Source organism: Manacus candei, unplaced genomic scaffold (assembly GCF_025592945.1).
Source record: "Manacus candei isolate 608988 ecotype Guabito, Panama unplaced genomic scaffold, ASM2559294v1 h1tg000023l, whole genome shotgun sequence".
NCBI lineage: Eukaryota > Metazoa > Chordata > Aves > Passeriformes > Pipridae > Manacus > Manacus candei.
Genome location: NW_026138071.1, coordinates 22598009 through 22658956, shown reverse-complemented (window position 1 = coordinate 22658956; position 60948 = coordinate 22598009). Strand labels below are relative to the sequence as shown.

The following is a 60948-nucleotide window of genomic DNA, read 5'->3' as shown; positions in this document are numbered from 1 at the left end:
AACAACTTGAATCAGTGGGAAATGCATTTGGTGGCAGGGCAGCACTGAGGAAACACTCTCCCTGTAGTGCCCGAGAAACTGCTTTTGGTGTCCTCAGCTGGAGTGTGTGAATGTACATGCTTCAAAGAAATGAAAATGGGCATGGTGTGTGAACATCTTCAGCCTGGCACAGCCCCTGGATGCAACTTCTCACTATCTAATGGATCTTTCCATCTTGTTCCTTGAAGATTGTGCCTGGGCCCTTTTGGAAACTGTAATTTAAGTGGAGTATTTTTGTTCTTTTTTTTTTGGATTGTTGCACTTGCAATATGACATAAAGGTTGCTGTGGCTTTAAGGATGCGTCTTTTTTCTCATGGAAAAAAAAAGTAATTTTACACATTTTTTTTTCTTTTAGAATGAACTGACTACTAATGGAGTTGAAAACTGTTCTCAGTATTGGAAAAAAAAAAAAAGAAACAAAATGGATCCTAGCAACTAGAAATGAGACCTGTATTTATAGCTATTTCTTTCCTTAAAATGGCCGGAAAAGTAAAACTGAGGCTGTGGTTTCACATTTCAGCATGAGCTGAACAGGGGCACTCCCTGCCACTGCAGCAGCATGGTCTGGCCCTTCCTGCCCGCGGCTCCAGCCGTGCCACCTGGACCCTGCGATGAGCTGGGGCCAGGGGCTGGAAGGGCAGAGAAGTAACCCTGTGACAGGAGCTCCCTGAGGGCGCACAGCTTCCTGTGCAGCCCTGTGGGGTGGGACAGAGGGAGAGGACATGGACCTGTGACTCTGTCTCAGGTGTGATGCACAGCCCTGTGCTGGGATAGTGGTTGTGCTTTCTGTGGCCGTAGCAGGTTCCAGGGGTTTCATAAGCTCTCTTAAAAGACACGGTGTGTCAAAATCCCAGATTTTCTAACTTAAAATAGACACATGTCCCTGAATTTTTCCAGGTGTTCTTTGAAGACATATAAAGGAGAACAAGCAGTAGATACAGATCCTGCTGCAATGTCACCGTCTCTTCTCAAAGTGTAGTTCAAAGTTTCTCCCTGCCCTGGTGCTGACTTTGTTGTTAGAAACCAGACCAGGTTTCTACCAGGCCTGGGCTGGGGAGTGCTGGGAGCACCACAGCACATGTGCTAATGAGCCCAGCTCTTGGCAGCCGCACAGGGAAGCCAGACGTGCAAGGCAGCAGGCTGTGTGAATGCAGCCTACTGTGTCATTGCACCACATCCGTGTGGGTCACTCAGGGAAATTAAAGATGAACACAAAATTAATGACTGTATGAAACCTTCCCCCTCCCAGATGATGGTAAAAATTCTCATCGGCTCTGCAGGGGCCAAAACCTCTCCCCATTCTCATGCAGGGTTCTGTGCAGACACCAAGCAGTTCATTAGAGAGCTTCCAGCTGGGATCATAATGTCATTTCCTTTGCTATTTGACTGGATTCCCTTTTCATATGTTCCTATTCCATCCTCAGGCTTGCTGAAGAACTGCTTTGTGAATTTACCATTTACCTGCCAGATAGCTCTGGTGTAAAGGTTTCTGTGGGTTACCGAAGAAATTATTGCACTAATCAGAGAGCTAGTGCATACAACTGCCATGGAGCAAAGCACACACCTCCTTTTGGGGTCCACAGATGCAATATCCAGTGTACAAGCTTTGGCAGGAGTCCTCAGGCTGGCCCGCCTCCAGGCCAAGGATCACATCTCCCATCCTTAGGGAATGTGAGGTTTAAATCACTGCAGCTCAGCAATGCAGGGAATGTGCCACTAGCAATCCCCAACCCTGCTCCTCTTCAAAGCAGGCAGTGCCCGCTCTGCCCACGTGCTTGCAGCAAAGAGAGAATGACAATGCACTGTCAGGGCCTCCGAACTTGGCTTCTCGAGCCCAGTTTCTATACACAGTCTGACAATGGGCGTGAAAATGGAAGGAAAAAGAAATGTGGGGAGGCAGCGCAGTGCTGGCATGCTTTGAAAGCTGACTCCTTCTCTCCAGATGTTCTAAATCACATGTGGAGAAGTGTTTGTGGTCAGATGCTGCTTGAAACTGATTGTTGATAGTCTCCTGAGACAGCCCGTGACAAATTGAATAATAAAAATGCTGAAAATAGCATAGTAATTCCCTGGAAAAGCAAAGTTCCCACAATCCAATGAGCTGGGAAAGTTGTTGAACTTTCTTTGGACACAACGTGCTCTTTTTTTGTGTGTGTGTTCTCCAACCTTCCGTGGGTCTCTGGGCTTTTTTCTTATGACCCTTCCTCCTCCTACCAGCTCCAAGCAGCCACGCTTCCAGACTCCCCAGCCCCAGCTGAACTGATCCCCAGCCTCCGACGTGAAAAACAACCTCCAGCACTCCAAGAACCTCATAGTTTGCTCCCTGGTGTTGCAAGTTTGTTTTTGTAGAACATTTTTCCTGAATTGTGGCTGACAAGAACACTGAACACTGAGATCTTCACCACAACAGACCATCCTGACCAGCAGCAGTCTTCTCCTGACCCTGCCTAGCCTATGCCATCATTGATTCCTTTCCCATGTTGTCCGCTTGCAGCACTTCAGTGCACAATCCTGAGCTTCCTTCCTCAGTGCTTGGGGAACCAGGGGGCAGCCACTGTGCCAGTGCTCTCTGTGTTGTCCCTGAAGCAGAAGGCTCGAGGCCAGCGAGTGTCCCAGGAGCGCTCGGTGAGGTCAGATCCCTCTTGTGAACTTCATAGTTTAATGAGTGGAAGTGTGTTTTTTGGTGGTGAGGAGAGAAGATTTCATCCAAGCTGCTTTATGCTGCAGTAATGAATTGCAAATCTGGTGGCAGAGATGATAAAAGCCCTGGGTAATGACGTGTTTAGCATGCCCACAGTGAGACTGTGTGTGCTTTGCTAGTTGGCAAACCAGCTGTGTGCTGGTTTTTGTATTTCTCTGATACTGGAATGAGCTACAGATCCTGTCCCGTTCTAGCACAAATTGCAGATCTGCAGGGATGTATAGTTACTTAAAATTTTCTTGCCAATAGATTTAGGGGAAGATCTTGCCAACCTGGGCTCAGCTTAAGAGATGCATTGTGGATCTTTTTGTGGGTGATGATTTTGACCACATCTCAATATAGTGATTTGTTTCATCTGACCATTCATTCTGGAGACCAGCAATACTTGAACTTCCAGCAGAGTTCATAACTGAGGTAGTCAGCATTTTAATGTGTGGATTCGGGTAAAGTCATGATCCTATGTGCCAAAGTCTCCTCTGATTCTTTTTACTCAATATGGAATTCCACATACCCACCAACCTGCTTATCCAAACCTCTGCTGCTCCCCTGCTATCAGGAAGGTCACCAGCTGATGCCCCCTCTGACTGCTGTGGGGCTATGGAGTCTTGTTGGTGAAGCATTTGGGGTGCAGCTATTCCTTCCCCATGGTAAAATCTGAGGCTTGCAGCAAATTTAGGGGTAGAGTAAAACCAAAGAAACAGAGAAGGGTGCAATGAAAAACACAAAAGTTTTAGGAGTGTTATAGCCAAAGTATGAAAAGCTCCAGTTTCATAATGAAATTAAGTTCGTACTGAGCTGTTGGTCTGAAGTTTAGATGCTGCATGATGTGTTGAGAATAGCATTTGCAATAGATTTAATCTGCTGACAGACTGGTGCTCTGTCCCAAAACCACCAGCACAGTTCTCTCCATGAACGTCTCCCACAAAGGCACTGCCTGAAATAGTTTAACAAAAGACAAAAAAATGGTGTTGCTTTTTCTGCCATGAAGATGAAATGGAATAGATGGTGGCTGCAGGAAAGGCTACAGTCACTATTGTGAATTTTCTCCAGGGACTGTCCTAGATAGTTGCCTGCCCTGAATGATGCATTTCACTCACATCTTCATAGTTAGCCATGCTGCTGAGTCAGAAACTATTGCAGGATCAGCTCAACATGCACCTAAATGACTGTCCTGCTTACCCAGGCTGGCTGAGCTCTGCCACCCCCCTGTGCCACCACTGCTGTCCTGCCAGGTGTCACATCATTTTCCATCCTTCTCTGAGCCTGAGAAGCTCAGGAGGTCTGTCTTGGCCTGGGCCATTTGTCTGCATGATGGTGCTCCCTTCACCAGTAGTAGTTTCCTTCCACTCTGACACAGTGGTTTGTAGATCTGTTGTTTGTGGGGACTTGTTTTTGACATTTCTCCCCGTATTTGTAAGAATGTGTTTATTTGAAGGCTGGTGTGTTTTATGTGAAGGTTGCTAGTAGGTCCAATCCTCCTCATGGGCCCTTCCTCCAACAATTCTCCTGGCTCTATCACTGGTAAATAAATAGAGGTCTCACTATTGAAAAAGATAATTGTCTGTTAATGCACACAAGGCAAAATTGCTTTCCTCAAGATTTATTCATCAATTACAACTTGCCCTGGATGGCACAGTTTGAACCATTTTCTGGAGAGGGAGAAATATGTCAAATAGAGAGGAAGCTGTTGCTATAATAAATGACTGGGTGCATATGTGCATGACTGTGTGTTTTAGATCTTCCATAATGGGTATCCTATTAACATGCTAATGAACATGCAAACAAGGAGCCAAGGATTATCATTATTTTTGAGACAATAATGTGTATTTTGGGATTTTTTGCTTGTAATTAATGAGAGTGCTGTCTGGTCTGTTGGTGTCCTCTGGGCTGGTTGTTGCTCTGCCTGGAGGAGGTAGCAGCCCATGTGCTGTGCAAATCCTGCCTCTCCTCTTTTCAAACTCCCTTTTGCCTCTACCCACCAGGTCCTTCCACGTACTGGTGGTGGAACTACAACATCTTACCAACCTTTGGATGGGGGATGCTGATGTCTGAGTTAATGCTATAGCCAAGTCAGCTGCAGTAAATGCTCCAGATGTATTTTTAATTAAGGTTTTAATGGAAATGGTGCATTTCTCTGAAGAATGTAATGACAGTGCTGTGCAGAGTATTATGAAAAAATGATGCTGCCATGTACACTTCCAGTGGGTCAGTACAGTACATGGAGAATAAGCAAAGTGATCATATAGAGGAGGAACAGTCAGGGATCTTAAGGGCTTGGAGGTGCTCAGGTCTCTCAGCTACTATTTACTTTAGACTAGTTTAGTAGGATTTGAGAGCTCTCAGCTCTCAGGTGATTTCTGACCCCTCTGTAAATACACTCTTTGAGGGTGCAAGGTGTCTCTCACTTATGAGGTGAGACCTTCTGAGGCAGAGATGATCCATAACACCTGTACACAGGGCCCATCCCAATAGGGCTCCTGTGATGTTTAGGTGCTGTCTGAATATAATGAAAATCTGTCAACTGAGAGGAAAAAATAACACCATGAATGTCTTTCAAGGCATCTGGTGTTTGCTGCTGTGGCTGATAATAATGTGAGAAGGAATGAAGGTGCACAAACACCTCACCCATCCTTGTGTAGCTCTTTAACTTCAAAGAGAAACAGCTAACAAACATGCTCACTCCTATTCTCTGTCTTTTTAGGTCCTTATGTCATGTTGCCTCACATAAGAGCAGCCAGTAATAATCAAAACATAATGGGCAGGTGCAGGCATTGCTTGCTGTCCCACATTTTCGTGGGTCTAGAAAATACAGTTATTTATCATCCTTGCTGTCAAAATCATGGAGAAGTCCATGTATCTGAGAGAGAAAGAACAGTTGTCACCTTGTAGCACAAAAATTTGTGTGTTTGTGGGATTACGGGACAATTTGGTGGGGGGTGGGATGTCAAAGATCTCCAGCCCAACATCCTGCTCAAGGCAGGGTCAGCTCTGAGATCAGACCAGGCTGCCTGGGACTTTGTCCCCTTGGAAATCAAGGATGGAGATGCCACAGCTTCTCTGGGCAGACTAGGCTTGCCTTACAATCCTGTGGTGTGAGTGCCACCTTGACTGTTGAAAAGGACTGTTAAATGCAGTTAAGAAATTTGGATCCCTTATTCAAAGCATGGAAAAGAAGCTCCAGCCATCTATGTTTGTAGTTTATTTCCTTTCACCCATTTATGAGATAAAATGAAATTGATTTGGAAGCAGTTTTGGGAGAGAGAATTCACATGTCTTTGCAGGCTATCAAGTATTGTTGAATTTATTATCGCTTCAAGACAGTCATGATCTACCCAGAAGATGAGGAGCCAGGGAAGTTTTGAACTGTAATGTAAAATGAAAGCCCCTTCGGGTGAGGTAAGCCCCTTAGCCTCCTCAGTGCAACATGGGGAGAATAATATTTACCCCTTGTTATGAGCAGGAGGATTGATGTTTCCTAGGTGCTGTGAAAATGAAAATATTCACAGAAAGCTTATTGTCTGCAGGGAAAATCACAAAGAACCTGTTTCTTCAGCAGACAAGTAGGTGTAGAGACTTGGAGAGTGAGGGACAATGAAAAGAGAAGATGAGGAGATCTCAGACTGAAGAAGGGCTGAGATGCACACAAAAGCATGGAGACCCATAACTTGGTGCAGCATGGTCTGGAAAGAGGGAAGAGGACTCCAGGTCTCTGGGTAAGAGGCTGCCAGCACCGAAGGCTGCAATTATGGAAAGGGTAATGTATTCAAGCAGGGCGAGGTATATTTATTTGCTAAATTGCCTGTTGAAAGCTTTGCCTCCCCAGTGGGGCAGGGTCACTCCGGTAAGTCTCTCGCCCAACCTGCTGGTGCTGGCTGGGCCGAGGGTAATTGAAGCAGGTCATTAGCTGCCAGCTGGGTAGCCTGGCTTGGCTGGAGGCACAGACAGAGAGCCCTGGGAGAGCCAGCCCCAGAGTTAGTGCAGGAACGCGTGAGGTGTTTGATTACCCAGCAGTATTTTCCCACAATTCATGAATATACTTATCTCCAGAGTTTTGTAACGTGTCGACTTTTAAGTAGCTTGAGTCCTAAAGCTTATCAGACACATCAACCATGACCTAAAATCTTGAAAGCAAATTTTGCTTAGCTGAAAAGGGAGGTTCAATGTCAGCATGCAGTGAATTACCTCCCTACCTTTCATTTGCCTAAAATAAAGGCTATATTTCAGGAAAAGTGATGCAGAATTTGAACATAGGAGCAGTGGGAGGAAATCTATACTAAAGGTCTGGAAGATGTCTTTGAATTTATTAACACCCTTCTGAAATTAAATAGGGTAAAATTGCTTCAAGATGCTTAGAAAATATCTCAAGAAAATACTTACCACTCTATTCTGCTGAAAATCCTTTTAAGAGTCCCTCTGACTGATTTTAAGACACACATCTAAAAATATGGAAGGTTTTCCAGTGAGCCTGTTGGTGACACAGGGCACAATGACAGTCAACAAGAGGGCTGTGGATGGGGTAATGTTCGCGCCCTGTGGTGAGCTGACAGGAGCTAGGTGGTGGCACATCACACAGCTGCCTCACACAGACCCTGAACAATTACCTTCTTATCCTTGGAGAAGGATTAAATAAAATATAGTTACTGTGTGACTTGCATGATCATCAGGTCCCCTGCTGAAAGTTATTTATTCAGGACTGGTATCAGACAGGACCCTTCATTTTCGGATCACACTGCACCAGTACGTTCCAAACAGCCTAGGGAGGAGAGAGCCACAGTGTAGAATGAGTCTGGTGGGACTGATCAGGATATTGATAACCCACTGTGGCTGTTTATGCCTCTGACACATGCTCGTTCAGAGTTCAAGGGCTCTCCCGTAAATGCTGGGCACTGTGCTTCGTGGGTGGGATAATGGGGCTCATCTGCCAGGAGTCGGGGAAGGGGCACTTCTGTCGACTGTGCACCTCTCAGGAAGGTTAAAAAGCATTTCTAGTCTCCTGAGGAGGAAATAAAGCTGGGAGAGCAGCAGGCTTAGCACATACAGAGCCCTCGGGAGTCCCTCTAGTGCAGGGAGAGGAGGGGAGGGGAAGTATGCTGGCAGAGCACTCCCCTGGCCCCACTGCTGTCGGCACAGCCTCTGCCTCATCCTGCTCAACGCCTCTGGTCCTGCCCTCCTCCCAAACTGATATCCCACTGGTGCAAATTAGATAAGAATTGGTTCAGCGTCTTTAATTGTGATTTTTATTTTTGATTTGCATAATTAGACTTGTAATGGACTATTTTCACAGCCTCGGGACTGATCTGAGGTCGTTAGTGCTGGCCCTGTGAGATTACCATCTGCCTGGAGAGGGCGAGGGCTGCGGGGCAGCCTGAGGAGCCTCCTGTGGTTCCTTCAAAGCACTCACCACTTGAACCCCAGCTGCTTTCCCGAGCCACCCAAGGGGGTACATCCTTGCAAAACATTAGTCATCTGCCCCAGCTTGTGTCCTCAACAGATGCAATCATTTAGGAGAATGCGGGTGCTGGGGGAAGATTAATAGGGTTTGGGTTTTAGAATGACTCCTTTTGTATTAGCTTTGTCTTTAATGATAGAAAATTAAAAGAAAGGAAAGGAAAGGCAATACAGTAGCACCAGGTTTGTGCTTTCCAGGCTGTAAGGAGGTACTTGGAGGCAAGCAAGAACTGGAGTGAGGCAGTAGATGGAGATGGACAGGTACTTGGATGTCCTAGGGCATGGATTGGGAGCTCTCCCAAAGGAAGCTGGTGGCTCTGGAGAGAGGTGAGACTGACAGAGTTGCTGGAAGGCAAATAGGAAAAGGAGAGTTGAGCCTTGCTGAAAATTTTACTACCCTGAAATCCACCTCCTTGCTCCCCACATCCTTATGACTTCTCCCCTTCTTTTCCAACCCCAGCATCTTCCTGTTCCTTCCTAAGCCTGTTTCTCCAGCCATGTATGGCCCCAAGATACCCTTCATATCTCATTACTCTGTCTACTTTGGACTTTGCTGCTGCTATGAAGTTTTATTTTGCAGCTGCAAGGAGAAGAACAAAATAAATCTTCATTCTGAGGGTGGCAACATTCCCTGTAGCCCATGTGCTGAAAAGCCTTGGGCTGGCTCTGGTACCACAGCTTGTTCTCTTTAAACTGCTGCTTTGGATAGGCCCAAGATGTTTGCTTTGCAAAAGGTGTTTCTGTCTCTTCCAGCAGACCCATGTGCACATGTTCCTGTCAGACATGGCCTTGCCACAGCCCCTGCTGCCGGGGCTGTGCTGTGTCAGCTCACGAGGCACCAGCAACATGAACACCATCAAACCACCCAACTGGATATTTCCTGTTTTGACTTCAGTTCCAGGGGAAGCTAGATTGGAGATTGTTTAAAAGGAGGTTTGAAGCGTCTCATGAAACCACATTTCAGATGCCACCTCCTACTTGTAACTAACCCTTTGAAAATGGGACTTGCCAGTAGGGACCCATAGTAGATTTTGGGACTTGCATTAAGAGTAATTGGTAAATTTCAATGTTGAAGCTGGACAGCAGGTGTTAGCAAAGCGGTTCTCCTTTACACCTTTATCACTTTCCCATTGCAGGTTCTCCATGGCCAGTGGCATTTCTCATCAAATATCTTTTGGCAGACATTTCAAATGTTGGTAAGAATCAATATGTGAAATGATGTTCAATGTAAGGTGCAGATCTTCAAACCCACACCAAAACTTTTGTCTGGGTAATGCAGGTCCAGTTGCCTGCAAAGATGCTAGTGTGAATTTGGGCTGTGAATATCACTGTGAGGCTTAAACAGTAGCATGCAAAAAATGTGACATTTTCTCTGCAGCAGTGATTTGCAGGACCACTACTTCTCTGCTCTTGCCTGCTCAAATCCATTTTGGTGGTGAACAAGGCTGAGAAGAGGCCAAGACCCCTGTGAGAGCAGCTCTCCTCCCTGTGCACATGGCAGTAGTGGGTGGCGAGCAGCAGAGAGGGATGGTTCTGCCAGAGTCTTGCTATTCATTATGTGTGTTAGGAGGCTCTACCAGAGTCTTGCTATTCATTACATGCATTAGAGGGCAGGCACCATAATGGGCTGCACTACTGCACCTTGCCACCTGCCCTGGCAATGCTAGCTCTGTGGGAGAGCCCTGACCTGCCTGACGGGGGGTGCAGGCCCTTGCTGTGGTCAGGCAGCCACTGCTGGTGTCAGCACCCCATGGCTTGCTCTGACCACCAGCTCAGCATGGCTGTTCTGTCTTGAAACCCAGCCTGCAGCAGGCTCATACACCTGTTTTGGGAAGGGATCTGACCACTTCCTGAGAGCACATGGCCTTGCTAGTGCTTGAAGTTCAATCAGGCACCCCGTGCCTCAAAATAATCAATAGACCGCAGAAATGCTTTTTCACAACAGCATTTATTGCACCAAAGTGTTACTGCTCCTCCAGAACCTTCATGGAGGGCTCTCCTTCAGATGCCTCCATTCAGCCAGCGGTTCTTGGCCACCTGCCCTGCGCCGGGTCGGGAAGCCGGGATGAACTGGAGCAGTTGGGCAATGAGGGCTTGGCAGGGCTCTGGCAATGGGGGCAGCCCCTCTGGGTACAGCACCCCTTTCTTCTGCAGCTGAGGCATGCTCTGGATGTTGGTATCATCAAAGGGAACACGGCCGACCACCATCATGTAGAGCATCACCCCCAAGCTCCACATGTCGTACTTCTTGGCGTCATAGGGGATGCCCATCAGCACTTCTGGGGAAGCAAAGGCTGCTGTCCCACAGAACGTGGTGCTCAGGTCCGGGTAGCCGTGGATCTCCTTGCTAAAGCCAAAGTCACTGATCTTGGCGCGGCGGCCGTCGGCGGTGAGCAGCACGTTCTCACACTTGAGGTCCCGGTGCACCAAGTTGCGGTCGTGCAGGTAGCGCACAGCCCTCACAACCTGCACAAAGATGTCCCGAGCCTTGGGCACACAGGGCAGCTTTCCCAGGTGCTCCACCAGCTGCAGCAGGGTAGTGTCCATGGCCTCCATCACGATGTAGAGCTTCCTGTTGCAGACCTCGATGAGCTCAAAGACGTGCACAATGTTGGGGTGCTGGATCTTGCGCACGATGGAGAGCTCCCGAGGCAGAAACTTGTACACGACGGCTCGGGATGCTCGTGACCGATCCACCACCTTGACGGCTAAGGGGCCCTTGTGTTTGCTGGAGGTGGCTGCTTTCACCTTGGAGAAGCTGCCCTCCCCTAATGTTTGACCCAGCCTATAGCCCAGCTCATTAAGTAGCCTTTCTCCTCCATCGTTTCTTGGCATGATTTGTGATCGCGATGGGCTTGATCAGAGCTCATGTCTTGCTCCAGAATTTGAAAGGTGTGATGTCTGGTGCATGGCAGCTCTCGACCTTCGCCTATGGCAACCACTGGTTCCACGGATGCCTCTGTGGGTTCCACGCCCCTCCCAGGCATTGTGATGGGGTGGAATGTTGTGCAGCAACACCTTTGAGACGTGACATGAGCGTCTGCTTGGTCCCCTCTGCTCATGAGGTGCCCACACACATGTTGGGGGAGAACTCTGCTGGGGATAGATATTTCAGAGTTTTTACTCTTTCAGCCTCTTCACTTGAGTTCTAAACATAGGGTTGTGTGGATGAAGAGAGTTAAATTGTTAGTTTTCTGGGATGAGGGACCCATCTGGGGACCTGTACCATTTTTCTGCAGGTTATTAGTTACATTAAAATCCAAACTACACAGAGTGGTAAAAAGGAGTGACTTCTACTGGCACTAACTGCAAACTACCTTGGCTGGCTATAAATACTGACTTATTTATGGTGGTGGTGCATGGAGCTATTACTAGGTAGACCTTCTGACCTTGTGTGATGTGGACAGCGGAACTTTAAATGCATCTTTCAGAAGAAAGAGCTGTTCAGTCTCTTGAACTTGGAATTTCTCTCCATCTATTTTTATCAAAATTATATTTTTGAGACAGAGAAAAGGAACTTTTAAAAGCTTTTAGTCAGTTTTACTTGCCATAAGGTGGCTGTCAAATTGAGCAGAGGGCAGCTGGGCTGGGCTACAACATCCACTCCAGAGAAAAGCATCTCAGGCCAGTGTTGACTCCTTCCTACAGGTGCTGCATCGTTGGTTTTCACAAATAGTTGTTTCTGGTTTGTGCTGGTTTTTTTAAGCTGCTCGAGGATCCTGTCTTTCCTGCAGTGCTCCTGTCCTTTCCAGCTGTACAAAGAAGCCTAAGACCACAAAACCCCTGTCTTCCTATATACCAACCCAAATGCTATTTTTAATTTTTGAATATATGTTTCACTTTTCAAGCTGGTTTTAAAGAAGAATAGTAATCAGCTGAAGATGGAAGAAAATCTTTCTTGTAAGTCCATCTTGTCAGTATTCTGAGGTGACTTGAGGAAATTAAATTAGCTAAAAGCCACAAACACAGGCCTATGTGTGCTGTGGGGGTGCTTTGCTCTGATGCTAAGAGAAAGTAATGTAACCACCATGTCGAGTTTTACCTGCCTAGAAGTTGTGGGTCCAAACCAAACCACTTTCCCACTTCAGAAGCTATTTATACAGGCCAGCTGGGAATATGGGTATTCAACATGCCGTGGAAGTGTGGTTGCCAGGCATGTACCACCAGGCATGGACCATCAGGCTCTACCATCAGACATGCCACCAGAAGGCCAGGCAAGCAGCATGTACATTACATGATGGAGGATTTGCTCTTGTGCAGGGGCTACCCTGCTACCCTGCCTGGTAGCATTCCAGGTGAGACTGAACAGGGCTCTGAGGAACCTGATCCAGTTGAAGGTGTCCCTGCTCATGGCAGGAGGGTTGGACTGGAGACCTTTAACTGTCCCTTCCAACCCAAACTATTCTATGACTCTATGCTAGCCACTGAAGAACACTCTCAGTCCATTCTTATCTCCCCCAAAGAGAGCACGGGCCCATTTGACAGCAAGGACCTTGCCTGGGGCTGATGTCTTTGTGGAGGTTGAGCCTGTTTGGGCCTTCACATAAATGCCCCCAGATTACTTATTTCCGAAGCAGATCAGAAAGAAGCCATTTCCAGAAGTTCCTGTTCAGAAACTGTGGTTACTTAAACACAGAACAGTCCCACCTAGCAATCAGTAGGCCAGATGCAGAAAGCTGGATTTTGCTGGATACGCATGATTTCCTGACGTATTTAGCCCTTGAGTCATAACCACAGTGACTTCAGCAGAGGCCTGAGCTGGACTTTTTGGAGGAGCTGGAAACTTCGAGATGGCTAAACATAACCAAAGCAACCTGGGCATTTTTACAAGGGAAAATGCTTAGACCAGGTGGCCCTTCCTCACTATCAGAGCACCTCTGGAAAATGCCATTGCATGTTTCAGCAAATAGAAAGATGTGTTTGCAAATGTCTATAGGGGCTTGGATGATGCTCAGTATGTCTTTTAAAATAGGAATGGGCAGTCACATTAAAGGCATGTTCCCAAAGCTTACAGGTAAATCCTTGCTTATGGGAAACCCCTTTGAAGCCCCTATAGTAACATAATCAGAAGAGGGAGTGCCCACACTGCCGTGTCAAAACTGAAGTGGCAGCTGCAGACCAGGTTGCAATGGTTAGGAGTAATATTGTGGACTCTGCACTTCTGGTAATTCTCCATCTGCTTGAGGGAGCAGGTCGCTTTTGGGAAGTTTTCTGCAAGCTTGGCTGAGGTGGGCAGTTTCAGTCTCAGCAAGCCCTTCTCTGAGCCCAGAAAAAGCCTTGTGCAGTTAGATGCAGCTGGAGCATCCTGGTGGCTGAAGGGCTTGAAGGAGACATGAAAGAAAGCCCTGGTTTCCCAAGAAGGAAGCAGCTATTGTAGCAAATGCTCCCCCTCCTGTACACTCCTGGCTGAAGCTCTGTGAGCTGTCTTGGCTGCAAGCATCACTGCTTGCACTGTGCTCCTGCCCCAGAGCTGACAGAATGGCCAGGGACTGATGCAAACAGCTCCAAAGAGAGACAGCAAGAGGCATGGATGAGAGATTTTGGTTTGGTAGGGAACTGTCAGGCCGAGGGGGAGGAAAGACAGCTGAGCTCAGCTTTCTGTGCTGTACTTAGATCTCAGAGAAACAGATTTGTGCCTTTTTGGCTGCTGGCTCAACATTTGTTGGTATAAAAATGCACCAAAAAAATCTCTTTTGCTTTCAGTCCTTGTACCTCAAGCACTGCTAACTGTGATATAAATATTTAGGTCACACCAGTATACTTTAGTAGTGTGCTCAGTACCAACATATATAAGAGGATGCTCTTATATATAAGAGCTTCTGCTCTTTCTAGTGTGTTTTTTGCATCAAAGCTGTGTTTGTAGAACTTATTTGTTCCATTGCTCTTGTTAATGAGAGCAATTAGAAGTCAGGCAGCAATTACTGAAATATGTGGTATGTGAGCAGGAGGAGCTGGTCAGCAGAGGTATAAATGGGAGCTCACTGTCAGGGTTTTCATTAAGGGATGTTTCTGACTCTACTGGTATGGTTGTGCATCAGTCTGGCATGCAGTTAGTCCCTCTGCCAAAGAGGATAGCTGCTGAAGGACCATCCAGGCTGCTGTACCCAGGGAGCTACCTGGTGCCCCAAGAGCAACTCACCTACTACAAACTCAGCATAAGTCTCTGAGTAAGTTCATTTGGGTGAGTCCTGCATTGCCCAGGATGGGACTGATCACCAGATGCCATGGTGTGTTGGGCATCTTGCATCAGAAACAGGAGAAGCTCTGAGTTAACCCTCTTTGGGCCCTAGGTGTGTTACAATTACACTATAAGGTTTTCCCTCAAGTTAACTCAGCCTTGCTGAGAAGTTAAAGCAGCTCAAGGTCTCTATCCCTCTGCATGGAGTACAGCTACCTTCAACCAGAGAAGAACACACAAGCCATGAGATGTAACAGAGGAGGGTTTTTTTTCTTTCTGCATCATCCCATAGATTTTTTTTCACTAAAAGCATGCCTGTGCAGTCCCTTTTGGGGGTGCTGCCCTCTTGACGAACCTCAGCAAGGCAACGCAATCTCAGTGCAATTACTGAGACAGCAGATGAAATGCAGTATGGCCAACGAGGGAGTGAACAAGAGAGCCATTAGATGCTTTGGGAGCTCCTCCCTCTCCTCTGTGAACCCATCACCCCTAAGGTCCTCTGTCCTGTGCCCAATCCCTCGGGGCAGGGTTGTGTGAGTCCCACTGGCATGGGGGGCAGAAGGGCAGAGCAGCCACATGGGCTCAGATGCCTGCCATTGATCTGATGACAGACTGACACCTCCGGGGCAGGGATTTCACATGTGAGCGGACACTGCTGAGCATAATATAGGTCCTGCTGGCACAAGTGTACCAAAATATAACTCCTGTGAATGCAGATGTCCTAGAAGCCAAAACAAAATGTATTTTTATACCTTATGCCATGAGGTTGTAAGTTACAATGTGTAGAACAACCTCTGCACTTGCAAAGAGCCCTTGAGATTTCTTTAAATACCTCTGTTTCCATACAAGCAGAAATATTTTGCCCAAGGGTTGTAATGTTCAAGACTGGTCAATGAATTCCTAAGTGCCCACTTTGTGGCCAGTCCATGACCAGACCTTATTGCTTAGCACCCTGTGAACGTGGGAATGGGCAAACTGCTGCACAAGAAGTAAAAATAATGTTAACATTTTTGCTTGACTAAGTCATTATGGATAGCACAAAGGGCAACCACAGTTTTTCCCAGCAGATGCTGAAGATACCAAGATCTTTTGGCCAGCAATGGGTAAAGAAAACCTTAAACAAAAGTTTCTATGTTTTATCCTGTAGCTGATTTTATTACCTTTAAAAAATAAGATTGTTTTCCTTTCACAGAGAACGCTGGCCTGAAAAGAAGTGTGCTGCTCACAGCACTATTTTACATCCATCTGGTTGCTGCAGGTGCATAAGGCTGGTGAAAATTTTGCAGGTGAGAATTACTCTGTAATCCCATGGAGCTATACTACACCCTCTAGGTATCAGGACCAAAGGAACAAGCCAAGGTGAGGCTAACTTGTAACGGGTACAGCCACTCATCAGCTAGGGCATAGCCAGTAAAGAAAATGACACTTGGCAAGTATTCTCATTTTTCTAGAGATGTTATTTGCCCCTTTCTTGCCAAGAACTCTTCACTGAGCTATTTAAAGGTAATTGATCGCTGGCCTGTGTGATATCTGAGCAGTTGGAAAATGGGGCAGATCCCGTGAAAAGCCACCGAATCCATGCCACCTCAGGAGCTGAATTGCTGACATTGCCCTAGATCCTTTCCTGCAAAACCAAGCTGTCTGTGTGGTTATTTTAGACACTGATGTTGAACAGACCTGGGAAGTCAAAGGTATAAACCTAACTGGAAAGCTTTGTTTGTGAGCATTGTGCATGTGTGCAACAGCAGCCTAAATTTGTGGCTCCTGACTGGCAGCAACAGCAGCACAGGCAAGGGAGAAAACCAAAGCTGCAGGTAGTCAGAAAGCTGTGCATGGTAAGGTGTTGCTTTTGCTTTTTCATTTTTTCCTCTCATGTTCCAGGGATTGGTGTCTGTTTAAAATACTTGGGCTATGTTAAGGTTTTTATCCCTCTGGCAGATAAGGAGATTTGGGACCTCACATTCCTGGTGTTCAGAAGCAGCTGTGATTCCTACAGCTGCTTGCTGTCAGATCTTGCCCTTACCCTCTTTTCAAACAGAATAAACTAGTGAAGCTGGTCGTGGGACTAGTACAAAGTCTCCTAGAAATTCAGCAGGATGAGAGGAACATCATCAAGCTCTGTGGATATTCACTTGATTAAACAAGATTGTTCTGACACCAAAGAGAAACCTGAGGCTGGCATGCCTCATGTGTCAGAAACCTCTCTTCATGTAAACAAGAATTTAAACTGTGTGAGGGACATAAACTGGGTTTGTAAGCCATCAGAGGGAATATTTATGTGGCAATAGGCCATACCACCAACTCTTGGAGCACCTTGTGAGTGCCTTGTAGGTGCCAAATGAGATGAAAGATGGCAGGGCTAATGAGCTGGTCTGCAAACAGGATTTTGCAGCTGGCATCGTCAGGCTGCACCTGGCAGGAATCACAAACCTGAAGGCAATAAAGTAGAGTGGAGTAGGAGACAAAAGGGGCTAAGCAGGCATTGGTGTGTTTCTAGAGGATTAGGAAGGCTGTTTAAGCAAATTTGTCTTTGAGAAGCTTTGCACCAAAATTCTTATGGAAAGAGGAAGCAAAGTGAGATCATATGTCTCCATCCTTGTGGTAAGTGGAAAGTCATGCTTGGCTTGTCAGAGCTAAGGAAACCCAGCTGTGTAGGGAAGCAAGCTTTACTTTTTGGTGCTGGAATGCCTGCTGAGAGGAGAAGGCATGGCTGGGGAGAGAGGGAAGCAGAGAGGAGGACTTGGTCTCAGAGCTCACTACACCCTTTCCTGGCTGGATGTGTTGATCTCCCTGTGTCTTTGTTCAGATGGCTCCTTCCTACCACCTCCCTTCCGAAAGCTGGGAAGTTATTTCTCCCTTGGCCCGTGCTGCAGACACTTGGCTTGGCCTTCAAGTGGCTGATTCCTGAGTGCTTACCAGGGAGATCCTCCAAACATCCTCCCAAGCCAAAGGGAAGGGCTGAGCAGCACTGACAGGCTGCTGGGTCGAGAGAAGCTTTAAGCTTGCTCTTCCTGCCCCTCCTCAAGGCTGGGGAGAAAGTCCAGGGAGCCGCTGAGATCCTTCTTGGCGCTGGACAGCTGGTAGAGGGTGTGGGTAGGAACTGGGGCTCCATGCTGCACATCTCCTGAAAGCAGGGAATATCTCTTTGCTCTCCTTGTTGCTTCAGCATCCACAAATCTCTTCCTATAGCTGAAAGATTATATGCCTGCCACTGCTGGTGACTTGCTTATCTGTGTTTGTGTGGATGCTGTCTGTCCCCAGGCAGAGCTAGCTGGTGTTCCATCATGGCTGGCTGTCGGACAGGAGAGAGAGGGCTTCAGGTGAGGATTTATGCAAGGCAAAGCTTTCAAAAGCCACAGCAAATGCCTCTTGTAATTGGAAATGGGTGGTGATGAGGGTAGAGAGAAAAGCTGGGAAGTGAGAAGCTTTTCTTACCACATCAAATAATGTCTGTTAAATCCAAATACAATTTAGAAAAGCAGGTAAGCCTTTTGTGGTTAACTATCCCAAATGAACAATACTTAAATGTCTTCCTGGGGAGAGCATTCTGTATTTGGGGAGAAATTTAGCTGTCTGGCACTTGTTGCAATTAATTTGTGGCCAATTAAGGACTGTAGAATTCAGTCTGTAATTAGGATATGACAGCCTACGGTAGAGAGGGTTGGAAAGTTGATGGCAAAGTGTTATAGCTGTGAAGCACGTGTTTAAATGCTTTTGAATGGTATGGATGTTACCAGAGGCTGATTTCATGAGGTGCTGTGGAGTCACGTTCCAAAACCTTTTCTAAAGGTGCTCAACCTGAGGTGGCTTCTCCCACAGGTCTGGTTAGCCCTGGGTGAGCCAGTCTTGTACTGAGAGACTGGGAGGACTGGAGTTAGAGGCTAGATGTGCAAACCAAAGAGCTTCAGAGCTGTCAAGTCGGATGAAAAAGTTCAGACTGAGGTTTGGAAGACAGTAAGGACAAATTCTAAAGGTACATTCTAAGTGGCAGAAGGAGGTAATCTTGGACCAGATAGTTGGTGTGTGCATATCAAAGAGGAAGGGAGGCAGGCAGGCAGGCACTTTTGGAACAAGGCTGGAGGCAGCTGACAGCGTCTACAGGTCTGTTTGCGGAACAGACTCCATCTGTTTACTCCATTCTACATCTCCCTGCACAGGCTTTTATGGTATTTGAAGCTGAAACTGCCTGAGAAATCAAGCAAGAAAACAGCCATGACCCTGAGAGGAAAACCACCAAGGCAGACTGAGGCTTATCACATGCAGCTGTGAAGGGACGGGTGGTTTGGGCGGGCAGCGAGTATGGACCTGCTCGCACCAGTAGCAGCAGCTCCTGCTTTCCATTTGCTGCTCTACTTTCCAGCAAATGGAGTTTTTGGTGCTTTCCTGCTTGCATGTTTCTCTAAAAGGGAAATGAATCCATTGAAGGTAGAAGCCAGGTGTTCCCCTCGCTGTGCTGGCAGTGGCTGCAGAGCACGGAGCTGGGCTGGGAGGGAGGGATGGTGTGCCTTCACCTCACTGCTCAGACAGTGGGGTGAAGTATATAAAATATCCATATATATATATATATATATATATATATATATAATATCCAAATATATATCATATCCATATAATAAGGCATGAAGTATATATAATATCACAGTGCCCAAGACAAGAGTAATACATAATGTCACAGTGCCCTCTTGGGGGCAGGTGTTCCTTGGAAATAGACCTTTATGATTTGTGTGCTGTGGATCTCATTGCTCGCCACTGTTGTTTGTTCCTTATGCTGCCTGGCTAAATCATGGAAATTCCCACTGAACTCTACTCCTCTTTAAGAAGAGTTCAGAGTTTTGGCCTTGCGTTTTTTATTTTTCTGTTATTTCTCTGCTGCTGATCTGCACTTTAAAATGAGTGGGGTGAGGAGCTCCTGAGTGAAGATGGCAGTCTGCCCTCAGAAATGAAACCTGTCTTGTTTAAACGCTGTGAGATGAACTCAGCCCCAGCAAGAAGCAAATTGTTTTAACAATGGATTTAATTAGCTGGTGTTTGTATTCCTTCACAGTGTGCTCGAGTCCTGGTGCACCTGCTGCTAGACCTGTCTGAAAGCCCCGGCATCGCCTGCCCAGGAGTGTGAAGAATGACTGAAGCGTTAAATAAGGACGTGGGTAAGTGTGGCAATTCCCTGCTGACTGACGGAACAGCCTGGAGAGGAGGGGACTGTGGCCAGTCTCTCTTCCCCTCTAGCTTTTGCAGTAGAATATTTTGTTAAATGTTAAAAAGGAATAAAATGTAAATAAAAACACAACTTCCAGTAAATATCTGGGATGATCACAGCTAATATGGCTCTTGATGACCTACTGTTGCCATTAATGCTTTGAATGTAGGATACTTAAAAGCAAATACTTTGCCTGTACAGGAGCCACTCTGACTCACACAAATTGGCCTCTTCCCTCGGGCACCTAGTGACAGGACAAGGGGAAATGGCCTCAAGTTGCACCAGGATATCAGTTTGGATATTAGGAAAAATTTTATCACTGAAAGAGTTGCTGAGCATTGGAACAGGTTCCCCTGGGAAGTGTTGGAGTCACCATCCCTGGAAGTGTTCAAAAACTGAGTAGACGTGGCATCTCAAAATATGGTTTAATGGGCATGGTTGTTTTCAGTCAAAGGTTGGACTTGATGATCTTGTCTGTTTTGTAATACAGACCTATCATTTCCCTGATTCCTTATGTTTGTGGGGTTATGAAAGAATCTCTGTTTTATGGAAGATATGAAATGACAAGCCTTTGCATTTGTGACAGTTTTTCCCCTATGTACACATAAAAGGCTGCATGTGTGGGTTTGGGGGTTGGTTTTCTTTTGTTTTGTTTGGTGGTTTTGGGGTTTTTTTCCCGAACAAATCTAGCTAGAAGCCTGCCTGTGGTGAGGATTCAGTTGAAATAGATGTGCCACCTGGCAGATGAGTCCATGACCCTAAAAGCTGGTTTAGTTGAAAAGCCAGCCTCAAAGACTGATGCTGAGCACTTCCCTACCTTTTTTTTCTATTTCTAGATCTAGTTTACTTTACATCAGAAATAGAATTTTCCTAAATGCCACACCTGAAAACTTGTTCTGGGCCCTACTAGTCAGTCTTTTGTGTTGCTGCTTCTCCCCTTCTCTCTTCTCATGTCATTATGTCCCTAAAGATAACACTTTTACAGGGCAGCCCTTGGACATCATCTAGCAATACCAGACAGCACAGTCAGTTGGAAATATAGAGGATTGGCAAAAAAATCATGGTGTGAGGAATGCTTATTCCGCTAGGTGCAGTTGGGAAATGCTAGGATAGATCTCCTGTTTTCCTTGACCAGTAGCCCTTTGTTAGCTGGGAGTGGGGAGAAAACCTTGTATTTCTGAGCGCACCTTGCTTCGTGTGCTGAAGCCTTTTTCCTTGCAAAGGCAACTCTTGGTCTCCCCAACTCCCTGCTTTCCTTCTAAGCTCTGACAAGGTAGGACACGGAATCTCTCACGTGCTGGCTTCGTTTCCTTGGTTCTTGCTTGGCCTTGGCCTGTATAAAGGCACTGCCTGATTTCATTTTGCTGCTCAGTGGCTCTGTTTTAAGGGTTGTTTGATTGCTACTTACTGGATCTTGCTCTCAGATTGTTTTAAATTCAGCAAGATCTAACTGTGTGGCCTGAGCTGGTTTGTGCCAGGCAGGACTACAGCTGAGTATTTTAGGAAAGTATCTGTATTTTAGGAAAGTATCATTTTTGCGGACAAGGGAAGAGGAGGAAAAACCTACTATTTGAGAGGCTGTGATAGTCTTGCAGGGCACAGCCTTGGCATATGGACAAATGATAGCTTCTGCCAGGAACATGGCTTGAATCTGCTCAGTTCTGGACAGCCTGAGAGCCCATGAGGAGCAGAGTCCAGCCATGCCCTGCAGGCAGTGGTTCCAGGGTGAGTGAGGCAGGATCTCCTCCTGCAGCCAGTGCCAGGGCACTCAGAGAGCAAAGCAGGGAGGTTGCTGCTGCTCATGCTGTCTCTGCCTCTGGCATGCAGGAGCAGGCTTTGAATTTTAAGCAGAGAAAAATCTCTCTTATGCAACTGTTTTCTTCCCTCACAGTTGGTTTATTTATACAGCTTTCAGAATTTTTATTTTTTTTTGAGGAAAGAAGTGGATTCAAACCCCCTTTTGTTGTCTCATCAAGCCTGTATCAGCAGGATGCAAAGGTAGCAAGGTGAGCAGGAGTGCAGTGATGGCATCTCTGGGCTCTTAGGCACTGCTAGAATTCTGGCAGTGGTGGGAATCAGGCACAGTTGGTTTGTCAAGACAGTAAATGTTTTATTCCTCCCAGATATTTGTGTGGCAGGTAGGTGTGATAGAGAGGCATCAGTGAGGCATATCATTAAGGTGATATTGTCTCCTTGCATACTCTTCTTTTTCCAAGTCTCACTCCAGTGTCCTGAATGCACAGGGGGCACGGAGAAGAAACAAGGTAGGGTTTCATCAGTAGCTGTCAGAAGCAGAAATAAGTGACTTCAAGTCATACAACGTCACTCAATTTGTACCTGCTTGTGCTGACCATACCTCGTATTTACATGGTGCCACCAGAAACTATTCTTAAGTGTTAAAATTTAAATGAACACATGGTCCTGCAGGCTAAATCTGTTACCAGTGATAACATTTCCACTGTAGTTTGTTTTGTAGCACCTCAAGAAAAGCAAGTGATTGGAGTGATTGGAGTGATTTATTTTCAATCCCAAGCTAAAAAATAGCCTTTGAGCCTTTGTGAGCTCCAGAGGAAAAGCAACCACAGTGCTGGGCAGGCAATATCTGCAGTCAGGGAAGTGACTGATAACAACTTTCTCATCTTATCACTTCCCAGATAGGTTTTTGCTATAGGATGCAGACATGAAAGAGTCTCTAGGGTCCTTCTGCCCTACATGGGAACTGCAGCAACAATCCTGGCACAGCTTGAGAAAATAGTCGGCTCTTAGTCACTGTGTAAGAACTCTGCTGACTGATGAGGTTTGAGGGAGGCACAAGGACCCAGGGTGGTGGGGTGAGAACTGCCTGGGATTTGGACGGGGTAGTATGTGGTGTGAATTACACCCACAGCATGAAGGGTTCCCAGGTACCCCTGTGTTTCATTTCACCCAGGCAAGTGAGAAGTGAATTGTTACCCTATGCACATCTGGGCGTAGCTCGTACTTCTGTGCCATGACAGGCTGGTTGGTCACAAAGGGAATGTGGCAGTAGCCATTCAGAGACTCTTCAGATCTTGGTCACTCACCAGTTCCTTGAGTGGCTTCCTATTGATATTGCACAGCAGCAATGACAAAATCAGACCACTGCTATAGACAGATTACTTCCCTGTGTGACATACATGTGAGAAGTTGCTTTGGCATCAGCTGAGAAAGCCTCTGAGGGCTAGTGAGCAAGTAGACACCACCTGTGACTAAGGCTTCCCCAAAAGGTGGGGTCAGACTTGGATTATGTGCAACCAGCTTTTCAAAAGGGAAGCACTTGATGATGGCTCTCTTCCCTCCTACTGTCCCTCTTCTTAGGTGTCTTAAGTTCCCAGGTGAAATGCATCATCCCTCTGTAGATTTTACAGCTCCAGTTTCTGAGGGAGAATATTTGAAGGGGAGTTTCTAGGTCTGAATTACTGATGAAAAAAATACCTGTTTAGGAGATGAGGACTTTTTTTATCCCTTTTCCTAGTAGGAAAATGTTCTTTATACTTATAATGAGGGGAATTTCCCACCTAGCTGCTTTGTTTTCATCTTGGATGTTCTTTTGTCTCCTTACTGGCAGACATGGCCTCTGGCAAGGGAGAAACTGCTGTTTCTCCAGCCCCTCTGAAGTTCTTCCTCACCTCTCAGAATACCAAACATATCTGATAGCTCAGACTTAACTGCAAGATGCCAATCAGGCAGTTTGTCCTTGGGCATGGGAAAAGGCCCTGAATTACGAAATCTTCAGTTATTCTGCAGCCAAAACTTGTGGATTCTCACTGTGGTGACCCCTAGGTGGAAAATGTCCTCCTGGCAGTGGTCAGGAGAGCATAGCAAGCCACTGCTGCTGTTTTCCAGGCAGTGCATTTGCTCTCTGTAGCCCCTCTCCCCAATCTCTTTTAGAAGGATCTGTTTTTTAGGCACTCCTGCTTTATCTTCCTAACTCCAAAAATAGATGTGTCTGTCTAATTATACTTAATGCTTCTGGGTGCATAATTGCAGAAGCCAGGGGAGAGTGCAGTGTTTTGCTTCCTCATCTTTCTTATCCAGGACTTCATTAACGACAGCTGATTGTCCCATCACCACGTCCCCTGCATGCATGATTTACAGTCTCTTTCATCACAAATTGTTCAACTTTTTCCTGCTCCTTTCCAGCTTCCTTGTGTTAACCATGGATAGATGATGGTGGCTGGGCTGATGTTCCTGAGGCAGACAAGGGAACCGGAGCAGCATGTCCTGCAGCTCCCTCTCCTGTGCCTGCCCCCTGAGACACATAATGATCTGCATCTGCTACAGCTGGGAGACTTGCTGGGCAAGGCACTGAGTGGGCAGCAATTATTCTTGCCCTGGTGCCTGCCTGCACACCTCCTGGAGGCACTCTTACCACAGGGCCATTTCACAAGGCCTCCTTGGAGCCGTGAACCTCCTCTTTTCTTCTTGGATCTACCTCAAAGGGCATTTTACTTCCTTGCTTCCTAGCACAGAACTTGTGTGGGCACACTGGCATTTCCAACCCTCTGCCGTAAGTCTCGGAGGGACCTTTCAGTTCCTCAAATCCTCAGATAAAATATTCTGGGGAAACTCTGCTACATGCTTTCCAGTCTCTGAGATACGTGGTGTGATTTTTGGGGTTGTTCTGTGCAGAGCCAGGAGTTGGACTCGATGATCCTTGTGCATCCCTTTCAACTCAGGATATTCTGTGAGTCTATGAGGTGGCTACTGTCAGGGACAGGGAAGGGCACTGGAAAGACTGCCTACCCAGCCTGGCTATTCTTGCATGCATCTTGTGCTGAAGAAAAAAAAAAATTAGCTGCTGGGTGTTGTCATGGTGTTGCCTCCTGCCTCCTGTTTCACTTTGCTCTGCGTGGGCAGATGTCACCTGTTTTCTTTCTAAGGTGACTGTCAGCAGTGCTGTGAGTCCCAGCTCATGCAGGAGACCCTAACGAGTGACACCTGATGTAAAACCAGTCCCCTGCAGCGCTGCACCTGCCTGGGAAGCTGCATCTTAGACAGCTTTTGCTTTACTGCCTCTACCCGTCACAAGCCCAAGTATTAAAAACTAGAGCCTTTGAAACTTGCCAGAAATTATGTCTGCTTCTCAGTGCCTGCCCAAGCCCTCCCTAGAGACAGACCTCCATCCAGAGGGGCTCTGCAGAGGTCAGATGTACCTACCTTCTTCCCATGGAGCATTTCTCCCTGCACAGGGTCTTGAGCTGGGCAAAAATATTGCTGTTGCAGGAGATTTCCATTTGGTTGCCTATCCAGGGGCTCAGGGCAGCTTTTCTCTAAATAGTTAGCAAAGAGCAGCTTTCCAATTGTTAGCTGCTGCAGGATGGGCAAAGGGAGGACTCATCCCTGCGTGGCAGCAGAAAGGAAAGCTGGCTGGGCTGGGGCAGCAGGGAGGGCAGGGGAAGGTACTGTTGAGAAAGGAAGATGTTTGTGGCTGTGCTTCATGCTGGGAGCCTGTGTGGAGGGTTATCATTTATCATTGGTCTTTAAGAGCTTGCTCTACATCCTTCCTTTGGGGAATCAGAGCCACTTTGTAATTCACCGATTTTGGCATTTATAAGATTTATTTTTCTGCCAAACTTTTGTAGGATAGGGGAATCTGGGGCAGGTAGGTAGCTTCAGGAAGCATACACCTCTTGAACTGAAAACAAGTTCTCTTTATCTCCTGTTCTAAATCTCTTACTTCTCCAGTGACCTCTCTGACAGATCCCCAGGAAGCAAAATAAACATGGGGTTTGGACTGGTTTATTCTGCAGAACAACTACTTGCAAAATCAATGGTGTGTTGTTTTTCTTCTCCTTTGCTGAAGCCAGAAATAGGTCAGGCAGCAAACCAGCATTTCTGAGGCAGCCAGGAGTGACTGGTGTACGTAGGTGTGTTTCAGAGGTGGCCTCTCTCTGGGGTTAATGCTCTGCCTAAAATCCCCTCATCTCCTTTCTGCTGGGAGAAGGAGGAAGTGAATTGTTTGCAGCAGAGAAATGAAACCACTTAAGATTTCCTTGAACAAAGAGGGTAGGTTTTTCAATAGAAAATACATCTGGTACATCCTCCTACAAGGCACTGTGTCCGTGACACTCAGCTCTGCTTGTTCGTGCCTGACGTCTGTGCTTGGGAGCCTCAGCCCTTTGCTCAGACCCCCTCTCATTAACGCTGTGCCTTGCCTGTGGTTAGGCTGTGTAAGGCAGAAAATCTTCTTAATGGAAGTGAATAAAAGAGTCTTGCATTGTATGAAGCTATTCTGGATCACATATGGGGTTGTCAGGTCTATTCTAAGTCACGTTACAGTTAATATGGTCACAGCAAGACAGCAATATTCACAGCATTTTAGGTCTACTCTTCAGTAAGGTTGTCCCACTTAATTTCCCTTGGAAAATCCTAGCCTTGGCAATTGGCTTTATTTTCTGCAGATCTTTCAGATCTTTGCTTGTCTCTTTTGACTGTCTGGCAGCATTTTCACTGACACAGGCTGTAACAAGCTGCTGCATGGGCTTTTGCAAGCAGTCACTGCCTTGGAAAAAATAGGGGTCTTTGTTTTCCATGTGCCATGTGTCCCCCTGAGTGTGAAATCAACCCTTCAGAGCACACAGTCAGGGCATGAGGGTGACAGCCCACAGATCATTTTGTATTGCTCTTAATTGTTGGGGTAGCAGAGGAACAGTAATTAGACATATGCAATGTTCTATTTCCTACCTATACTGTGGGTTTTTTAATATCAAACTGGCTTGCTTGAAAGGGTGAGCTCCTGGACCTCAAACCTGGGAGACACTGGGCAGCTGCATGGGCTGACAGCTGCAAAAATGTCCCTCTCTCCACTTCCAATTCATGTCAAGTAGTGGAAGTAGCTTGAGGGTTTTCTCCACCCAAGGTCATAGGAAAGAATTTTATAAAAGCAAACAAACCATCAGCCTGTTTTGGAAAATGCAAATGAGAAACCTGCTTTATCACAGCATCTGAATGGGAGCTGCTTGCAGAGGAAGCTAAGCAAGTCAGAGATTGGAAATGGCCTTCCAGAGCTTTCACACTGCTGCCACGTGGCTCTGTCACCAAGGACTATTTGCTAGCACAGATGCTGTGACAGGCCCCTGAGAGTCCTTTCCTTGCCAGCTTCTTCACCAGCTCTTCAGAAGATACCAGAATAGCTCAGATAACACGTAGTGAGCTCGTGCTTCCTTCCACATGCAGGTCTCTTTCAACATGTCTCGTGTTGGCTGCAGCCTCTTGCACCCTGGTATGCAAATAGCTCCCTCCAGTTCAGAGAACACGCAGCTGAGTTGAGCTTTTTGCACTGTGACTTTGTAAATTCTCCTCTCTTTGAATTGTTGCATGACAGAGGTCATGACCAAATACAGTGTCAGAGGGAAGCTCATTTTTTAGCTCCATTCGTGTTTGGTATGATCAGTGTAACATCTTCCTTTCTGTGGAACCCGTAGGCCGACTACATGCAAAGAAGAGAGCTTTTACCCATTCCTGTTGTTACTGATGGTCATTATAGCAGGCACAAGGAACAGGCAACAAGACTGAGATCCCATTGTGATGCACAGTGCATGAACACTGAGTGTTACACTGGCCCTGCTTTGTATCAGAGTCTAATTATAGCCTGTCACAGTCACCAAACCATTTTTTCTATAATGGAAACCACACATGCTGTGTATTATACAGTATGCTAAAAGATACTGTGAGAGCAGAAGAAAAGAGCCCCTGAATTCTCATTTATGATGAATTTTTGTTAGTATGTATAATTTATCTATTCAATAAAGGGTAGTTATTCCCATATTGACCTACAGGATTTTAATAAAGGGTAACTGTGGCCTGACAACCTTCTTTAAACACCTACTTAAAAAGTAACAGATGTTAGGCTAGTATGAATAAAATTCTGCGAACAGGTTTGGTTTTTTTCATTTTGTGTACCTCCTTAGCCCACCCCAGCAGTGAAGGAGAGCTTCTATTTACATAATTATTAGAATTTTGATGATTAAAGTCCTTGCCCTGCCCAGCCTCAGTGTCTCAATGGTGTGTGATCTCCTTTGCTGCTCTCTCAGTGCACACCTGATTGCCAGCATGCACAGGGCCCAGTTTTTCAGTCAGGGACTGTAAAACTAACACTGTTAACAAAGCCTGGAAAGGCATGTGGGGTGAGAAACATATGATAGTGTTTTGTCCCTGGGCTTTCCCATGAAAACTTCTATACAAAGGAGTTTGCTCCTGTTTGTTGTTGCTAATTTGATATTTGTATCACCACTGCAGTTTGTCCTTTATATCCTGGTATTCTGTGGGGGAAACAAGAAAGGATGCTGCTTGTTTGTGAGCCTAAAGCCCAAGGAAAGAATCTGATGAGAAAGCTTTGATAGTGGTGAAGTGGCTGGGGACGGGGGAAGGAAATGGGCAAATATTAGCAAGGAGGATATAGATGAGCATGGGAATGCTCTGAAATGCCAAGATTTTGTGTGAGTTTGGAATTTGTTTGTTAACTGAATTAAGTGACTCTGAAGCACAAACACTTGGGCAAAAGCAGATCAGCAAAGAAGTCTCTGTGTAACAGCAGCTTCCAGCAAAATCCAAACAATGAAAAACCCTGGGAGACCCAGACCTCATGTTCACCTTTCCTGTATTATCTGCAGCATCAGGGGACTCACTTGTAGCTTGATGCACCAAAGAGATTTGTGCTAGAGCTCCCTTGCTCAGACTGCGCTGCAAGGCAGGGTCAGTGATCAACTTGCTCTTCCCTTGGGACTTCATCTCTCTGAAGTCAAGGGGAATCTCTGCATTACCATCAGCTTCACAGACTTTGGAGCAGGCTCTGAAGCTTGTCCTCAGCCAGCTGAACCCTATGCAAGTTCTAAAGCATAATATTTCATATTGGTTTCTTGTTTCCCAAGGCTGTAGACAGCCTCATGTGAAAGACAGAGCTCAGACACCTGAGGCTGAGTCTACTCCCAGAAGAGCAAAGGGGCTCAGAGCAGAGTGGGGGCTGTAGGAAGGGCAGCACTGCCTCCAGATACACCTGCCTGCCCCTCACCCTGTGCTAGACCCTGGTAGGGAGTGGTAAATGAGGTCCTGTGATGCCTCTCCCCTGAGTCAGAGCTAAGTGATTTCAGCAGCAGCAGTGGTAGGAGCTTATCATCACTGTCTCCTCAGGTGTCAGCACCCAGAACAGAAGAGGGCAAGGGGATGATGCTGTTGGGCTGGTGTGGGCAAAACATGGCAGACAGGGTGAGGGTATGTGAGGCTGTGCTCTGTTCCATCCCCACAACTGCCCCTGGTCTACACTAGTTCCAGGTGAGCATTCCCTTCTCTCCCTGCTAGGGAACCGGTGCTAGCCTTTTACCTGTGCCTGAGTTGGCTTTTAATTCATGTCTCACTGAGGAGAAAAGAGGGTGATGACATATCACTCCTAAGCATTGGCTATTGCTGTTTTCTATATAATTGTTTTTAAGGCATTTTATACAGAGCTAAATCCAGCTGAGTAGTGTTAAAAGGAAGACAGTATTTAATGCAAAAGCACAACCTCTGTAGAAAAGAGGGGGCAGGCTTACATTAGATATTAGGAAGAAATTCTTTACTGTGGAAGGTGGTCAGACACTGGCACGGGTTGCCCAGAGAAGCTGTGGATGCCCCATCCCTGGCATCCTGGAAGTGTTCAAGGCCAGGCTGGATGGGGCTTTGAGCAACCTGGTCTAGTGGAAGGTGTCCCTGCTCATGGCAGGGGGGTTGGAACAAGATGATCTTTAAGGTCCCTTCCAACCCAAGTTGTGCTATGGTTCTCTGAAAACAAAGACAAGGTAATGCAAAAGACAGACAAGGGTTGTTCTACATCAGCCTCCTTCTGCTCTGGCCCACTGTCAGTCAAGATGCACAAGCTGTTCTCTGGCAAAACTAGGTGAAGTTAAACTGATTGAGAAAGATATGTGAATTTGACCATGTAGTGAGAATGATTTCATCCCTTTTGGATAGGCAGTGTGAAATGGGAGCTGAGGAGTGCACAGCTCTCACAAGGATAGCATTCGGAATACAGGTTGATGATTTAGGTGCTAATTGTTCTGGTCTTTAAAAGGAATGGCAGGACTGTTAGGAAGCTAGTAGTCATTGCTCTAAGTCCTATCTGATTCATCTTTGCTATCACTTGGAAGGAATGCTGGAGAACAGCATTTCCCAGGAAAGCCTGAAATTTAGAAGGAGCCACTAAGGGAGCCTGTCCTATGAGGACAGGCTAAGGGAGTTGGGATTGTTCAGCCTGGAGAAGAGAAGGCCCTGTGGAGACCTCATTGTGGCCTTCCAGTACATAAAGGGGGCCTGTAAAGAAGGCTGGGAACAGACATTTTAACAGAACCTGTTGTGACAGGACAAGAGGTAATAGCTTTAAACTAAAAGAAGGCAGATTAAGACCTCATGATCTTGCCTCAGGTTTTAGTGGCCGTGAGATCTTTGTTCCATCCTGCAGCTTCTGCTTTGTTCAGGTCACTCTGGTGTCTGCTCCCCATGACAGATGAAGACATGTTCAGTGTGTTTAGCCCTAGTTTAATGCTTTCCTTGTAGCTATCTGATGAGCATTATTTACCTCTTGCGGGTGTACTTCACTTGGTATATTTACATCAGTAGTACAGCTGTTCTGGAAATGGCTACTGTTTTTGCTGTTGGACGCAAAATACAAGAGCTACTGACCAAAAAAGCCCCTCTCCCCTTGCTCTGATTCTATCCTTTTGTGCTTTACAATTGCTGCAATATTTCCATTATTTCAGATACATTTGAAAGTATAGTATTTTGGCACAGTTCAAATCAGAAGATTAATCCATGGAAAACTCTTGCATGCTTTGCAGCCTGTGAAAACCTTTGTGTGGATGTGCTTTGGGTCCCTGTCTCTGCATGAAGCCGGCTCCTGATAGGCAAGTCCCTTCTCTGCAGCCCCAGGCTGCCAGGAGAGGGCAGGCAGCTGCCAGCAGCCCGCTGGAGGACAAGAAACCCTTCACATGCAGCTAAGAAATGTAAATCCACAAAACAGATAAAAGTAGAAAAGCAGAATATCAAGTGACATTGCAGCACGTCTAATGCCTGCTCATCGAAATTACAGAAGCAGAAAAGTAACACAGATTTCCAGCATTTCCAGGAATTGACATGAACTAACAACCAATACCCAAATACCTGCCATGCTTAGGGATCTTTTAAAAAACAACAAGTCATGCTTCCCTTGCCCAGGTGCAGCCTGCCTGCTGCAGTAGAGATCTGGTAAAGGGCCAGTGAGTCCTTCTCCTGCTGCAGTTAAGGCTGTGGGGAGCAGTATGCTCAGCCCAGCAAGAGTTCTAAGTCCTGTTCCAGATTTTCTGTTTTCAGACTTGAGGCATGTTCTTATTAGGCTGATTTTTTTAATCTACCCGAAGGTGTGATCGAAGTTGCAGACGAACACATGCACCTGTCTGTGTACAGGCACTGTGAACACTGAGCCCCCAGACGTCAGGGTAGAGCTGCTGCAGATCCCTCTCCTGTGCCTTTGCAGTGAACCTCCGGTGGCCCCGTCTGCCCGCCCCCGTAAGTCTGAGTTAGCAGGGATCCGTTCATTGCATCCTGACATTTATATTCAGGGAAAGACAGTTTTTGTCAAAACCTATCAGTGAACCTCCTTCTGAGGATCTAATACAGCAAATCCTACAAACTCAGTGTTTTGTTCTGTTTTTGACTTTCCATAGTTCAGTGGCTTATAATTACACACAGTGTGCTGCTACAGGGTTTTCTGTTTCACAGAGGATAACTGCTAATAGCGCTTCAGTGTTTCCCCTTGCATGGCTTGGAATTTAATTAGAAATAAAGCTATAACCTTATATTAGGATAAGCTTGGTTAGCCAGGTAGATCCTCTACCTGCTGCAAGGCAATGACAGTCACCTGAGCATCTCTGGGTATGATTTCTTGCTGTGCCCACAGTCAGGATGAGAGTGCCTCTAGCCTCTGGCACAGCTTTCGGGGGCTTGAGGCGACCTCAGAAACTGAGCAACATGTTGGTCCTTTGCAGCTGAGTCTTGTGTGCTCTGCTGCAGCCTGAGGTGAGCTCAGTGTGTAATGAAAGAGGTGCATTGCCCCAAACAGGTATGATCCACTGCTCACCTGGAGTTACTGTCTCGGGACTGGTGCCACATTATGGGACTACAGGGTGTTCAGGTGGCAGAGCAGAGCAAGTTCTCCTATGTCTGCCTGCCAAAGATAGTAGAGGAGTAGTGTTAAAGGCAGAGACATGTCACAGGAAACTGGGCTTCTCACTCTTGCATCTCTCCTCTCGTGGGAACTTGAAGACCCGAGTGAAAAGAGTGTAGTCTGCTGCAAGCTGTGAAGGACATTTGATGTGGATTACTGGCCACAGAGCAAGGAAAGGGGTTTGACAGGTGTCCAGAGCGGGACTCTGGTTGTGGGGTATACTAAATTTTTCTGCTGCCCTGTAGGTAGGTGGGTGGGTGTGTGCTTGTTACCAAGTCCTAACCTAAACAAGTCATCAAACGCCCTGGTTATGTGTAGAGGGTGGGAGGCAGAAGAAATTAGATGGGGTTTAGGATGCAGCAGGGCTTTTTAGGATGCACCATTAGAGAGTGGGTTTTTAGGAGCAGCATTGGAAACTGAGGATCTAGCAGAGTGAGTGAGCAAGAGTGTTGTGCAAGTCTACTTAATAATACAAAATAATAATGCTAAGACATTGTTTCGGTGCTTTGTGATAGAAAAAATCATTAGCTTACAGCACAAACAAATGAAAGATCACGGATGATTAAAATTGTAATTAAAGCACGGCAATGATACTGGCACCACAGACATCTCTGCAGACTATCTGAACAGCACATTAAATAAAGTCAATCATTTCTTCTTAATAATGGTATTTACAGTAACACAATAGGAATGCAAGGCATTTCACTGCAGGCAGCCTGGTGTTTAAAAATATACTTAAAGCATTAATATCCAGAAAGAATAGGTCTGTGCTGAAAAAATGGTTAACACTACAGTTCAGTTTTCAGATGCCAGGCTTTAGTATAATAATCAGTAGCAAAGGAAATTAAAATGAGGGAGGACGTTGAACAAGGGCTTTAAAGAGAGGATTTGCTATAGAGAGTTTAGAGCAGGATGATTTTGATTATGTTACTGTACTAGATAAAAGGAAGCTGAGGGGATTCATAATTGTTAACGTTGCTAATCCACAAAAAAGAATTTAAAGATAAGATGATAGAATATTATTAGCAACTTCAGGCAAAGGTTTCCTATTTCTGGTCATTATTAGTCACCTTCTTTGAATCTAATTAAAAAATAAAAATCCAACAAGACATAGCTCAGTTTCTGCACACATCAGGAAAGGAAAGCTGAGAACTTCTTTTGCTGTCAAGGGCTAAGCTCCCTTCTAACTGGATGACTTTTTGTGTGTGTGTGAAAAAGGAGGCTTCAAAATTGGGCTACAGATGTGTTAGTAGCCCCAGGAAACTTTAATAGGTATTAGAAGAGAACTAGTGCCATGCCACGTACTGAGATATTGTGAGGAGATAATCAGGTGCTCCATTTCCCTTTCCTCTTTTGAGGATAAGCAGGAGACAATGAAAGATACAAAAATCAAGAAGGGTTAAACCAACTAAAGAAATGCTTAAAATTTATCTGTGTAAATCCTTGCCAATAAATACTACTTTATGTAAGAGGTTGGAACAGCACAGGAGAGAGCATAAAGTGAAGTTCTCAGTCATTGCCCTTGAGTGGCACCAGCTCCATGTGTGTTTGCCTCTTCTCTATTTAAGAATTGTCTCTTCTGTTTGGTATTTTTCTGGAAGAACCTTTTCTGTTTTGCTTTTTTGCTACTGCTTACTTACAATTTTGGGTTGTTAGTCTGCTCTGTGATGAGAGATCCCTTACTCCAGTTACCTGATAGAAAAAACAAATACAACCCAACAGATTAAATTTTTAGATTTTTCATCTGCTTTTCATTCACAGGTACAGATCCAACTGATAGTGAGGCTGAGCTAGCAGAGCTTCATTGTTTGTTTGGCAAAACCTTGTCTCTGCTGTTCCAGTCTGCTGGGGGCTCTTCCTGCTTTCCAAGCTGGTCTCTGTGAGAGCCTCAGCACACAACCAAGACCGCTGCAGGGCAGGGATCTGGAATAAGCAGCCTCTTCCAAAGAAGTACCAGTGCCCCCCGAGGCTGATCTGCACAACAGATGTGGAGCAATGCTGGGATCAGCCCACCTAGTCGGTTCCAGGAATAAATTCACCACAGTAGGTACTACCAATCTCTCAGCAGCAAGGCACAGAGTGAAGGAGCTGCTTTGCAGTGAGCCCTATCCAACAGTGCCATCAGTCAGCATGTCTGTGATACCCCATACAGAGGGAACAAGTGCTTTTTTTGACACCACAGGAAGGCTAAACTTCTTGATTTTGGGTGTATCAAACATTGCTTTGGGCAGGTGGAGGGGCCAGATGTTGATCTGCACTATACCAGTGGAATGTTGATTATGGTTGAGTCACTCCAAGCCAGAATGGCAGGAACAGAGCAGGAACTGGTGAGGTTTTGGTCATATTTTCAGGCATGTCTACTGGAAAATATAAACAAAGCCACAACTAGTAGGCTCTTTGTCTTGCATGCCAAGTTATCAGAAAAATACTGGACAAGAAAAAGACAAGGACAAGGGACCTTAAGGAGATTCCTTACTGCCTATGTTTTGCTTGTGCCTTCAGAAGGCAGGCCTTCCTTGGGGAAAGGAAAAAATGCATTATAGAATTCAGCCAGTTTTGATACCCTTGAAATCTTTTACTTGGATTTTTTTAAAGACTAAACTGATGGAAAAAAACAGGTATGGTGGTTGTGCACAGAAAATGGGGAAGATGCAGTTTGGAGAGTGTTGTTCTCTACAGAATAGCAGTGAAAGAAAATACAGGCAGGAAGAATCCTCAATTAAGATAGTATAAAGAAGCAAATATTTGAGGAACCAGTAAATCAACTAGATAAGAGCAGAATAAATGTAATTCAAAGACCAATTTCTTGTTGTAGTATGTTGCAAACATCAGAGCGCAGCACCGCATTTGATGATGGACTATACAGCACAAAGTCGGAAAAGAGGCAGTAGCTCTCTCTAAAGCTCACTGAAAGATAAATAAATCACAAAGGTTATTGTATCATACTGTCAGTGAGGTTTTTAATAAGTAGGTACAATTATTTTAGGCATGAAGAAAATATAAAAAATATCTGCCCCTGAGGGCTGTTATTTTCTCAACAAATGTGCTGGCAGAGAAAGTCAAGCAGACATAAATATAATAGGATGGAAAACTATGTGCTGGGTAAAAGGTGTTTGCGATCCTGTTAGATGTGCCCAGTACAAAGAAGCACACCCCAGTGGTAGACTTTCATGGAAAGGGGGAAAAAAACCCCAAATTTTACATATGGCAATGAAAATGGGATACAAGGCATAAAACCAGGCACCAATAAATTCACACAAAATGTCAGACTTACTCAGCAATAGAAATATCCTTGGGATTATCTCTCAAGTTGATCAGTGCTGGGACAGGAGTCACACTTGCAGAGTGAGGGCCAGTTTAGAAAGCCTTTGCTCTTACTGGTGAGCATTTAATGCTCATCTGGGGTGACTAAAGGCTCCATCACTTCAATTTCAGGCCAAGATTGATGATTCAAAATTAATTTTTCAAAAGTACTGTCTTCCTGAGTAAGGACTGGAGTATTAGAAGCATTAGAAACTTTCCCTGTCAGCAATATGAGTACCAATAGAGGGGTAGTGGGTTAGCAAGGGAAAAATAGCATTTATTTATCTGTTACAGAAAGTAAACTTAAAGCAACGGAGATATGTCTAAAGCAAAGACGGATAAATGTGTCAGATCAGGCTCTCACACTCAGATTCAAATGGTATGGGTAAGTGTGGCGGTAAATTACATGTCCAATTCGAATTTTAAAGTAGCCCTAGTGACTTAGGAACATGCCAGCCAAGTGCAGTCTAATGGTACACTGCAGAGGGCGGCCCACACATCTGATTTACAGGGCATACAGCAGTTCCCAGTCTCACACCAAGCTTGTTCTCAACCTGTCAATGAAAACCCTTAATTCTCTTGGTTATCACAGTTCTCTGTCTCTGTACCTATCCCAGTTAGGTTTTAATTTGCAATTTTTAAAACCTGAGCATTGCATCTGGAGGGAGGAGATTTGTGGAGGCTTTTTTTTTTTTTTTTTTTTTAAATTCTTGGAAGCGCAGTGCTAAGCTCTGTAGCTCCGTACTGAGGGTGCCACCACTGCCCACACCCGGACCAAACACTGCTGTTAATGCTGTTCAGGGCTAGTTTGCAGAGCCTGGCAGCAGCAGGCTTTTAAGCATGTGAGCTGAGCATACTTACAGTTTGAGGAAAAAAACCCTCCTCAGAAAAGGAGTCTATTCCTCAGAAAAGAAAACCAGCGTGGTTACTGTAGTAACCATGATCTTATCTGCCAGCAGACACAGACTTCTGGACAGTCAGTACTGCAGTGGGGAAGTGCTGCACATGCATGACTGTAGCAAATAGGGCTTGGATAACATTTTCTAAGTCATCTAGGCTACCCCTTTGTCCCAGGGCATGACTGGATTTGCCTTTCACCAGGCAGGTTCTTGTCTAACTTGGTTTTTTTAAATCTCCAGTGATGAGGAAGGGAATGTTTTTCCTCATCACAGCTGTTGCCTGTTTCATAGCCTGCAGTGTGAAATGGATGGCATTTACATACAATTCTTATATTCACTGGTGTAATTGTAGCTCTTGTCTCTGATTGTTTAACAGATTGAACTAATGACCAGCCATTCATGTAGTGAACTTTGTCCTCTTCCTTTAATATTTTGGGAATTGGAATATGACCTGGAGGTGGTGAAGAGCAGAGCTGTCCTCTGACTTTCCATGGCTGGAGAGCACCCAGGCAGATTCCAAATCAGCCTTTTTCTCTCTAGTCTATTGGACTGTATTCCTGATTTATAGAACTTATTCTCTCCAAAGCCTGAAGGTAGTATCCAATTGTTCTTCTTTGTGACTCAGTTTCTTCCTTTTGGATTTTAAATATGCTGTCATCAGTAAATAGTAAATCCAGGATAACAACCGGGTTGTGAGAATATCTAGGTCTTCAGGAAGAAAGAAATCTCTACCTAAGTATTGCTGGCCAGCAGGTGTAACATGTTTATCAGATTAAACAAGTCAAAGGCCATAATGTCAAAAGAAGAAAAGCAGATGGTTGTTTTAACGGAGTTGATACCAGCAGCATGAATGATTCACTCACTTGTTCAAACAGTTCAGCTTTCCTTTATTGGCATGCTTTATTTTCAGCTAAGACAGTCCCCAGTCCATCACTCCAGCTGGAGTTGGATGGACAAGGAGGTTGGATGCAGATGCCACCCTATTGCATCCTGCAGCAGGACTGAGACAAGGACATTATTTAGCTGCCTCACAGTGCTTTTTTATCTTATACTTTGCTCCATTCAGGTGGTTATAAATGTTCACAGACTCTGAGCTTTTAATATATTGACAAAAAGTATGGAGAGGTTTTTTTTCAATTTCTTTAGCTCTTAAAGTTCTTTGGTCTTGCCGACTTCCACTTGGGTTTTTCCCAGGTAAGGTCTGTTGTGTTTGTTTTGCCTGTTTGTTCTTGAAGAACAGGTATAAAGTTTAAAGTGATGCGTGAACTTTTCCACTTGATCATAACACTTGTCTCTCCCCTGTCTTCTGCTCTGCTCCCTCTGCTTGGCTCTAGTTTCTGGACAGAAATGAGATCAGCCTCAAGGCTTGGTATAACTTCTTGAGCAGCCTCCATGCTGAGCTTAAGGACTTTAATGGTTGCATGGATGCCACTAAGAGCCCTAGCCCCCAGAAACTCTGCTTCTTCTCCCATACTGCCTATTTTTCTAGTCCTTACTGAAATTTTATGTCAGAAGCTAAGCTAATTCCTTCTTGAAGATATGGAAATTTAATGATTGGTCGGTGAGCGTAACTGAGTTTCTTCATGGACCTATTTCCACTGGCAAAACCAAAAGCCATTTAACACCTGGGGCTTGCAGGCAGTGCTTGGAAGGTCCCAAAGATGATGGAGGCACCATCAGAAAGCACTGAAATGAAAGGCACTCATGAAAAGGCAGGTAGGGAAAACAGCTGAAGCTATCATCCTTCAGAGGAGGGAGATTCCTAGGCCTCTGCAATGTAGAGGAAGGGATGGGTGTGGGAGAGAGGCAGGAGGTAAGGTCAGGCACCACAGTCCTAAACCAGCAGCCTTGACAAGGAAGTCCAGAACCAGGAAAGATGTTTGAGTCCAAAGCCCTTCAGCCTCGTACCAGACACCCCAGCAGGGTAGCCCTGTTATGCCTCTGCCCAGTTGGGAAGGACAGTCCTCTTCCCAAGGGAAGGGGTGGCCAGGGGAACACAAGCCTTGACCAGCTGAAGCCTCTGCTCATGCTGTGGTGGGCCCTTTGCAAGGAGAGATCCCACCTGTGGATCTGAATCCCGTCTGGCTGCGTGATGTGATCACTGGGCTTAATTTAATTTTTGACTCATCAAGATTTGAGTGATCTGATCAGTACAATTCTCCAGAGACAAAAACGAAAAAGCCATTATTTCCACTTCCTGATACATTTGACTTCGATAAAACAATGGATTAGTTATCACTAAGGTAAAGGCATCAGCTGACCACTGGTTTTGGCTGGAGTACTGTGTGTTTAAATGATAGCAGGGCTATGTAAGCACACAGCACCCTTTTGTTAAAGGTGCCTCCTACTTAATGAAGTGTTACATGAAAACTAAATTGTCCCCAGATAGTTTTAGTCCGGAGTATTTGGGTAACACACAGAGCAACAGCTTATTAAACTGGAAGAAGCTAACAGAAGTAATAACAATGAAAGGGATCCTTGATTCAAAATGATATTGTGTGCCTTAGAACATTGACATTTGTGTCAATACCGTATTAGTGGTAATCAAATTTCTCATTGTCTGCTGCAATGTAACCAACTCCTTGGGTATAAAACTCCATTAATCATGGATGTGTGCTCTCTGTGTCTGTCAGTGGGAAGATAAATTAGGTGGCACACTGCAGATCTGAAAGAGATGAGGGCATGCATTGAGTATAGAAGGAGAAGGATAAGCAAAATCTACTCCTAGATCTTTTTCCTTGAGATTTTCCCCTTGCCGAGCCAAAGAACGGTTCAGAGATTGTTGTTTTATTAGCTATTCTGCATAATTTTGTACCATAGTTTTCGTTTTAGAGCAAATGAAAGTGTATTTCTGTGCTTAAGGCAACAGAAATGGGGGTGGAATTTCTGTGCCTGCAGATTGTACAGGCATTGTCACCATCTTAAAATGGGAGTAATATTACTACCTGTCATAGTAGTCTTGGTCCTGACAGAAACTGCAATGCTGTCGGCAGGCTCTGGAGACCTAAGTCTGCCGTAGCTCTGCCACAGACCTCTTGCTTGATGTTGGCAGGTCACTCCATTTCACTTTACCTCGTTTCCCCTACTGTTGCTGCAGGTAACAGTACCCCTGCATCCAGAAGCACAGCATTAATAACACCATGTTAATGTTCATGAGATAGATCCAGAAAAAGAACTTGGGGGGGGGTGGTTTTTTTTATTTCTGAAGCCATATGAGATGAGGATGTGCTGCACATGGCAGATGCCAGCTGGCTGGCTGGGGTCTTAGAGGCTCTGCACCCTGTCCCTGTCTTTCTCATCATGGCTCTATGTATGTCTTTGGAAATGCCACTTGCTGTCTATGCAGTCACGTAAGAGTAGCCCTGCTATGCCTCTGCCCAGCTGGGAAGGATGATCCTCTTCCCTAGGAAAGGGATGGCCAGGGAACACAAGCCTTGACCCATGCTATGGGGAGCCCTCTGCAAGGAGCCAGGATTACAGGCATGGGGAAACTTGACTTCACAGACCTTTCCTCCCATTAACGCCCCTGTCATTCTCTAGAACCTGTTCTTCTTATCCCAACAATTTGTTTCCATACAGTTTGCCTGTGCTTCAGTCCCTGACGTTGTGTAGGTTACCTGAAGGGCCTTGATGTTTGAGGAGGTGATTTCAGGTACTAGACCATTTCAATGGGCAGGGGTTACATGAGGGATCGGTTTCACCTAGGAGTGATCATACTTTCCATATCTTCAGTTGCAAAGTGATGACAGTATTTCTTACTTTCTAACATGTGGCTCTTGGTAATAGAAATGCCGAGTGTTACTGCAGTGTACAGTGTACTGGGGCTCTGCTCCATAAGGCAGTTTTGAAATCTTTGGTTGTCCATAGCAACCTGCAGGCACTGAAATATCAACTTGCACATGTGTGGGGGTTTGAAATGCTGCTGTTGCTGGAGGCTCCTAGGAAAAGGCTCTCTGCTTTATCCCTGTGTGGACCTTCTCCTCATTGCCCCTACCCACCCCATAGAGGTTGTGGCTCCTGCCAGCACAGCAGGTTTTACCAGGCTGCAGGTCCTCTCTGGGAGCTGTGCATTGTGCGTGGCCAGAGGGAAACCGGTACCAAGGCAATGTGTGCAGGGCAGTCCCAACCAGCAGCAGCCCCTGTGCTGCAAAGACACCAGTGCTCTGATGTCCACCACTACAGAGTGTGTGACAGAGCTGGAGCCACCACAGAGGACCACTGAGTTCACTGGTGATTGATCTGTTGTAAAAGGCAGACTTGCTTGTAGTTTAAATTAGGAGAGAGAGACTAGAGCCACTTCATCTCACACTCTCAGGCTGTGGTCTGGGCAAAACTCCCTGTGCCCCAACTAGCAGGAGCAGGGCAGCATCCCAGGCTGTAGCCAAGTCACTGGTCCAAAGTAGTGGCTGTGTGACATGACTCAACATTACAGTGTTCTCCCTTTGCTGGAAGTGTCTGAGATTTAACTGATTGGGTCCCCCTGCACCTGTTAGTGACTTTGTCAAAGGATGCACCCCTCCTGTGCTTTGGAAAACCCTTGTGCCAGCCAGCTAGTGGACACTTTGTCCTAGTGCAGGGTGTTGTGACAGCCCTGAAAAGGTCACTGCTATGTGTGCTTTGTCACTACCTGTCACTGCTTAATATTCCTCTCCGCTGGGAGCCAGAGCCTGGACCAACTGCTCAGATTCACCAAGCAACTTTTGCAATATTGGAGTATGAAGACGTTTTCAGCAGCTTCTGTGCTTTTGGCAGCACCCAGTCCCTGCCGTAATTAGGCTTGGGTGTCCTCCAAAATGGCACAAACTTCAAAGGCCTCAAGCCTAACCTTAGGGGAATGTAGGTGGGACTGTGATCTCCAGGCAACGTCATCCTGGGAGTCTTTCAGCTCCAGTGGCCAGTTTACATACTCGAGACCTGACACAGCAAAAGAGAGACTTACAGTTTGATGGCTTCAGTCTTTTAATCCCTATTTCTACCAGCAATCCTTTTTCTACAAGTAGGCCCTACTCGTGTAAGTAGTTCTCTTGGCTTCAGTGGAGTGTCTTTAGTGTACTTAATGTAAACTAAGACTATGTTTGGCATCTGTGGAATCCTAAAAAACTAAAACAGCAGGACACAATTGAGGGCATAAGGCTTTACAGACCCAAGAGGTCACACTGGAGTTTACATTTACTGCTGGCAATTCCAGGGGTTCACTAGCACAGCCACAGCAGATGAATTTCCCTTCTAACTGCAGAATAAACACTGCATGTGGGGTAAATATTAAAGGAATTACTGTAACAGGAAAGGAAAGGGAGGAGGGCTTCTTTGTCAAACAAAAAGGATGTCTGTTTACCTGCTGTCCCCAAGTAGCAGGCACTGCTCATTGGAGTGTTTTGGAAGTCAAGAGATAAAGCCTTAAATAGGGACAGCCAACACACAAAGAAGAGAAGCGCTTTTACAGCTTTTCGAGTTTCGGGTAATTGTGGCCATTGCTAATTTTCATACCATGATGGCTTAACAGTTCTGTGCCTGTGATTGTGCAGCCCAATTCACATGGGAAATGCTTCTTGGAGCCTAATAAGCACTAAGGTGCACATCCTGCGTGCTGCCATGGCAACGGCAGGATGCAGGAGGGCTGGGAGGTCTGGCTGCCAGGAGCTCCTGCACTTTGGCAAGGAAACTGCCCTTTGGATGTCCAAAATGGTTTCATTACCAGCCGTGGAAACTATCTGGTGTCTAGTGACTGATTCTTCAAATGAGTGATACCTCCCTAAGCTGAATGAACCCTTTGGTTGCTGGCTTCAGGTGTGTGCTGGTCCATCTAGCACAGCTGTGTAGTGGGGGAGAGACAGGGCAGTGCAGAGGCCGGCAGCATTCGTGCAAAACTGTCAGTCCTGATGAGGAAGCCCAGGGAAGCTTCACTGATGGTGTTCTGGCATTCAATGTCAGACTGTGTTTTGGGGTTTTGTTTTCACCCTGCTTTCCCGGTTGTTGCTGGTGCCTGACCCTTTCACTGCTGCCAGGGCACATGCGGGGCAGCCTTCATGCCCTGCCGACCTTCTCTGGATGGGGCTGAGCAGCTCTGGGCTTGTGGCAGAAGGGTTGCTAACAACAAATTTTGTCCCATGGCAAACTCTTTGCTTTGACACTTATTTTCCCCCAAGGGAGGGACAAATATAGTCATTTTCCTTGCTGAAAAAGATCATGACTCTGCAGTGCTGAGGCTGTGGCAGTGTCCATGGGAACTGGGAGCTTGGGTACCCCATGTTCTCAATTCTCCTCCACGGCCAAGACTTCCAGCAGGGCAGCAACTCCTGTGTTGTGTCCTGGCCAAGGAAACCACACGAGGCCCTGTCTCTGGTAAGGGGGACAGCGGAATGGAAAATTAAATGGGGGAACATGGTCCATATAGGAGAATGGGGAAATGAAATAATTTACTGTAGTTCCTATGAAGTACTCAAGCAACTTGAGTAGGAACCTGTTAATGCCAAGCTGAACCAAAATCAATTGTTTGTTGTATTTTTTTTTAATTCCATTTAACAGACTGAAGCAGTCTGATTAAATTCCCACAGACCTGAAACTGTTTTGCCATATCTTTACTCATGCTTTTGTAAAAATTAGTATTTCCCTCTCTTAGGTCTTGACATGAAAGAAAGCGTTTTGCACCAGCCACCACTGCTGATTTCAGTTGTTGGACTTAGCAATGGAGTTCCTGACACTGTTAAAACTGTTGCTACTGGGATGAGGGGAGTGATGGTTGATACAAAGCCTGGGGCTTTTTATAAAGCTCTTTACCTTAAGCTGGTCTGTGATTTGCACACTATGCCAAATCCACCCCGTGAACTCAGAGGGTGACTATCAAAATGATGATCTGAGTACCTTACACTTCTCTCTGCCGAGAAGTTGGGTAACCTGTACCTGAGGAGCTCTCCCAGGAAGAGCCTGCATTGTCTTAATGCCAGCATGGAGTGACTTGTGTGACATATGCTCCACGTGAGTTCTCTGCACCCTCCACAGGTGCATCATTTGGCTGAAAACAGACAATAATTATTGCTAATTACGTGTTGCTCTGCTACCTGCTAATTAAGGAGAGCTGCAAAGCTGAGATATGTGTTCTCTGGAGTAGTGACCACCTGACTCAGTGAATGCAGAGGTGGAGGATACAAGTTTGATCAGAGAGAGAACTTGGAATGGCTAATACTGTGAATGGTTGGGTTTTTTAAACCTTCTTCAGGATTTAATGATATTCATGTTCAGAAATACAGCAACATTGATTTGCAGAAACGTATGTAAATGTCACAGTTGCCAACTACGGAAGTGAACACACTGCAGTAGGAAAAGCTATTTCTTCTTATCTGACTGGAAAAACAACCCAGTTTTGTTGGCACAGATGCACTTTGGAAAATTAAACAGCAGGGAAAGAAATGACACAATGGTTCTACAGGTGTGCAGAAAGGCCATCAGGAGGGAGCTCCCTTGCTCAGCAGGCTTCAGAGAAGGCTGAGGGGAACTGCAGCAGTGGCTCTCACTGCTGGAAATTCAGCTGGGTTTCCTGAGGGTGAGCAGTTGTGGCAGGGGCTGTGCTGAGATGGTTTCTGACAGGCTAAACAAACCTCTTGATCTCAGCGTTACTGGCCGACAGTCCCTGTGCATTGCAGAGGGACAGGGATGGTCAGATGCACATCTCTGGCCATGATTTCACCGTGGTATCTAGGCTGACAAATGTCACGGGGAGTTTTCTTAATATAACATGTCCATTGCAGAATTTCTTTATAGTTCCAATATAAGGCTGGCTTTCAAAACCAGAAAGGTACCATCCAGCTTCTAAAATTAACATCTGGTTAAAGCCTGGCTTAAATGAATGCTTTAAAAACTCTTGTTATATCATGAGATAAAAATGTGCCTGAATATGGAAAACCTGTACAAAAATATTCATGATGTGTTTCATTATGTACCTTCCTTTACATGGCATCTGATGATAATCAGGATCTAACTTACTTATGGGGTTAGTGAACCATGTTATTGAGGTGTTCATGTCTCTCAATACTGCATCACAGCAGCTGAAGCTCAGTCATAAGAGAGTGATGACTAAATGACAACAAGCAGATGATGTGTCTCCTAATGATCCTATGGGAAGTAAGCAAACTGGACTAAACAGGAGACTTCCTGTGGACACACGGATGTCCCAGTAAGTACTTTCTCAGTCAGATTCTGTGTGTGGGTTCCTGTGGGAGGGAGAGGCAGATTGACTTTACCTGTAAAATGCACTGAGGATATCACAGGAAAATGTTTTGCATCAGGGAATGAAGTACTACTCCTACTTCTGTCAGTGGTGAGATCATTTTGATAGTGTGCTGTTTGCTTCCTTTGGAAAGAAATAGCAGCCACTGCAACACAATTGGGGAAATGTAGATTTTATTCCCAAATCTATCAAGTCCCAAACTGAGAAGGTACCCACTTGCCTTAATATCTCCTCATCTGTTAACTACATAAAATATCCATTAATTTACAATCATTTCAAGAGATTACATTAATATAGCATTGATAACATGCTTGGATTCTATCCAGCAGAAGATGCTAAACAGGTATAAGATACTATTAATTTCATCAGTAATGAAATATCTGTAATACAAAGTAATTTTCTTGTGTGCTAAGATTTCAGTATAGTCTAGCTTGCTTGGAGAACTTAATGAAACTATGGCATCAATAGATAATACAATTGCAAACCAAATAACCTGGAAGAGTTTTTGGTCCTCCAGCTACATGACTTTTTATTTAAATTTGCTTGTTAAACTTAATTCCAATAATTAATTACCATTTTGCAGAAAATATATATTTATTAAGTATTATATCACTGTGCAGCAAAGACGACCCTTCAAAAAGCTTTAAATACAACCTCAACAAGAAATATTCTTGGCAGCACCAGTGTCTTCATGGTAAAAAAACCACAAAAAAGTTAGTCCATACAAGAACCAAATGTTTAGCTCTACTTTACATATATGTAATAGTAACAGGAGGGGAATGGAGTGACTTGATACACAATGTGAAGACATTACCTGATACTGTACTATTATTAAAACCTTTTATCGGTCAAGGAGACCCAGCAGAACAGAAACCATAGTTATTTCATGGTAGGACTAGTTTTACAATAGTGCACCCAGTTGGCAAACCCCTTTAAATAAAAGCAATGAAAGCCTCTGAAGCCTTGGGATAACCATTTTCCCAGCAGTGAGGAATCATGTTCCTCTTTCCTAAAATGAAGCTGCATTCACTGAGACATTGGATACAGACTGTTTTGTGTGGGTTTTTGTTTTTCTTTTTTTTTAGCCCAGGTAAAATCCTCTTTGTGCACGTGGTGCCTACTCCACTGGCACTGTCTTCCCAGAGGAGCTCGTGGACACCTAAATCAGGCCTCTAAAGGTTAACCTGTGGGAAGGCGGAGGATGCCGGGAGGGAATGATCACCCAGCTGGTCTGAGGCTGGTGACGTGGGCTGGTAACCTGAGAGCCTGTTGCACAGCTTCTGTGCCTGGAGTTGCTGTGGGATCAGAAGGAGCTGGCTGGCTCTGTCCTGGTTTATGCAGTGCCCAGTCCCCTCGGCCGCGCTGCCCTCCTGAGTGGGAGCCTTTTGGCTGTGTCTGAATTCAATGTGCAGCGCCTGCTCCCACTGACTCACTGACTGCACGGTGCTATTCTGCACTGCCCTGCCTGGATTATTCGGGAATATCTGGGAACATGTGTTCCTGAACTGTCTGTTATCAGCAAGTCCAAGAGCTGGGAAGCCCTAGGAAGCTTTCACTGTACTCCATTTATTTTTCCATTCCCTCCTACACACCCTACCACTACACCAGGCAACAACACAGGATACAGTAAAATGGTTCCTAGAAACATGTCATCACTGTCAGTAAGGCTTTTTAAATTCCTGTTTTAAAATATCCCAAACTACAACTTAGTTTCAAACAGTACCTTCACAGAGGTGCTTATCCCACAGGATGACTTGGAGAACCCATCTGATTTCAAATAAATGCATGGCTTTCAGAAGGAACAATTTCCTTTGTTATCCCATCTGGGCAGGCATGTTGTTATATATGGTCAGAAAATGGAAGTGAAAATGCAAAAGCTGTGGTACAAAACCTCTTCTTGTTGCCATTGGCACTTGAAATGTGCTGCATCGTCAGGTTTGATGTTCTGAAAGAAAGTGTTTTTTATCTGCTGATCCTTTTTTGGCCCAGGTGGATGATTCTTAGGTTCTTTCCTGATGTCTTAAATAGCAGTGATAATGTGCAGCCTATGGAAATCTGCAGCAACTGTTAGGTACTCATTAGTCACTGACACAAAGCTTTGTACATCAGAATCTATCTACAGGTGCCACAGGGAGAAGGCAAGAAAGAAAAATGTGTCATACTCTGAGGTAAACAGCTTTATTCCCTATTAGTCTGCCAGAGGCTGAATTAGTAATTTATGAAGCACTTTGCCACGATGAGATTTGTTTAGTCCACTTAGGATTTGTTTTTCGCTGTTAACACAGAGCTAAACAACTGAGACTGTGTCTACATGCACTTCTGCAGATAGGAGCTTGCTCAGGGCTTGGTGCCTGCCAGCTACAAGCCACATCACCGGCAGCATGGCAGTGTTGTTTGCACAGCATGGAGGGTAGGGCTGATATTCCCACAGTTACTCATCTCTGCACCCCCACTTTTCCACCAGGTGCTGTAGCTGCTTATGATTTGTTAGCAGGATGGCAGGCTCGCTGTCTGCCAAACAGAATTGTAGTGGTCACACATGGAGCACTGCCTGGGAGGCCAGGAGGAGGGCTGGTGATGGCCCTGAGCAGGGTGGGGCTCATCACATCTTCATCCAGCTCTGTGGCAGCGTGGACAAAACGTGGTTTTTCTGCCTAGGGAATACATCTGTGGGAATATAGTTTTTTTCCCATTTTTAACACACCCTATTTCTTTTTAAGATTTGAGAAAAGTAGAAGTCCATACTGTTAAGACCACCAACAAACTTTCAGGAAAAAGCAGACATTGGCACAGGAAAAAAAAAAAGAAAAGGGAATATAGAAAAGAAACACAAATCCCTATTACAAAAAGTAAATCCAAACCAAATTAAATTTTCAAAGCCTCCTTCCTGGACATAAATCCCCTATTTTTCTTTTGAAGGTCAGCATTAGATGATGCAAGACCAACACTGAACTTCCAGGCCATTAGCCTCTTTGGAGCCAGGCAGCAGACAGGGTGATGTGGTATGTCTGCATACCTCCTCCAGGCACTGAAGAGGAGGTGAGAAGCAAAACCCTTCCTACAGTGGAAGGAGTTATGAGATCCTTCTCATCTCCAAGGGAATGTGCTGCTGCCACAGGGGTGCCAGGGGACAAACTGGTGGACTAGCCTGCAGGAATCACTCCTGACGGAGACAGGGCTGGCAAAAGGAAAAGGCATTTGAAAGCAAAGCCTTTTGAAATGTTGCCTCCCCCAGCTAAAACCGATAGGAAAGGGCTGCCCTTGCTGGTATTTGAAGGGTTTCTGAGCCACTTCAGACAACTCTCTGGTGCCAACTGCCCCGTGCAGAGTCACATGTGTGTGAAACAAGTGACTCAGCTCACTGGGGAAGGCAGAGGTCTGCGCAGAGCTCGGTTTATCACTGGAACTGCCTTAGTCCTCCGACTGGAAGCGTTTGTCTCTGGCATCAGCCAACCAACCAAGGCAACGGGGTTAGTTTAAGGGATCACTTCACATTTTTGTTTGCGTAAAGCTGGTATCTCTTTTCCCTATGTGAGCAGGAGTTACTGAACTGGTTTTCCTGTGAAGAGAGTGGGAGTTATTCTGGCGCAGCTGCAGAGGGAAAGTGTTAATCCCCCCCATCTGTCCTTGCTAAACTTTTTAAGTAAAGATTAGTTTGATGAAGGAGCAAGGCTAGGAGGTCTGTTTTTTTGCTACAGCACTCGCTAGAGACCCAAGAAATGGCAATTGTTAAGTCGTAGTGGGCTTTAAGCCCTCAAATCTTTGAGACTTGTGCACAGGAAAAGACATGGAGGCACTAGCTCCTATGCTCTCCATCTGTATGGGGCAAAGTTAGATCCAAAGTCCTCTAGTCCAAGCCCAGATTCACAGCTGAGCAGGAAAGTTACCCTAGAACTACCCCACATCAGGGATTTCATATAAGTCATCTGGCTGATGTGTGTGGGATTCATCACAAGAGAGAAGTGAAGAACTTCCATGAACACCTTGCAGGACTGTGTTCTCAGATGAAAACATCTGCTAAAATGTGCAAAACCCAGGAAGAAAAGGCTACATTAGTGCTGCAGGACATGGCTCCTCTGGAAAGAATAAGAATGCTGCACATTCTGATTGTTTACTTCACTTGCTTGCTTCCCACCCCCCCCGTGGTATTTACAGTGCCCTGGTACTCATTCAGCTTTCTTAGCTAACAGGTGGGGAGGCAGACAGACCTGCCTGAAATCCTGGCATCAGACACCTGGCAGTCCTTCCTGCTTCAGGCACCTTGCAGGTACATTGCCCTGAGGCAGGGGGGAAGCAGGCAGCTTGGATCTGTGTTCCTATGCCAGGACAGGATCCCAAGAGAGTGGAGGATTCCCTACTGCATTTGTCCCACTGACTTCTGCAGGAAGTTCCTCTCAAATCTGTGTGGCTTTCCCAGGAGTCATCCATATTTCCCTGGGGCTGAATATGGTGTACTCAAGAGATGCTGAAGGCACCAAACCACTGTCTTCTAGGGTCTCCAGACTGCCTGCTTGTTAAACAGGCACTGAAGTGCCATTAGGGAGTTGAAGTGTCATCAATGTTAAAAAACAGCTGACTGAACCTGTAGCTTAATTTAGGAGCTTGTCAGACATATGGTAATGGCCTGGTAAGGCTTGGTTAAAGGTGGCATTTGCAGGCTTCTGTACATTTTTAATCTCTGTGTACAATACAATATTGCACATTAGCTTTCGCTCTTGCTGGCAGATTTCTTGTGGGAAGATCTACTTTGGGACTTCAGTAGCACTAAATACAGAGCAACTGACAGAAATAGGGAGTTTGGACCAATGTCTCTGCTGGCATAACTCCATTAGAGCCAGAGGGTGAAATCGCAACCCTGTTGAGATGCATGGGACTTCTGCCAGGCTTGCGACTGCTGAGAAGTCTTTTAACAACTCAACCCTGATTTTGCTTTGGAATGAAACCTCCCTGTGGATCTTAGCCTAGGAACACTTGCATCTTTCACACAGAAGAAAAATGTTCTGCAGCAAGCAAATGAACTTGGAAATGATTTTAACTTCATCAGTGGAACCCTTGCAATAGACATTCATTGCGGGCTAAATTTGGCTTGTGTGGTAAGACACTGACTGAGTAGTACACAGACATTCATCTCCCTCAGAGATGGAATGGCTCCTGCTTTGGCTGCAGTCACAGTTTATTGGACGTGCTCCCTGTTACTCCCATGAACTGCACAAGCAAAGTTCTGGTGCTCTCAGTGTGACCCATTCATGCAGTCAGTGCTCATCAACAATTGTTTTAAGACCAGGAACCCTAGATACTGACAACGCATCTCTCTCTTCTCTTTACATTGTATATTGCTGTCCCGGCTTCTGGGCTTCTTTTTCATGCCTACCCATTGCTACAGGGTATTTGTGAGTCTGCTGGAAGGTCTTGGGGCTGAAGACAGACCTGCATCAAAGCCCTTTTTTGTGTAATACTGACTATACCCCCAGCAAAGTCAGAAAGCTGGTGCTCCTATCACCCACAGCTGCGCCTTGATAGCCTTACGGATCTGAGGTTAAAAACGAAGCAGGAAAAAAGGTGCTGGAAAACCAAAATAAATTAATAACAATTCTGGTTTCTTTATAAAGAAGCAGGATGGGGAAAACTGTTTTGCTTTGCAGGTCACCTTCACAGCAAACAGGAATCATTCAATCACTGCTGGATAATACCAAGGGCACTCTCAGAGGTTGGCAATTGGAATGATTAAAAAAATATGAGCAAGATTTTAAGTGTCTCTTTGTGAAACAAACAGAGCAAGATTGTTCATCAGTGGTGGAAGAGGTACTGTAAACATTGTCTTAAATGAATCTGGAAGGAATTTGTAAGAGAGATGATGACCAGCTCTGACTTCCCAGCACAGTCCCAGCCCCTTACAGAGGGGAGTTTGTGACCTTGCCTTCCTATTACACACATCAAGCTTCCTGGAGCTCTGTGTCTGGTTTTGCATTTGAGAAAACAGGAAATATTTCACAGCATCACAGAATCAATGAAATTGGCTGGTGAGCTAGCACAAGTTGCCAAGGATGGTGTCCAGTTGGGTTTTGAGTATCTCCATGCAGGAAGACTCCACAACCTCTCTGGGCAACTGGCTCATTTTGGGGTACTCTCACAGTAAAATAAAAAAAGGGTTCTTTTGTGTTTGGGTGGAATCTGATGTGTTTTCATTTGTGCTTCTTATCCTGTCAGGGAACTCTACTGAAAAGAGCCTGCCTCCCTTCTGTTGCCTGTGCTTGGGATGGACCTTCCCAGTGCTTGGAGGAGGTGATCTTTGAAAGCCAGGCATCTTTTCTGGACACCTGTGGTCTCCAGGACCATATCACAAGCAGAATTCTTGGTCAAAGTCTGCTGTTCAAAACCAGAGTTGTGGTCCTGCCTTTTGCGCCACTCTCCTGCCTTAGGGTCCCAAACTCCACCATCTCACGGTCACTGCACCCAGTGCTGACCCTGCCTTAATGTCCCCAACCAGTTCTTCCTTGATTCTAAGTGTGAGATCCAGGCAAGCACCTTTGCTTATTAGCTCCTCGATCAACCATGCCACGGAGCTGTCAGAGCGCTCTTGAACTCCCCTACATTGCTTGGGCCCTGATGTATCGTCATTTCTAATTTAAACCTCTTCCTACCAGCTTTAAAATTAACCTTAGCATAAAATAAATCCACCTCCTTCTGCGCTCACTGTCAGCCCCTGTGCTCCCTGCTGCAGGCCTGGGGCAGCATGTGCAGGTGTACTGACTGCAAGGTGGCTTGGAAGCCCAGATCTGGTGTCCTTCGCACGTCTCGAGCTGCTCTGTTACACTGGCACTTGCCTTCCTGGACAGATGTTCACCTGAAACCATCTTATCAGTGACACATGACTAGAAGCGTGTCTTTGGTGAAGTGTTTTTTAGTGTTTTTTTGCTTTTGAGCTAACCACCCTCATGACTTCCTCTCTGCCCAAGGCTTGCCATAAGGTGAATATTCTTTTTTTAACTGTTTTTTTTTTTTCCTTGCAAAATGAAGGGTTCTCATCGAGGCTCCAATGAGATTTGCAGTAGGATCCACCTTCTTTTTTTCTCTTCTCATACTAACTCAGAATGCAAGAGCTGGGACTAGTTGTGGAGGTTTTCCATAGGGTTGCTCTTCATGAGGCAGAGCTGAATATGGCCTATGGCTGTCTAGTCCCAGACATTTTAGTACCAAGAATCAGGTGTTTTGGAAAAACCTGGTGAGTGATCCTACTGTGATCCTACAGGGTCCTACCATGCTGAGAACACAGGATACAAAATCATTCTTTCAAAATAATTGGGCCAGACAAAAGGTAGAACTGAAGGCAGAAAAAACATGTATGTATGGAAAAATGTTACCAGTTCTAAAGAATAAACTACTTTTATCCAACCTTTTCCAGGGACACTGTCACTCCTGGAGTTTGGTTGGAACTCCTTCCCATGTGACTAAATTAAAGGCATTAATGTTGATCACTGAAAATTTTAGTGTTACCAGATTAAGGCTATAGAGCCAGCCAGGAGATAGGCCCTCAAGGGAGTCTGTCATCCCCCCCATCTGCACTGACTCAAGGATTTGGGACAGAAGTGGATTAAACTTTCGGGGCCTTCAAGCAAGCTCTCCTGTGGCTCACGTTGCCTTCCTTTCAGATTCCTGCAATGAGTGTGTTTTATTCTGAGCCCCGAGTGGCACCCAGCAAAGCTGCTCCACTGCCTACAAAGAAACATTGCACAACATTCGTTGGGCCAGAGCTCCAGGGTGGCGGAACGCACGGCCAGGCATTTCACAACTGCTGTCATCTATGGATTTCTGCTTACAGAAATAGAAAGGGAAAGCCCAGCTAGCTAAGTTTGGCTCTGAAAAGGAGAAGCAGAGTGCACACACACAGCTCTGCTACTTTTCCTAAGCGGAGAGAGCTGAATTACAGAACCATCTGCACATCTTTCGGCTGGTCTGTGGCAAGGAGCAACTTCCTCAGGACTCTCCTGCTATGTATATCACAAGGTGGCTTGTCCACCACCTCGATGGCTTTCCACGTGGAAAAGCTGCCCTTCCCTCATGTTTTACCCTGCCGATAGCCATGCTCAAGAGTTACATGTCTTCTCAGGAGGCTGCTGGCAGAGCTCAGAATACTTCAGACAGCCTTTTTAGTGCCCATCAGGATTTAAGCTCACATTTTTAGCAGAGAAAAGTTTAAAGCATGGCACTGCATACCCCCCAGGCTTTCCCTACATCCCCTGAGATTTGGTCCTAGGAGCAGAATAATGTGGCATTGGGTCCCAGGGGCAGAATGGGATGGTGCAGCCCAGCCAAGTCCTGAAGTACCACAGCCCTCCCACAGCTTCTTCTGCTTGGGGAAGACCAACACCAGACTTCCTCAGAACAACAACAAATAACTCATAAATATTATATTTTTTTTTCTCAGTGAAGGAGGACGGGAACAGCTGGGAAATCGTCCTCCAGGAAACCTTTGTGACGAGGCCCCTCTCGGTGTCACTGCCGGGGCTTAAAATGGCGCGGAAGGGCAGCGAACCGCTCCTCAACTCCCCTCTGCCGCAGCGGGCGCGGTCGGGGCGCCGCGGGGATGCTCCCCGAAGGGCAGGCAGTGGGTGAGCGAGGGGTGAGGTGAGGCCGGGCTGCCCGGGCAGGGAGGGCACGCTCAGGGCGCGCAGCCGAAGAGCCGGACCGGGCTCGGCGGCGGCAGCGCCCCGACAAGCAGAAGATGGCGGCGGCGCGCGGCCCAATCAGCGCGCGGGGCCGGCTCGTGCCCGCCCGTTACCCATTCCCGGCGCTCCGCGTGCCCCGGACGGTTCCATTCACCGCAACCGCCCCCGCCCGGCCCCGGTGTGGTCGCGCCCGGCCGGTATAAAGGGGAGCGCGGCGCACGTGTGCGCCTCAGTGCCGGCGGGAGCGGGAGGCGGGGTGGTGTTTGTGCAGGTGGTGTCAGTGTGTAGAGGGAGCGGTGGGGGTCGGGCGTGCCGCACAGTCACCGCGCAGCCCCTCGGTGCTCGTGTCCCCGTCCCCTGTGAGGGTCGCCGGTGCCCCCCTGCCCGGCCCCGCTCTGCCGCCGCCGCTCCCCCGCGGGATGCGGGCTCGGCCCGCCCCGCTAGCCCTCACCCCCGCGCCGGCCGCAGCATGAGCGCGGCGAGCGACACGTATTTCCTCATAAAAGACATAAAACCCGGACTGAAAAACTTAAATGTCATCTTTATTGTGCTGGAGATCGGTAAGTGGCGCCCGGCACGCCCCACCCCCGGGCCGCCCAGGCGTGTCACGGCGGGCGGGGGGGCCGGCGGCGCCGTGTCCCCCCCTGAGCCGCGCTTCTCCCCGCAGGGCGAGTCACCAAGACGAAGGACGGGCACGAGGTGAGGTCCTGCAAGGTGGCGGACAAGACGGGCAGCATCACCATCTGCGTGTGGGACGAGATCGGCGGCCTCATCCAGCCGGGGGACATCCTCCGCCTGACCAAAGGGTGCGTACGGGGCCGCCCCCGCCCGCCGGGCCGCGCAGCCCTTTGTCCCCCGCGGGGCTGCGGGCGGCTCGGCCGACACCCCGGGGCACGGGGGGCACGGCCCGCCCCCCTCGGACCGGCTCCCTGTTACCGAGCCAGCGCCCTGAGGTCACTCGCCAAATTAAACCCACCTTTTTCCAGGCCAGAACATGCCTAGCGTGAGCATATAGGCTAGGAGGGGCTTGGGTTTGTAACGAGGTGGTGGTGGCGAAGAGACTTTGTCTGGCTTTAAAAAAGCTCCTTAGGAAAAGATTTCTAGGGCGGAGGAAATGCAACAGTCGGTCCTGGTCTGTAAATCAAGCAGGGGAAGTCAAAAGCATGTTCTTTTTTTCATAGTCATTTCTTTACTCTAGCAGTCGGCTCCTTAATGAAAGGAGGGGATGATTACATCTCCCGTGCAGAAAAGTTGCTTTTCGTTGCAATGAGTTTAACGAACATGGCAGGCAGAGAACAACCTTTTCAGTTTCACTGTAAAAATTCACGCTAAGGCTACACCGTAGGTTGTTAGTTTGGTTAGGTGCAAATAATTTCTCAGAGGTGACTTAATTTAAAAACCAACCAAAAAACAACCCCCTCAAACTTATATTTATTATCTGTGAGAAGGAATACTAGAGTCAATCTGAAAATCCTTTTCCACATCACTTAAACTACCAGTAGCAAAATGATAGTCACTTTTATTTGAGTTCTTCATGTCAGTTAGGCTACACTTAGAAATCCATTACGCTGATCGTTTGGCCTACAGCACTCTAGGAGATGGTGGAACTACAGTGTGTGTAAGGTCCTTTTAATTTGTTTTTATGAAAAAGCAGGTGAAAGGTTACTCAGTGAGTCTGCTAACTGAGCTGCTCTTGTTATTTTGAGTGTAATTCTTGGTCGTGGCCTGAAATTGTATGACCCTTGCCACCAAAACTACAGCTGCTTCCTCCTATGCAAATGTCCTTTTACACGAAATGGGCTGACTCCTCAGCAGAGGTGGTTCTGGGGAAGGCTGCTTGCGTGGAGAGCACGTGGAGCTCAGGGATGGGTGGAACTAAACCAGAGCTCTGGGACAGCACAAAGCCCTGTGTGTAGATGACATTGAAACAAATTAGGAGCAGTGCTGTTCAGCAGTATTACTGTAATGTGCCCTGTGACTGGCTTACTGTAACTGCTCTGGTGTTTCTGTGCAACAATGGGAGAGTCATGGCATCCTTTAATGTAAAAAAGTGAGTTTGGCTTGTATGAATTAATTTTGAGGTGATAGCATGATTTCTAGAGGGTGGCAAAGTCATGCCTTCATTTAGATGAATTGCAGGTTCTCTTAGGACTGTGTAGGGAGTGAAATGGCAAAATTAAATACATTCTGGTTTGGCTCTCATCTGCAGAAAAATGCCCTCATGCTGGTATACAGAGTTCTCCAAACACAATTTTGGACTTAAATAGGATCGAGTGAGTGATGTTGCCATTGCAAGGCGGGTAAATTTCAGCTCTGTAGGCTAATCTGACTCTTCAGTGCAGGATGCCCACTGTTACAAATAGAAAAGCTTATCCAGGCCCCATGTGTAAATGTGCCCTTTTCCTTTTTTTTTTTGTCTCCTTTTTTTTTTTTCCTTTTCTCAGCTGCAGATGCATTCCTCTTCAAAGGCAGACACTGTTGCTTAATTTTGTCACTGGCTGTTTACCCTTTTTACAGGAAGCTGTTGCAGTTAATATTTCTAAATATGAAGTTAGTGCTGGAGTCCAGTGCTTTATGGCCAGCTCTTTTTCAGACAAAAACAAGTGCTTGCATACATGGAATAACTTTGTGCTTGAGGTTGTTAGTCCCATAATTTGCTGGGTGTTGTCCCAGTAAATGTATGTTTGACTTACATTTATTACTTGGTAGCTCTTTTCCTTTGTGCTCTGTCACAAAACTGCCCAACTAGCAGGTTATTAAAGGTTAAGCATTGGGGGAATCTTTAAAGTGAAAGGTAGCACTATGAAGTGAAGAACATTAATCCTGCTTCTGGATGGAAAACTCCTGAGATAGTTATCTCCAGTTATAGTGCCTATGCTTTCCTGCTGAAGTACAGAGCAGGTTATCACTGCGTTGGCTGTGCTGTCCTCTCCTGCCACCCTGACTCCTCCCTGGGGCCTCTTCAAGGCCCTGTGTGTGGCCGGATGGCTCCCAGTCCCAGCAGATAAGGCAAAGGGCAAGAGGAATGTTTGCTATCTATGTTCCAGAGATAGACCTGGGGCATAAGGAAGTGGTGACTTGTCCAGATTATCTGTGACTCCCAAGAGTGCGATTGCTGAGGCTCCCTATTCCTTTGCTAGAAGACCCGTATTCCTTTTAGCTTCCTTGCACCATGCCCAGTTTCTGGTCTGTATTTTCCTTGTTATCTACACCTATGTGATGCCCCTCACTGAAAGGAACAATTACACAGAAAGTTTTGCATGACTCACATTTCAGTGCTTGAAGTCAAGAATGACTATGAAGACTAGAGTGCACTCACACTGTCTTGTAAGGGAATGTTCCTGTAATCAAAATATTATTTAATTGTATTTCTGTGCATCAATTGGAACTTGATGGTCAAACTTCTGCCTTTAAAAAACCCCAGTCTGGTAAGGACCTGTACTGAAAACCTAAGCACTTCCATTATGTGCTTTCAGTAGCAGTAGCTGTTCTCCAGTGAACAAAGGTAATGCTTCCTGGCTCCTGCTGAAAGCAAAACTGAGAGTTGTCACTGAATGTAACACAGATACTGCTTTTGGCAAACTGCCTTTCCTCTGCAGGGCCAGTTATAAGGGTTGCTCCAGCCAACCAAAGAGCATCCAATCTCAAAATAATTGGGTGCTTTCCTGTAATTGCCAGAGGAGTCTGCTGAGCTGCTGATACCTTTTGGTAGAAGTAGTACATGGGGATCTATAAACTTTTAGTGTTGGTGTCCCTGGGAATTTTTTTAGTCCATTCATGCTGATAGGTAATGCTTGTTAGCTCCTGGAAGACGGCATGATTTCACTTCCTCCGTGAACTCATTCACTAAGAGACTGCATCACTTCTCCTTTCTTTGGCCAGGTACGCATCTCTGTGGAAAGGATGCCTGACACTTTATACAGGACGAGGAGGGGAGCTGCATAAAATTGGGGAGTAAGTATTGCATGTTCATACTTTGTCTCCTCTCAGCAGAGGGTCACGGTAAGTATGAGATGTGGTGGCTCTTAGTAAGTGGAAGTTAGGGCAGCGAAAGTGTGTTGTTGGTTGGTCATGGATAGGTACAGCACAAGGCAACCCTGATACAAGTTTCCAGATGCCACTGTGGTAGTGAGCCCCAACCCCCTCTAGACTGTAGATACGTTGAGGAAAAGTAGCCTCCCATCATTGGCACTGATGGAGTGCCAATGGATTTTACCTAGGAGGAGGAAATGTGTAGACAACAAGGAACTGAATCTGCATTACTTACCTGGGCCTCAGCTTGATTAACAACTTCATTTTGGTGGAAGCCTTCTGTATGTGTATCATGCTTGAGAAACAGGCAGTGCAAAGAAGGAAGACCAAGGTGACTCCAGTGAATCATATCTAAGCAAAAACAAGCCTCATTAAACCTGCTTTAAACTGCCCACAGACTGGGGCAACAGCTCCTGACTAAGAACAAACATGAGTAACATACTTGAGCAACAGAAAAAATAGCAACGCTTTCTAACCAGAACAGTACTTCCACTGTTGCACAAAGTTCTGTGGGGAAACCTTATAGTCACCAGGGAAGTGGGGCTCTGGGGTGGCCATATCTTTTCTTGTATGGTTCAGAAATGCCAGCATTCAGCTGGAGTTTGTGCAAAAGAACCTGTAGATTTTATTTGGTGTAAATCCATCACCTCAGAAATGTCATCCAGTTGGCTTACTCCCCAGCAGGCTGGAGTGATGTAAGTTCCTCATCTGGGTAGTGCCTCCAAGCAGCAGGTGGGAGCTCCACTTCTGCTTAACAGTGCTGTGTAATGATTCAAATCTCTCTTCCCCTCTGCCATAATTTCCATGTGGTGAGTTGATGGGCCTATTCCTCCACAGTCCCCTCGAGTGGAAAAGGATGCTTTGAATTTCATTCCCTGCGTTGGACTCCTCTGCTATTATTGCTAATGGGGCACTGCATAGCATGAGAGCATGTGGGAGTGCTTAACTCTTCCCTAGACATGTAATGCAATCCCAGTCTGGGAGCAGGCTGGGTGACTCTGTGCCTCAGGTGACCTTGTGAGTGGGTGCTGGACAAGATTGTGCAGCTGGAAGAGAGGCAAAGGGAGCCCTTTCATCACCTTTTGTTTTCCTTAGGCCAGTTTACCTACTTGAGTAAAGGTATACTTGCCTCTGCTTGACTTCACACCAGGAATGATGTGACAGCCTCACCACAAGCATATAAAGGGATCAAAGAGCCTTTTAATACCTATGGATATTCTCTGAACAGTGGGGTCGGGATTAATTACTTTTAGGTGATGGGATGTGTCAAGAACATATGCTCTTTGTATTGTGGAGTTGAGAACTCTATTAAAAATGGCTTTAGAACTTCCTCATAATCCTGATTTCTCCCCAGGTTTTGCATGGTATACTCAGAAGTGCCAAACTACAGCGAGCCCAACTCAGAACACATCGGGCAGAACAAACTGGTATGTTAAACTTGTCTGAGGTTTCTGGCATAAAGTGCTCTTGGTTCTGAATACTTCCCACTAGGCTGTGATCAGATGTGACTCTCCTGGAAAAATGAACTTAAAGTGACATATAGCTAAAAATGAGCCAATAATTAAAGTAGCAGATAAATTCTATGTGGAGCCACTATAAGAACACAGGAAAGAAAACATCAACCACTTTCTGTAAAAATGTGAATTTTCTCTCTCTGATCCCATGTCTTTTTTTCTTTTTAATGTTTCTCCAAAGGCACAAGGTGAACAGAATAATATTTCTGCATCAAGTGGTATGGGTACTTGTACTTTTGGGCCACTGGGTAAGTTTTTTTCATTTTGCAGAAGTGAAAAGATGAGAAACACTTGAAGGGAATAGAAAGAAATTTATCTTACTAAGGGTTCTCCATTCTTGGGATAAAAGTCTGCTAGGCTCTAAAGTCATTCAAACTGGGGCCCGAATGTCAAACAGGAACATTTCCTGATCATTGTTTTCAGAACTTCTTCTCTAGAAGTGGAAGAGATTAGACTATTCAGGGTGCCTGTATCACATAAGGGGACTTGACTAATACTAAATTGTTTCGATGCTTTTGAAGAGTTCTTGCAGCACTTGAAATTCTGGGGTTTTTTAAACTGAACAAGACATTGGCTTTAAAGATTCCTTACTTTAATCTTGTTAGTCACCATGGCTTTCTTGCCAGGTTAGCTCCCCAAAACAGAAGGGGTAGTAAGTATCTGAATTCCAATATCTGACTTGTCTATATATTTTTTTAATATATATTTTATTTAAATGTAGAAGCTTAAATAAGAAAATACTTCAAGGACTTGAGAGGGTGTAAGCTGAGAGGGAACCTTAGTCTGCCTACACGACGTCCAGACTCAGTACCTGGTGTTGTAAAACTACTGCTGTGACCCTTCTTGCTTTAGCTGAGAAAGAGGGATGGAGGGGAAGTAGTTTGGGAGGGGAGAGAAAGGTAACCTGTGGTTTGAGGTCTTGCAGTGCCCAGGACCCCGAAGGACCACGCTTCTGGTCCTCAGGGTTTGCTGGTTACTGCAAACTCCGTGTGTTCCCTGTTGCTAAACTTATATAAGGGAGCAGTGATTTCAGTCCATGGAACTTGGAATAACCTTTTTTCTGTCTTTTTAGGAAATGGTTTACAAACTGGACCTGAAGCAAGTGGATTTCCATTCATGTATAATCACAGCCACACTTATGCAGGTAGTGGGAGAGGCAATGGACGAGGACCTGTAAATCCAGCACCAGCTAATAGTGTTCAGCCTCTTCCTCCTGCTGTCAGTAATGGGAGGGACCCACGCAGGGCCTTTAAAAGATGACTATGCCAAATGTGGTTGTACAGCTTGCTTAAACTCTACACTCTACTTGAGCACTTACTGCACTTTTATTTATAGTTAACTGTGAACCAGTTTGTCCTTTGTGTGGGTTTTTTTTTTTTTTTTACCTTTTGGTCTATGGAGCAAACTTGATGTGATCTGTTTCTTGTTTTGCTTAGGGAAGCACAGTGAGTCTTCCCCATACATAAAGGGGTGGGGGGGAAGGTGGATATAAGAAAGTAAGAGTAACAGGTTGAAGTGTCTCAATTAAAACTTGGTGCCCTTTGCTAAATGTAAGAAAACTTCAGTTACATACATGTATTTCTGTTTCTGTTGGTCAGCCATGTAGCCTTAATAGGTCTATTATGTCCTGTGCACATGTGGTTTGACTTCCATTAGAGTTAATGGGAGTTCTTCGTATTGGAAGAGAAACAAAGGGGAAGAGCAAAGATGCTCTGGTGAGCTAGGTGTCCTTGGAATGCATACAGCTTGTAAAAGCAATAAGTGTAAGCAGATAGTGGTGCCAGACCTAGTGGTGTCTCTGGAATCAGGGAATGGATAACTCATATCAACTCAAGTTGAAGACATGGTGAGTGTCTTGAAGCTTGATTCTGATTCCAAAAAGGTGTGCACTACTTGAAAATTCTCTATACGACATTACCACTGTCAAGGAAAGTAACACTGATTTTTGATTTGGAGAGAAGCTTACATATTCATTCTTGCTTTGCATGAGATAGCAGAATATAGAAGGATCTGAATTCAGACAGTGTTGGGGAGTATGCTGTTTGTAGCCACTCCTTGCATAAAAGCTCAAGGTTACTTTGCGGGAGTCTGAATTTCCAGGAGCGGACTGTTTCCAAATGCTGCATTACCCATCTCTTCGACGAGGCTGCCTCCTCCTCCTTCCTTCCTTCACTTTTCCAAGTGGAATTACGTATTAAATGAAGCTGTATGTGTGGATTGCAGAGGTACCGGCCAAGAACACAGCTGCACTTATGCTGTTAAGCTTTCCTTCCTCTGTTTTATATGAAATACGAGTTATCCCTTGAAGAACCCCACCACCTCCATGTCCTGGGGGGAAAATAGCTGATTTTATTTCTGAGATCACAAATGCCTTGACTCTAGGTAAGAGTCCAGTGCCATATTTCAGATCAGGTTCAAAAACAACTCGGAAACTGAGGTGTCATACTGGATTCATCTGTTTAACTCTTCTTAACTGACCTCTCAAATAAAAAAATTGCACTAATCACATCAAAACAAATCTAACTTTCTTTCTGTCAAGCCATAAAGACTTCA

The 60948-nt window shown here is 45.8% G+C and overlaps 2 protein-coding genes and 1 long non-coding RNA gene across 5 annotated transcripts in view; 2 read left to right on the top strand and 1 right to left on the bottom strand.

Annotated features, from left to right (window-relative positions):
* Nucleotides 1–10117: 10117 nt before the first annotated feature.
* TSSK6 (testis specific serine kinase 6) lies at nucleotides 10118–11137 on the bottom strand. The gene has a single exon (XM_051787782.1). The coding sequence runs from the start codon at nucleotides 11022–11024 to the stop codon at nucleotides 10191–10193; it is 834 nt and encodes a 277-aa protein (XP_051643742.1). The 5' UTR covers nucleotides 11025–11137; the 3' UTR covers nucleotides 10118–10190.
* Nucleotides 11138–15565: 4428 nt separating this feature from the next.
* Nucleotides 15566–46345, top strand: LOC127471150 (uncharacterized). 3 transcript variants are annotated; one of them, XR_007904579.1, is made up of 6 exons: nucleotides 15566–15653; nucleotides 19412–19514; nucleotides 35355–35439; nucleotides 36336–36416; nucleotides 43999–44129; nucleotides 45269–46345. It is a non-coding gene; the product is annotated as an uncharacterized LOC127471150 (long non-coding RNA). The 3 variants fall into 3 exon arrangements; XR_007904578.1 differs by having other exon boundaries at nucleotides 35355–35445; XR_007904580.1 differs by lacking the exons at nucleotides 15566–15653; nucleotides 19412–19514 and adding an exon at nucleotides 33544–34084 and having other exon boundaries at nucleotides 35355–35445.
* A 6722-nt stretch (nucleotides 46346–53067) lies between these two features.
* Nucleotides 53068–60948, top strand: part of NABP1 (nucleic acid binding protein 1) — an 8404-nt gene continuing 523 nt past the window's right edge. The window contains exons 1-6 of the mRNA XM_051787783.1: nucleotides 53068–53409; nucleotides 53517–53655; nucleotides 56732–56803; nucleotides 58236–58308; nucleotides 58577–58643; nucleotides 59468–60948. The exon at nucleotides 59468–60948 is cut by the window's right edge and continues 523 nt beyond it. Coding sequence (XP_051643743.1) covers nucleotides 53319–53409; nucleotides 53517–53655; nucleotides 56732–56803; nucleotides 58236–58308; nucleotides 58577–58643; nucleotides 59468–59655 — 630 coding nt within the window. The 5' untranslated portion in view covers nucleotides 53068–53318 and the 3' untranslated portion in view covers nucleotides 59656–60948. The remainder of the gene's footprint in view (nucleotides 53410–53516; nucleotides 53656–56731; nucleotides 56804–58235; nucleotides 58309–58576; nucleotides 58644–59467) is intronic.

What these genes read in the sequence shown, in the direction of transcription:
- TSSK6 (XM_051787782.1), bottom strand. Translation starts at nt 11,024, where the DNA reads ATGCCAAGAAACGATGGAGGAGAAAGGCTACTTAATGAGCTGGGCTAT.